Below are 72,089 nucleotides of genomic sequence, written 5' to 3' on the forward strand. Positions count from 1 at the left end.
AAGGTAGTAAAGAAGTTGGGCCAACCTGAACCCAACACAACCCAACCTGAAATTTTTTGATTAAATTAGGGGTACAGTTGGGGGCTCAAGAGCTTAGGCTATGTGAAGGAAAAAGTAGGGAAAGGAAGGGAAATGTAGGAAAACCTATATTTAGGTTTCCCTACATTTTCCTTCAAACTAAACACAGCCTTAGGTTGGGTTAAACTTGCACCCCTAGCTAGTTTTTGGAACCATGAACTTCCAAAAACAGCAATAATATACAAAATGTTGTGTTCGTGAACCACATAAAACACAAACACAACCTTGAACCGAACACCCCCCACCAGAGTCGCACTCAAATCTTTTTTCAGAGTTCATCTTTACTAAATGCCACCTTAAATAATTTCCTACCCTTCCTTTCGGCCACAACAAAGTGTGAAATGGCTAACCCAGAATTTTTCATAGCTTTGACATTTCTCTATATTCGTTTCATCTTTAGCTCCTGTTGATTCATTCTAGCACCATACTTTTAGTATGTATTAGAGTATTATTTGATGCCATGGAAGTTTCGTTAAAGAAGGGGAATAAAAAGAAAAAGAAGGAGAATAAGTGAAGCCCTTTTGACTACCAAGTAATTAAGCGTTGTTAGGTTTATCTAAAAGAAGTCTCTTGCCCAACCAATAACTAACAGCCGAATAGATCAAAGCTAAGAAACGGAGAAATTTTTAGGATTCTTATGTTGATGTCCACAAATGGGGATGAGGTCTCTATAGGCTCATGTCCTTTACGAATTTGGGACTTTTGTTCAATTTCCACACCATTCTGTCAGCAGTGAATCTTTGAATGAAAATTTCTCCTTCTTTGGTTAGGCCGGCTATATATGCTATCAAAGTCGGCAACACATTCATGTACCAGTCAAGGTGGCATTCCTGCATCTTTGAATGAATATTTATTGTTTTTTAAATACTGATCAGATTCCAAAAATAATGGAAGAGAAAGAAAGACCTGGGGCTCTATTAAGAATGAATCTCAAGAAAATATATACTAGATTATACTTTAAAGCATAGTTTTTGAACTGCCGTTGACTTGGACGATCGGACCGTTCGGTTTGAGAACCGTTTAACTAGTTCCGTTTTATCCCAAACCTGGTCCTTGACAAAAAAAATCGTTGAATCGGTTAATGACCCATTGACTCGAGTGGTCAAACCGTTGACTCGTTCAGCAGATTTTGGCCTTTTTTATTTTTTATTATTTTCAATTTTTGTTATCAGAACGGATTATCCGTTTGAACTGGACGGTCAAACCATCAACCCGAAAACCGGTGGCCATAACGATTTCGTTTCTGAATCGTTTAATTAAAACCATGTTTTAAAGTGAATTATTTCAAAAGAATAAAAGAAGAAAAGTTGTAATGCTTAACGTTTTTTTTTTTTTTGCTTCTGTTATAATAAATAAATAGATAGATTAGAATGAAAGGAAGTGGTATTGCTCATAGTTACAAAGTTGTTAATTTAATCGCCATGCTTAGACTCTGTTTGTCTGTTTTTCCAATATCTTTATTTAGTGAATGCCATGATCATGTGATTTGGTGCTTAAAGGGACAAGGCCAATTCACCATTCATTATTTATCACTTATTAAAGTAGGATGAAAGTGATAATAACAGTAAAGGAGTTTTATTATTATTATTTTTTTGGGTAAAGTAGTAAAGGAGATCATAGGAGTACCTTTATCTCATTTAACTCGTTGGAAACTTAGAAAATGTCCATGAACTGAAGATAGTGTCCATTAATGATGAATATTAAATTAAGGGAGCACATGGGGTTGTCCAATTTGAAGGATTTCCATTATTTTCATGCTCGGGTTAGGGTCATAGTTCAAAATATTGATACTGTGGATACACAAAAATTGCATAACCAGAGTTTCTAATATATGATATGTTACATTTACAAATAAATATATTGGGGCAAATATTAACATTTGAACGTATTAAAAGTTTATAATTCTTAACAATAATGCTTACGCTAGTTGAAAAACCTGTATGTATCATATGATATGCATCCATACATTGCAATATTCTGAACTAGGGCTCAAGCCCATTCAAAATTTAACAAATGCCCAACCCAATCCAAATTGCACCCCTCGGTATGGGTTAGATCAAGTTAGGCAGTTCTCAATCAAAACTTAAACGGGTAAGGCTAACCCGGCCTAAAACACAAACCAAATGGCCTGAGCAGGTTGGCAAGTTTGGTCAATTAAAAATGCAAAAGCCCTAACCTTGAGGACCATATGTTATCTTTAAACTCTTTAAGGTAGAATTGCTTATGAAAGTGGGACCGGTGTAGCATCAGTTTTTTCATTTGATAAGTGTCAAAGAGAATCATGTCAATACAATACTGTGGGGTGTGGCGTAAAGTGGATTCCAATCTGATGTACAAGGCCAAAGCTCATTGAGACATAACCCATAGAATCCCAACTGTTTGAGCTTTAAAAGAAAAAAAATCTAGCATGATCAAAGTAATAAATACCCATAACACCCTGATTTAGAAAACTTCTTAAGTGGGTTCTTATATGGCCACAGAAAACCCTAGAGATGGGTCTGGTATTTATTATAAAGATAAGGTTGGTTGGAATATTGTGCCCCTTTTCATTCAAAGACAGTTAAGGTGGCCATATTTTGTCATGTGGGGGACAGAATCTTATGCATTAAACAAGGGCTCAAGCTTTTCCCCCACTTTCACCGCCCATTTTTCCCTTAATTTTAACTTGATATATACTTCGAATGCATATATTCCTCAAAAATATGTGAAAATTTGGGCCTTTAAAGCTAGTTGGGGGACTCTCCCATTTCATTCAAAAGAGAGAGTAGTCTGATGAGCATGGGGGGAGGAGGTGAACGAGAAGAAATTGAAGAGGTGAAGATGATGGATGTAGGTCTGAAGGACCTATCAAGAAAGCTTGAAGAGTTTGCCAAGGAGAGAGACTGGGAACAATACCACAGTCCTAGAAACCTTCTTCTTGCAATGGTAATTTTCTGTCACTTCCTCATGGTTGCACTCTTGATTCAGAGAGCTTAAGGGCACTGAGATATCCAGCTAGGGTGAATCCTTTTACCTCCTTGGATTGCAATATTCTAATGCTTGATGGATCTGTAGTGCCTTCTTTCATGATTCTCTTTTCATGCTCTCAATATATTGATTGGCTGCTTGCTCTTAATTTCTTGTTTACCTGTCATCACTAATCAGTCTTTTATAGTAATCTCTCTCTCTCTCTATATATATATAACATAAACACACAGCCACACAGGTTGGATGATATTATTCTCCTTAATGGTGTTCACCCTAGTATCAAAATAATCTCTTTGCATCTCTTAAAGGAAAAACAAAACAAAGGAGAAAATATTGATTTTAACAGATGCTTTATATCTCTTGGTCCTTTGCACATATTTGTGTCATTATTTTGGTAACTCTCTGATGCTAATATTACTATTATTGCCTATTGTCTGCTAGACCAAGGGCTTAGTGGAGTGTAGCCCTCCCCAAAACTCTAAAGCTCCCCTAACCCTGGTAAAAGATGGATCGATCCTAGGTCTCTACTGCAACCAGTTAGCCAGTTAGATTTCAACAGCAAGCTAGCTGGTACCTTCAAATTATATGTTGTTGTGTATGTACTACCCATTTTCCTTATTATTATTATTATTATTATTATTTGTGACAACTCTGTCATGGATGGGGGACAGTACAGGAAGCAACAGAGATGGGGTTAAAAGGAATCGTTTTTAGATATAAAGTAAAAGAATAAGAGCCCCAGAAGTAGCATAAGTTCCAGCATGTTTTCTGTGTTTCCACTTGAAAATGTCAGCCTTTGTTCCTCTTGTGCTTGGTTCATCCCCTCTTCTAGCAACAGACCAGACCACTAGTTCAAGATTCAAACTTGTGAAAGGACAACCCTTTCATTTCTGCCTCTTGTGACACGAGGCAAGTTTTCTTTGTTTCTAATACAAACTAGTAAAGGGGGTGTACCATAATTTTACTGCATGGCACATGTTAAAGATTGTCCTGTACTGATGTGGGGTTTTCTTCCTTTTTCTTTGTGGAGAGAGAGAGAGAGTAAAACCATGCTGGAAAAAGGTTTTCTAAGTGGGTTACTTAGATTTCTTCTGTTTAGGAGCATCTTATTTCATCCACTTGGAGGGATTGCATGGCTAATACAAAACCATCCATGAAATGGGGAGCATCTGATTGTCTGCTTTTTTCTCTACTTCTCCGTAGCTATGTTCTTCACTTCTCTAGTCCATGTCAGCTCCATGTGCAACTTTTTATTGGGCCTGGCCCACAAAGCAAGCCCTAGAACTTTCGGGTTTCTAATTACAAAGAATGTCCAAAAAAGAAAGAAATTGTTTCACCTTGTAGCAGGAGCCTTTAGGGTGAAGCCCCATTCATGGAGAATGATTTGGGAACTTTTGGTGACTATTTGTGTGCATATTTATGCATATTTTTCTTTCAGACAATATTGCCTTTTGGCATGATAATGATTATATTTGTTAAGTTGTTTTCCATCTTAATTTTGGGATAATATTGCCTTTTGTTTCATAGGTTGGTGAAGTTGGAGAGATCTCAGAAATATTCCAATGGATGGGTGAGGTGCCCAAGGGCTTACCAGATTGGAAGGAATCAGATAAGGAACATCTGGGAGAAGAATTGTCTGATGTACTGTTGTACCTTATCAGGCTTGCCGATATATGTGGCATTGATCTTGCAGATGCTGCCATTAAAAAGCTTGTTAAGAATGCCATCAAATACCCCAAGCCCCTTTAAGAATGACTAAGACTGGTGCTGCTGCAACTCATGTTTTTGCTAAGTTGATGGGGATATAGAACATTTTGTAATAAATTAATCTGGAAAAGTTAGCAAGGTTAATAAAAAATATCTATTTTTCCCCTAGATTTATTGTGATTCAGCCACTTCAATAATGATTTTCCCTCTTTTCTTCTTCTTTTAAACCCAAGTGTGGTGAATCATAGGGGCATAAGGAAGAAAAAACAGAGGATGTAATTTAAACAAAAATGATGTTGGTTTTCTTTTCTATGTTTTATTTACATATGGTGGGATAGGGGACTTTTGGAGGTAGAGCATAGCATTATTCAGGCTGATGGTACTAAGGGGTTGTTGGACAACGGCTGCAGTGGCTGAGCTGAATGGCTTATTACAATATTACTTAGTTTTAATGGATGGAATGATTCAATAATAAAATAAAATATTCAAGGGATATAGTAATCCACCCAACTTCAGCTAGAACTGCAAGTCAAGTACTTGACGAATTTCCATAGAAGTGGATCGAGCCATCGGGCCAAGCCCATTGAAATTTTAACAAATGTTTAACCCAAGTCTACCCAAATTGCAGCCCTAATTTTGGCTCCAGCTGTTAAGGAATTCACAGCCTTCTTAACAACTTATTCACTAAAAGACAAAGCAACAAGCCATTCAGTTCAGCCATTCCAATTACCATCAAACAGCCCCTAACTCGCTTGGTCCAGCCTGCAGATGGCTCAGTAACTGGGTCCTGTCCTCCCAAAAGTTAGGGAATCCGAAATGAGTTCAATTGGGCAGGAAAAAGTCATTTCAGTTCGTCCATTCCAGCCACTGTCAAACCCTTTTGTGCTTGGGAGAGGAATAACATTTTGAGTAGTAATTCAAACAGCTTAAATGCTTTTTGGGAGCCACCAGAACATGAGTAGGGAAATGGACAAACAGCCTTTAGCATGGCAATGAGGGAAGAACTTGTATCGCACAAGCTGAAGCTGTAACTTTTGGTATGACAGATGGGACTGCAAAAGGTAATCTTGGAAAGTGGCTACAATAAATTGGTTTCTTGTCTCACCACATCAATGAACAAATGTTCTAAGAAAGCATTCATTTTCTAGTCGTTTTAATTGCAACCAAATGGCGATAGGGCATGTTTAGGGAGGGTTTTGTAAGTTCTAGACTCTATCTGTATCCTTATACCCCCCAACCTGTATCCATCCAAAATTTGTAGCAGGTTGGGTTTTGACAATCCAAACCCTTTCTGTACATGAAAATACAAAACCCTCCCCAACCTACCCTCCCGCATTCAAGGGTAGAGGTAGGTTGGGTTTAGAACCCACATCTAATTTCTTATTATTTCTTGTTATATATAAGCAATAAATAAGTAAAATACACAAATAAACAACAAAAATTACAATTATTTAATTAAGAGATGTATAAAACACATAAACTATCAATTATTCTTAACATAAAATTCAACATATTATTAAATTCAAGGCCTAGTACATAAAGTTTATATGCTTTCCAACAATATGCGGGTTAGGGAGGGTCGGATTTAGCCTAATGTCGTACCCTACCCGTACCCGTACGGTTTGTAGAATCCCAAAACCTGTCTCCACCCCAAAACCCGTTCTTCAAGCAAGAAAACCCACTCCAATGGGGAGGGTAGGGGCGGGCACCCACCGAGTAGGGTAGAAATTGCCATCCCTTACCAAACACCATAAAATGACATTTTCCTCATGAAAGCCTTCTTGTTTTCCTTTATTTAAATGTAACTAAAGGCAACCTTTTTAGGGCTTTACTTGGTTCCTATGATGGTCAGACAAAAGCGTTCAACCACCTTTTGATTTCTCAATCTAAACCTTGAATTTTGAACCCTAATCCCCCGACCTCTAAACATAAACCCTAAAATTAATACTAAATAGACCTAGAAAAAAGTTGACCCAGCCCTCAAACCTGACTCAATCCAACTTGAAAAACTGGGTTAGGGTCTCATATTTATCTACATGAATTTAGGAATGACCCAACCCAACCAGGGAAAAAGCTGGATTGGGTTGGGTCATGGATCAACTTGTTGACCCGATTGTCATGTCTAATTGGGACTATTTATGTAATGTTAGGAGTTTCCACTCTTTATTCTTTACAATTTAGTTTTTACTATTTACTAGTAAATGTGTATGCATGTGGAAATTTTAAATTACAATAATAATAATAATAATAATAATAATAATAATAATAATAATTATTATTATTATTATTAACATTTTGTTAAATTTTGTATTCCATTATCATCATTAATGAAAACATTTTTTATTTTAACAATTATTTCTATTTAATATAATGAACATATAACATTATAGATGCTCCCAAATGTTTTCAACAAAATTTAGTACTTTTTCATTTTTTGTGCTCTATCTGTTTAAATATTTATTATTCAATTATGACATCATGAGTTGATTTGAAAAGCTAGATCACTCACCCACCATCTAGATAGGAAAATAGCTTTTCATTAAGATCAGTTTTAAATTATATATTTTGTTTACATTATATAAATAATTTTTGCTTATAACACTTAGTTTTTGTTTTATATAATTAATATATAATATTAGATATGTGCCCAAATTTTCTATATTTTTTATTTTCTTGTGGTTCTTTATATACTTTTTATTTTTTAAAAAAATATTACTTAACTATCACATCATTGGTTAATTCATTTGACTAAAATCACTAACCACCACCCAAAAAGGTAAATGGTTTGATTTCTAGGTTGACTTTAATTCTTGTATCACATTTTTATCATTGATAAAATTAATTTTTATGTATAATGCTTATTTTTGTTCAATATTATGAATGTATAATATTAGAGATGTACCAAATATTTTATTTTTTATAAATATATACCATCAGATATGTGTCCAAAATTTTTTCTAATTTTTTTATTTTATTTTTGTGACTCTTTGCATTTTCTATTTTTAAAAATTTTATTAGTTGACTGTGACATCATTTCTTTTCTAGTTTTTGCATTCTATTTCCATCATTAGTAATAATAGTTAATCCATATCATACCTATTGTTGTTTAGTATAGTGAATATATAATATTAGAGATATACCATTTTTTATTTTCTCTATTTTTATATTTTATTTACTTTTAATTTTTATTATTTAATTATAAAATTATTGGTTAATTTATTTGACCCAGATGGTTGAATTGCTTACCCACCATCAGGAGAGAAGAAAATGGTTTTATTTTCAAATTACTTTCAAAATATTTATTTTTATACTATTGAAAATAATGTTGTGGATTTAATGAATAGAATTTAATGATAAGAAAAATATATCTCAAATAAAGGATTTAATGAGAGAATATACCTTGGATGTGAGATTTAATGAAAGAGAATAGGAAAATGGTTTTATTTTCAATTCGTTTTAAATTTTATATTCTATTTCCATCATTAATAAAAAATATTTCTTATTTATCATACATATTCTTGTTAATAAGACGAATATATGATGTTAAAGATATTCCCAAAATTTTCTTTAATTTTTATATTTTTTCATTTGATCTATTTTTTAATTTTTATCATTTAATTGTGGCCACATAGGTTGTCCCATTTTATCTATTTTTTAATTTTATGGTTTCATTTCTCACCACCACCTAGATAAAAATACTATTTTTTCTAGGTTGATTTTGAAACTATAAGTTTTTATGGTTTTGCAATTATTATGTATAGATTTAATTAGTGGAATTTAGTGATGAAAAGAAACAAAAATGCCTTAAATATATGATTCAATGAAGGTGAATGGGAGTTAATAACTTAGATGTGGGATTTAATGGGAGGGAATTGAATGCACTAAATAATAGTACCCAAATTACATTTTTACTCCCACAATAAAGAGAGATCATATCTCAAAAACCGAGGTATTTTAGTCCAGAATAATTCTAGAAATCTTATATCCTATTTGTACTTTTTTTAGTAGTATAGATTGTTTACTCTTTGAATTGTTGAATGTTTGCATTTTTTATTTCATGTCTAGAATTTTAAATTTAATTCCTTCAATTTTGGTGTTTTCATGTATTTTTCATTTTTTTTTAATTCAAGTTATTTTTAGGGATAACTTGAATTGACTCGTAGGCCCACCCTAACCCGAACAGTTAGGGTTATGGTATAGCATTTTGCCAATCCAACCCAAAATTCAACCCGACCTCGAAATCAACCCAAAGTGTCTTGACCCAACCTAAACTTGACCCACCAACCCAATTGCCAGGTCTAAATACTAAAAATGCATGTAGTTGGAGGCATATAGGAGTCAAATACCCTTAACCTTTGGGTGGTGTTTAATATAAGAAAGTTTGTTTGGTTTGACAGAAAATAAGAGAGAAAACAGAAAGTTCTATTTCTCAACATATCATTTTCCATGCCGTTTTTTTCCGGAATCCAATAATAAGGGTCCTACCCATGGTTTTCAAACCATCATTTACCTGGATGGTTGGATTGTTCAGCCCGAAAATTGTCTAGGCAACTAGTTCCATTTCACCATTAGCTTGTTCCTTGGCCAAAAACCATTGATTGGGTCAATAACCCACTGATCAATCCAGGTGGTTGGACTGTCAACTCGTTCAACCTAGACCACAGCTTTGGTCATTTTTGTTTTAATTATTTTTATATTTTTGTTTTTAAATTGGAATGAATTGTTTATTCAAACCAAACAGTCGAACCATTGACCTGAAAATCAATGACCAAAGCAATTCCGATTCCAATCGTTTTTTAAAACATTGGGCCGACCAATGTCTTAACTAGGGGTGCAAGTTGGGTATCAAAAAATATACATGACATCAGGCATAGACCTTCAGGTAGGGCCCATTCAAATTAAAAAAAAAAATCCCAATCTAAGCCCACCCAATTTGTGGCCCTAAGGCATGGTTCAAATAAATCATTCGATTCTCGTCCTTGTGTTGGAAAAATTAGATTTAACTATATTACCCAAAATATATATGATACCCAAATGGATAGAATATTATAAAAGTGGCAACCAATTAGGTGGTATTTATTAAAATTGATAGAGGGTTTTGATCGATCAAAATTCTTAGGTATCTCGCGTCTTTTATAAGAGCATGACCATGCATATATGTAATTGAATATTAGTAATCTATCTATATATATAGCAAGACAGTCCATGTCACCATGCTTCTCCTTGCTCTAAACTCCCTTTCTAATTTCTTTTTTTTTGAATTTTTTATTTTTTTTAATTCCACGTAATTACCCATTAAACCAATAAGGAAATAACATGTGCTTAACTATTTCTAACAACCATAAAGGAGGGATTTGCTTTACTAACAAGTGGCACCACTTTCCTCCTCTGTCTCCTAAATAGTCTCCAATTCCTATTTATCTCCTAAATTATCTTTAACTCATATTTATCTCTTATTATCTCTAATTTAGTAGAGAGATTCCCTCCTAAACTATCTCTAATTTTTATTTATCCTCTCCCCCACTTTTTATCTACATCTATCTAAAGAAAGTTTCAATTAAAAAATTTCAGAATTATTTTAATATTATAACGGAATTATATACTAACTTTAAAATATTTATTCAAAACACAAAAATTAATTATAATAGATTTAATAATACTCACATTAGAATAATTCTATATTTTTACAAAATTCATCATGAAATTATATAGTAACAACATAAACTATAATTTTACTAATTATGTAACTAATCTTCAAATAATGAAGATTTTAAACATTTTAAATATTATTTAAATATATAAATAACAAAATATTTAACATGACTAAATTTTAAATAGTTAAAATAATGAAATTATGTAATAAATTTAAAAAAAATCTTAAAAGTAGAAAAATAATCATAATAGGTTTCATAATATTCTTAATAATAATAATTTAATATTTTACAAAATTAATGACGAATTATGTAATAATAGTACTAATTATAATTTTATGGATTATTAAATTTAATAAATAATTTATATTTTAAAAATTTAAATAACACTTTAAATAACTAAATAATATTATAAATACCTAAGTTCACTTATAACAATTAATAATTATAGAAAATAGCTTTCAAAAAATATTTATTAGTAATAATTTTATAGTAAATTGTCAATAATTATTGGAGATTAAACAACTATTATTTAACTTTTGAAATTTAATTTATCATATTTATTGTATTTTTGTTATAAATTTATTTTTAGTAATTATATATTTTTTATAGTTTATTGATTAATATTTGTTAGAGATTAAACTATTATTTGAGATTACACTATTTATTGACTAATTTTAAATTTTTTTTAGTATTTATTGTATTTTTATTGGATATCTATTGTATTTTCATTATAAATTTATTTTCAATAATTGTGAATTTTTGCTATAAATTTTCAATAATTATAGAAGATTAAACTATTGTTATTTATTAGAGATTAGGTTATTAATTTAATTGAAATTAGGAGTGTTCAAGGATTGATTCAATTTGACCATTTGTGAAAACCCGCAAACTCGGGTTATATCAGTTTGGGTCTATTTTTGGTTTGGTTTGTTTATTCAAAAGATTTAAACTTAAAAATTAAATTTAAATTTAATAAATTATAGTGATATTATAAAAAATAAATTTATGATATAAAATTATTTTAGATTAAGAAATATGAGAACTTTTCACTTTTTGGTATTAAAAAAATTATATTTAAAATATAAAATATTAATATATATCTAAGGTTGAATCAATTAAATTTTAATCAGTTTACAAATGACCAAATCGAAATTAACCTAACTTGGTTGAATTAAAAAATTGCTAAAACAAAGTTGATAAAAATATTAGAAAGCGATCAACTCGGATCAAATTCAATTGAATTGGTTATTAAAACGTTAAAATATAAACTAATTATATACTCCTATCTATTTTTAATGTTTAACTTTCTTGTGTGAATTGTACGGATCCCACTGGTATTACATATGATATTTGAATTTAAGTTTTATGAAATAATCGATATATAAACATTGGGTATAGATATGGTTGAAGCGGCAATGACCCAGTCAGCCTTCTGGGATTTTTCCGGACTGTGAAAAAATGAACCAATTAGAGAAAACCCATGTAGGCCCATAGTCTGCTCCATTTACCGGATTCAGTCAGAGCAAAGTCCATTTTAAAATTTTAATCAAATCTGTATTACTATCCTACCAAAAAAAGAAAAAAAAAAAGAATTTAATCAAATCACCAACTCCTCAGTCGTAACCGGGGGTGAATTTGGTTTTCGCTAGAAATAGATCAAACAGACGGGAAGAAATGAAGAAGACACATCGATGAATCAAAAAAAAAAAAAAAGAAGACACATCAACTATACCCTCTGCCCCTCAACAGAAAACCGTTAAATAATACCTTAATTAGACACTCATCCTCTGATATCTCTCCCTCTTAATCAAAATAAACGCTTGCGTTTGTTCCTCTCTTTCATTTCCTTCGCTCTTCTTCTCCCTCCTCTCTCAGCTGATACTTTCCGAGGAGGGATTCTTTGTTCTTTTGTGACTCTGTAGCTAATCGGAATCTTCGCCGGCCAAGGGGGAAAAAACAAAATACAAACCGCGGGGAAACCCTACACACGATCTGATGACAGTTTTTCTTTCTCCAGATATATCGTTGAGCTCTTTTGAGGTAGACCACGTTGGTCTTTTGCTTCTCTCTCTCTCTCTCTCTTATTTATTTTATTTATTAGTTTTGACAAGAGAAATATCGGGTGCGACGAAGTAGTTCCAGCATGTAGCTGTAGGACCCACACGGAATGAACTGGAACCCAGTTAATTTCCTTATTTGATCAGAAGGTTCGCCTGACGAACTGCATTTTGTTTATTTGTTTCAGAGGTCCCGTCACTTCAGATTTTAAAACAATAATAGATTGTAGGTTCTTCTAATGTCGAAGATATTGAAAATTGACGATTTGGGTTGCTTCGGAAATCAACTAGGCCATGGAAGATTGAAGTCTTAGACTGTGTGGTTTGTTGATAATTACATTACGGTGAAAGATTGGAAATTGACGACTTAGGTTGCTTGGAATTGGTTTCTTGGCACGAATGATCTGTAAATGAATGGATAACCGAATATAAATGAGTTATTTGTTAAATTAAAATGGGTGGTGATGTGTGTTGTGGAATGACAGAATTTCATATGAAGAACGCTGCTTCAGGGGAGTTGGATGCTTTCTACGCAACTAGACCCGAATGTCAAGGAGACGTCCCAAAGACCCGATTTAAGCCCAAGGTGCGTGTTTAATTTTGTGCTTGTTGACAATTTTTTTTTTTTTTTTTTTTTATTATGAACTTTTACATATTTGGTTTCCATTGTTCTCATCTGAATTGGGCTGATTTTCTTTCTAAAATTTGATTTATAATCCTTCCTTCACTATCTCAGTTATCTTGAGAATGCCATCTCTGATTACATCCGCTGTTTATATTTTTATGATGTATGCAATGCATTTAAGGCTTCTTTTTAAATGGACACTACTTGTTTATGCTTTTGCTTTTATTGTTGGTTCTTTTCTTTCCATTTATTTCCGTAGTCTGGTAAAACTCTGAGTGCAAGAAAGTGGCATTCTGCGTTCTCACAAGATGGTCGTTTGGACATAGCAAAGGTTCTTAGCCGGATCCAACGTGGGGTAAGTCTTTCTCTATTATTTAGCCTCCAATCTGTTCAATATTACACTTTTTTTTTTCAGAAAATCATGGAATAATAAATGTTGGATGTGGAACTTCATTGAGATAGACATAAGGACATTATGAAAATTTGAAGGAATGATTATGGTCCAAAGTGAAGAACTAGCAAACCCTGCTACTCATCAAATCAAACAAATTGTGTTGAAAATGATAAATTATGTGGAGAAAATGATTAAAAAATCATTTTTGTTACTTTTTTCAATTACATGATACATATCACTCTGAACGAATGCTTTTGGTAAATGCATATCATTTTGTGAATAATGAATGACTTTTATATGTCTGACATTTTATAACTGGGAAAATTATGTTGCTACATGTTATAAATGCTAGGGTAAATTGCAAATTAGTACCCTGTACTTTGGAGCTAGTCTCACTTTAGTACCCGAGCTTCAAAACGTGCCACTGCAGTGCTTGAACTCTTGAAAACTACCAGTTTAGTCCAAAATCGTTAACCGACGTTAGATGACATGTGAAAGGACACAAATACCCTCTGAGTTTTGAATATGCGAGAGAAGCATAATTTGGAAATGGCCAAAATAGCCATGTTTAAATCCCTTTTCGTTGCGATTAGGCACCATTGTTCACTTTATGCCCTAACCTTTCTGCTGAAGAACCAGTGCTTATGGAAAAACGTTGCTAAAGAAGACGATATTAATGCCAAAGAAGAGGGATTTAAGCCACCGTCCTTGTAATTCTTTTTTCAGTTATTCAATCCATAACAAAGGGGGGTTTACACTACCATTGTTGTCAGAGAAGATGAGTCATTCTTGCCATTGCTGGGGAAGATAATCAAGGTAAAATGGTCTCAAAAATATTAAGAAGTGTAGTTTTGGCATTTTTAAAAAATTAAGTTGCACGTGTTGTCATGTGATACATATAGCCGACAAACTGTTAACGACCGGTATTAAAATGGCAGTTTAAATACTGCAGTGGCACGTTTTGAAGTTAGGGTACTAAAGTGAGACTTGCCCCAAAGTATAGGGTACTAATTAGCAATTTACCCTAATTGTTAACATTGATCTTGAATGCCTGCTTTTTCTCCCCTTTAGCATGTAAAACACTGGTTTTGAGAATAAAATAAGTTATAGATGTTTTTCTGTTTCGTTCTTTTTTTCCCCATTCACTTGGAGGGCATATTGGTAATGGATTTTGCCTGTTCTGTACAACAAACAATCCATTTTGAATAAATTGCCATGTTAAACACATGACAGAATCAGGAAATGGTTAAGCTCACTGAAAAGCTACGAGGACTAAATGTATTTTTCATTTACCGATTTATTTTGATAATCATATTGCTCTGGTGTTGTTATGGTCTAAAATATCTAGGTATAATTCTCTAGTTGAATTTGAAATAAATGTTCAGAGAGAAGGCAAAAGTAATAGCCATACCCATTTGTTCATTCTTTTCCTTCATTTTTTGTGGGGGTAACTATTCACTGTTATTGCGATAAGCATGCCGGATTGAGGTATAGAATTCATCAGACTTGTACTAAGGAGTCTGACGTGGATGATGGTAACTGGATTTAGAACTCATCTGATTTATGAGCATTTTGAAGAGGTATCTGATGCGGAGGTAATGGTACATGAGATGGAGGAAGAAACTTTATTAAATCAAGAAGGGAAAGCTGACATCCTTATGGATTAAGCTTTTTTTTTCAATAAATAAAAAGGTCAATATAAATATGTTAGTTCAAAAAGAAGTTGGAGGTTGTTAAAAAATTGGGATTGTTCTTTTTAGATGGTGAAAAACATGTATTTATGGAATTGGAAGGAAAAGGGAATAGGTAGAGGGTCTTTGAGTTAATTGGTGAAGGTATTGGTATTGGAAGTGATAGGAGAAAGGAGATAGAGCTTAGGGAATATTTGGTAGAGGATCTATATTGCTTTTTTTGGTAATTTATTCTTGGATGGTTTATTTGCTAGGTTTGTCTTATTTTTCAACCATTGGATTGGATTGTAATCTAATGGTGGGTGTGGTCTCCCCTTTAGGTTAAGGTGGGTTTTGCATATAACAGGTTTCTTTTGTATGTAGGGTTAACTCTTTAGGTTAGAGAAAGAGTGGGTGCCTCTTTGAGAGAAAAGAGGAGTTTCTCTTCTAGAGAGGCAGAGATGTTGAGAGAAAAAGGGTGCTCTTTGTGTAAGAGTTCCCTCCCCCTTTTTTCTCCCTTCTCTCTTGTATGAGTTCTTTGTGTTCGAGAGAGGAAAGGGAGAACGGGTGTACAAGGCTTAAGGGTTGGTTTGGGTTGCAAACTACAAGGTATTGTGTATTGTTTCTCATTTTTCTATAGTGAAGAATGGCTTCATCTCTCCCATGGGCGTAGGCGGTAAAGGTGAACCAACGTAAATCTTTTGTATTTGTGGTGGTAGTTTTTTTTTTTTTGTCTTTGTTTGGACTTCTTTATTTTTTGTTGCTACTAAATTCTCTTGGTTGCTCCATTGTTTCAAACACTAAGGGTGCTCATGGTTCGATTAACTGAACCGATATTACCGGTTTCTAGAAATCTGGTAATCAAAACCGAATTGAAGCTAATCAGTTAATCGGTTAACCATTGGTTCAGTTTGTTGTTTTTTTGGTTTTTTATATTTATAGTATATATTATAAAAATATATAAATATGTAATAAAAAATAATAAAAAACTAGAAACATATATAAAATATTATATTTTAAATAATAAATAATATATTATATGTTATGAATATATATTTATATATAATACATATTTATTAATTTATAATATATATAAAATATAAAATATATATAAAAATATATAATATACATAAATATACATAAAATACATAGAAATATATGTATACCGGTCAGTTCAGTTAACCGTTGGTTTTCTATATTGGTTAACCGAAACCGGACCGATACCTTCATTTTTTAAAAAATATTGAACCGAAACCGAACTAACTGGTTCAGTTAACTGGAATTTTCAGTTCGGTTTCGTCAATTTGGTTCAGTTTTTTGTTTTTTGGTTTTTTAGTTTTTCTTGCTCACCTCTATCAAACACTCTGTGATTTTATTCTATTTGTGGTTGTTTGTGAGCCTAACAAAGTAGTATTAGAACTTCCAGGTCAATGTATACAAAGCTCTTGTGAAATCATTAAGAGAAATAGAAAGAAAAGGTATGATCTCTCAATTCTAGATTGAGAGGTTGTGGTGGTAAAGACAAATTTTTACCCTATGGAAAAGGAGGGTGAAAGACATCATGGTTCAAAAAGGCTTGATTATGCGTTGAAGGGAAAGAATGAGAAGTCGAAAGACATGAAGGATGCTAATCGGGAGGACTTTAAGTTGAGGTGTGTTAGTATGATTCAGTTGCTTCTAGATGATAATGTTATGAAGGAATTCTAATTATCAAAAAAAAAATGTTATGGAGGAATTCTTGATGTTAAAGTGGAGGAAGAAGACAAGGCCCTTTGGCTTCTTACTTCACTTTTTGATTTGTATGAAAACTTGGTGACAACATGTTATATGGAAAAGATATAGTGAAGTTGGAGGAAGTCACCGCATCTCTCCTATCTAATGCAATATTTTCAACTCATCATTGACCTTGATGGCTGAATCATTTGAAACGTTACTAGCCATGTTTCTAGGTTTGGTTTTCTTAAAACTTGACTTTTGACAAAAAATCGTTGACTTGGTCAAAAACTGTCCAATATGGGCGGTTGACCCCTTCTACTTGGTCACTACGTCACGATTTATACACTAAAGCTTTTGGAGGCCATAACTTTGTGCTCAGTTGTCCAATTAGGGTGATCTTTGTATCGTTTTGGGGTAATTTTTTGAGATCTGTGTCCCAAGGGCTGAAGGGTGCCTTGCCCTGCTATTTTTGCAAAAAAAAAGGCCTCAAATCCCAATTTTTAGCATTTTTAAATAAAATTTTAAAACTGAAATGAAAAATGTAGATTAAACATAAAATAATACTTATATATACATATGTTACTTGTAGAATATAACTATACATTATTTTATTGATGCTGCATATATGTGCATTTACATACATAAATTCATAAGCACATACTTTGACGTGCCATACATACATAACACACGCATACACACACTCTAATGTGTCATGGGTTGACATGTTCGACCTAGGGCTGTCAATGGGTCGGGTCTGGGTAGAACCAGAACTGACTTGACAAGAAATATTAAGGAACCAGAATCGAACCAGACCCTATAGGGTCTATAATTTTAGACTAAGAACCAAACTGATCGGGTCTTGTGACAATTGGTTCTGACCTGACGGACCCAATTACCCAATTATAATAAACCTATATATATATATATACATATATATATATATATATATATATATAATCAGGATAAGAGATCATAAACTGGAACTGACCCATTGGTTCCAGATCCTAGAACCAGAACTGACCCAATTGGTTTGGGTCCATTGGGTCCGTCAGGTCTTACCTGACCCATTGACAACCCTAGTTTGACCTGGGTAGTCTCACCAGTGACCTGTGACCTAGAGGCAAAAATGGTTTAGCCTCTAGACCGGTTTTTAAAACACTAATCTAATGAGGTTAGGAGGAAGCCCATGTATGAGAGCAAGTAAGGTTTTGTGGTTATGTGAAGAACAAATTTGAAAGGAAGGTCATCTAGTAGGGATCTAAGATTGGTAGGTTTAGATATATGGTTAGGGAAAAGGGCAAGGTACATTGTTATGGATGCAAGGAGTTTGGTTGCATGAATGTTGTCCTATACGAAAAAAGAATAGGGATAAGTTTGGTAGTATGGTGGCTACATTGGTTGATGATGATGATGATGATATTCTCATAGTCTCTAAAGGTATGTGCATTACTCCAAATGAGTGGATTTTATATTCTTGGTGTTTTTTACATGTGTGCTCTTAGAAAAAAAATATTTTGACACGTCCCAAAAGAAGATGAGAGTATTTTCTCTTTGGGTGGCAGGTCTAATTGTAACATTATGGATGCTAGAACAATGAAGATCAAAATGTTTGATAGAGTAATTCAAACTTTGGGTGGTGCGGTGTATGTCTAAAAAATGTATAGGAATCTAATATCACTTAGCTGATTAGACTTCAAAAGTTTCAAGGTCTTTGTTGGAGGTGGAGTCATGAAAACTACATGCAACAATTGGTATTTTGAAAGGTGTTAGAGGTGCACGTTTGGAGGTGCTATGAGGTGTACACCTCGTACAAAAAGATAGGAAGAACGGAAAAAGAAAGAAAATAGAAAAGAAAGGAAAGGAAAGAAAAAGAAAGGGGAGGGAAAGAAAAAAGATAGAAACAAAAGAAAAGGAAAAGGGAGGGGAAAGAAAGACCTTCCCCTTTTAGATAGTGTTATTCATCTTCATTCTTCTTAATATAAGGCATCTTTCATAAAACAAAAGATGATATCCTCCTTCCTCTTTTTCCTCCTCCTCCCCCTCCTTTTTCTTCCTCTTCATCCCCTTCCTCTTAAGGAGGTTTATGTCTCTTGTGTTCTGAATACGCTTCATGCCTCCAAGTAGTGGAACGCCTCTCATCACACCTCCACAATTTCAAAACATTGGCAATAGTGTGGTCCTAATGAAGGGAGAAGAGTGCAAGGGCTTGTATCATTTGATTGGAAGTATGATGGTTCCCAAGAGGCCAAGACCTCAATGCATTGTTGAAAGTGAAGTGTACAGGGTAGTGTGGTTACATAAAGTGTTTCTTTTGCACTTGGGGTAGAAACAAGTGCCATGAGTTTCCATGGTACAGATGATGGTTAGAGGAAAATTCTTATTAGGAGAGAGGAAGGATTGGGGTCCCTCTTTGTAATTAAATTGGATTGTTAACTTGGGTGCAACTACATAGGTGCATTGGCTACTTTGTTTGAATCAAGTGGTGTCAAAACCGGATGGTTAGTTATGTGTAGCTGGTGGTGTTTTCTCAAGGGAAATAGATATTTGTAGTACTTGTGGACAGGTGGAAGCTCAAATGGATGATCTTCAAGGTTGATGAAAAATAAGCCAAGGTGGAGATTGTTGGGTTTGTGTCTTATTTTCAACCATTGGACTGGGTTGTAATCTAATGTTGGGTGTGGTCCTCCCCTTTCAGGTTAACGTGGATTTGGCATATAAAAAGGTTTCTTTTGTATGTAGAATTAACTCTTTTGGTATGAGAAATAGTGCCTACCTCTTTTAGAGAAAAGAAAGGTTGAGAAAAAGAGGGTGCTCTTGGTATAATAGTTTCTTTGGGTTGCAAACCACAATGTATCTGTACTATTTCTCTTTCTCATTTTATTGTTTCAAACACTTTGTGGTTTCATCTTGTGGGTGGTTGTTTGTGAGCCCAAGATTATTAGATTTAGTTGAATAATTAGTGTATTGGAGTTTCTGGTTGCATTGAGGTGATTAACGATTTAGATGAGATTATTTAAAGCTTTTATTGGCCATTCAAGGTTGGATTTAAGAGTTATTTCTGTTATTGTCATTGTGTATCTTGGTATTTTGTGTTGTTTGTTGTACTCAATGGGGTTGAGCTTGTTGTATGGGAAAAGGTATTTTTTTTCCCTTCTTTCTTGGGTGATTTCTTATCACTTTCAATTGTACCCTTGATTTTTAATTTTAATATTTTTTTCTTTACCATAAATGAGTATAAAATGTGACCTGGGTACAGAGTACACTTGGCTGTAATAATTGGTGATTGAACCTGGTTTAGGTTAGATTTTAGTAAGAAAAGAAAACAGAAAAGAAGAAAAGAGAGGGAAGAGAGAACATAGAGAAAAGAAAGACAAAAAGGGTGCAATCAGTTATGGCCTTGCCACACCCTTCATTGCTATTTATATGTGTAAAATAAAAAAACAATGTACAATGACAATAATGCCCTGCCGCCTAAAGAAAGGAAGAAAACAATAATAACAGAAATAAAAATAATACGGGACCACTACAAATTAAGTCTAATATACTATATTTCTACACTCTCCCTCAAGTTGGGAATAGATATTGGTCATTCCCAACATGCGTAAATCTGTTTCCAACTTGACTTTAGTAACTGCTTTGGTGAAGACATCAACAAGCTGTGGCAACATAGGGAAGGCACACTTATTGAGAGGCATATCTCTCTAATAAAATGTTGGTCCACTTCTATATGTTTTGTTCTATCATGCTGTATTGGGTTATGTGCAATATTAGTGGCAACCTGATTATCACATTACAACATCAAGGGCCTTTCATATTCAATGCCTAATTCCTCAAGTAGAGATTTCAGCCACTTCAGCCACACCATAAGCCATGAACCTATACTCCGCCTTGGCACTGGAATGGGCAATCACATCTTGTTTCTTACTCCATGAAACAAGATTTCCTCCAAAAAAGCATAATACCTTAAAGTAGACCTCCTATCATCAATAGACCCGGTCCATTCAACATCTATGTATACTTCAAGCTTCATATGACCATTATTCTTGAAGAGTATACCTTGATTTGGACACCTCTTCAAGTAAGCAAGGATCCTCTCAACAACAAGTAGATGGGTCATTCTAGGAGAATGCATATATTAATTGACAACAATGTCAGCGCAAGAAATGTCAGGACGTGTTAAACACAGACAAAGAAGTTTCCCAACCAAACTTCGATACATAGCTATATCTTCAAGTGGCTTACCCCCTTCTGCACTTATTTTATGATTCTGTTCAATGAGTGTGTCTGCAAGCTTAACTCCTAATTTTCCAGTTTCCTCCAAAAGATCAAATACATATTTCCTTTGGGAGATGAAGATTCCATGTTTAGACCAAGCCACTTCAATTCCCAAGAAATACCTTAAATTGTCTAGTTCTTTCACCTCAAACTCCTTGTTCAGTAACTTCTTAAGAGGATCAATCTCATCTGTATTGTATTCTATCACCATAATATCATCAACATATATGGCAAAGAGAGTGAATCAAGGAAGAGCTTGCATTCTCGATAAATAAATTGTGATCAGACTGGGCCTACATATAGCCAAAATTCTCTAAGGCAAGTCTAAATTTGTCAAACCATGCCCTTGGAGATTGCTTAAGTCCATACAAAGTTTTCTTCAATGAACAAACTTTCTTTCTTGCTTTTGTTTCATAAACCCTAGGGGCAACTCCATATATACCTCCTCTTGCAGGTAACCATTAAGGAAGGCATTCTTTACATCCATTTGAAACAATGGCCATGAGAAATTTGTAGCAAGTGACAAAAAAAGTCTAATGGTGTTCATCATGGCAATTGGTGCAAAGGTTTCTGAGTAATCAATACCACAACACTGTGTGTACCCCTTTGCTACTAGTCGGGCCTTGTATCTTTCAAACTAAACCATCTGCATTGTACTTCATTGTAAATATCCATCTGCATCCAATAGGTTTCTTCCCTTTTGGTTGATCCACCAACTCCCAAGTATTATTTTTAATGAAGGCATCCATCTCCACCTCCATTGCATCCTTCCACTTAGGCACCATTAGGACATCCTGCATTGTTTTGGGAATGGGTATGGCATCAACGAATGCTAAAAAGGTTTTATAGGACAATAAAACGTGGTCATAAGAAAGAAACTAGGAGATTCAATGGGCAATAGATGAGGTACAATGGTGTTTTCCTTTGCGAACTACAATAGGGAGGTTAAGGTCATCTGAGGTAGGCAGAGACTTAGTAGTTGAAGGAATGCCATCTGTAGTAGTAGTAGTAGGCAAAGGGATTGTAGTACTTGGATCTAGCATCACATCAGAGGTTGGAACTGACCTGTGTTGCTCATGACCAAAATCAACTTGCCTCCACCTATGAAACACCCTTAGTTGCTTACACTTTTGGCAATCCCTCTTACCATACTCCTCTTCAAAGTAGGGATGTTCATGGGTCGGGATGGGTGGGTTTGTGTCATTTTCTTCAACCGACCCAACCTAGTCAGTTTATTTATTGGCTAAACCGAAACCGACTGACCTTGAAGCAAAACCGACCCAAACATGAAGGGTCAGTTTGGGTTGGTTTATCGGTTTAGTTGGTTTATTTAACCTCTCTTTTCAAAATTAAAGAGTGAAGACTCCAACAGTTGTCTCTCCATTCCAATTTCCAAGAGTCCTTGATAGCAATGCTTGCTAAATCCAAAAAGGTAATAAATAAACTAATAAAGGTAATAAATAATTTTATTTAACCTCTCTTTTTTTCTCTTTCAAAAATAGAAGAGTGAAGACTCCAACAATCCAACATGTATGTCCATTCCAATTTCCAAGACTCCTTCACATCAATGCTTGCTAAACCCAAAAAGGTAATAAACAACTTTACTTAAATTTAAAGTTAACTATGATAGGGAGTAGGGCTGAGTAGGGACTACCTGGTAATTACTTAAAACATCGGTTCGGTTTCGGTTTTCATGTATAAAAACTGAAAACCGAACCAAGTTGTCGGTTTATTTTCTCACACAAACCGAAACCGACTGGTGGTTTTGGAAAACCGATCAACTCGGGTTAGATCGGGCCAGTTTGGTTTGTTTGGTTGATTTGACATTTAATGTGAACACCCCTACTTCAAAGAATGGAATAGGTAAGGGAACTTCAAGAAGAGGGTCACCCCTCTCACCCCTCTCCCATTGAGATGAAACCTTGGGATGGTATGGAACATCTTCAAAGAAAGTGACATTCATAGGCACAAACCACAACCTAGAGCGAGGATTGTAGCAACAATATCCATTTTGATTTTGTGCATAACCGAGAAAAACCCACTTGGCAGCCTTAGGATCAAACTTAGAACGATGCCACCTAAGGATTTGAACAAAGCAAGTGCACCCAGAAACCCTAAGGCCTTGTTCATTTTCCAAGAAGTAAGGGTGGGTAAGTCAGTAGGTCCTGCGAAAAAGAAATAAATCCATGTTCGCTTTCTAGTATTAGTGTGTTCCATGGAAAAGAAAATTTCCCGAGCAGCTCATTTACTTGTGGAAGTAATACTCTCCTTAGATTTGGGTAAATTACTTACCCATGCACACTGAAAATCGCTAATACATGATGGGACAATATTGTCCCTTCAATAATGTCACTTTCTTTTTCTTTTTTTTTTTTGGAAAAATCAGTCATTGTATACCTTTACCTAGGGAATAGAAGAACATTGGTAAGTGCTCTTATTTGGATAAGTGTTTCTCAATAAACACTTGCCCGGATAAGTGCATTTACCCGGGTAAGTCATTTACTGAGACGTGAACAAGGCCTAAAGAGGTATGTTGAACAAGTCCTTATCTAAAAGGAGCTTTCGTATCTAGAATCTGTGAAGGAACTCTGTTAATAAGATACACGACTGTGTGGGATAGCACCCCCCTAGAAACATATGGGAACATTAGAATTCAGTATGATGTTTCTTGCAACTTCTAGGATGCCTTTGTTCTTTTTCTCAGCTACTCCATTCTGTTGAGGCATATAGGGACAAGTACTCGGATTAATAACCCCATACTTGAGGAAATATGAGGCCAAGAGTTTTGCAAAATACTCTTTGGCATTATTAGATCCAAATATTTTTATTTTAGTTTCAAACTGGATGAGAATCTTTTAATGGAAGGAACAAGTCAAAGTAGGGACCTCATCCTGAGAACGCATAAGATAAACTCATGGAGAAATGAGAATAATCATCAACAAACAATAGGAAAAATCTGTATCCCCCATAGTTGTAGTATGATATGGACCCTAAACATCAGTATGCACAATTTCAAAAGGAATAATGCTTCTTTTATTACTTAATGAATAAGCTGATCTGCAATGTTTTGCAAGTTCACAATTCTCACATCTGAAATTGGACACTTGGACTGACTCAAAGCAGGAAAATACCCTTCAATGACTTAAAAGATAAATGATCCAACTGATTATGCCAAAGAATAATCTAACTCACAGATTGTGAAACAAAAGACCTCCAACTCCTTTATCATTCCTAGGTGGAAGTTTAAGCAAGTAGATCCCATTTTCTTCATAGCTAGTTCCAATCACCTTCCTTGTCACCATATCTTGAAAAAACACAATGATCAGGGAAAAAAAGTCACTAGACAATTCTTATTTTTAGTAATCATACTAACTGAAAGTAAATTAGTACTAAGTTTAAAAAAGTCACTGAACAATCCATGTAGTTTGTATTTGTAGAATTATTGTAAATTAGTACTAAACTTCCAAAAAGACTTAGCTTTGTTATTAGCATTTAGTGAATCAGGTAATGTAATATAGGGCATGATCTTAATAATCCACATACTGCACACTTGTATTTGTTTAAGTTGCACCATGTGGGTTCCCATGGATGCTGAACAATACACGGTCAACCTTGATGTCTTAAATCTATTATAAGTTGACCAATATGGTTATTTTACATACATTATAGAGAGAGGTGTGGGAGCAAAAAGTTTATTTATGGTCCATAGAAGGCCCCTCTTTTATTTTCTTTGTTACAGTTGATGTGGCTGCTTGGGAGAGAGTTGAATTTTGGTTGTATAACTGGTGGAGTAAGATGATTGAAGATGTTGCTTTCCCTCGTCTCTTTAACTTTTCTAGATCCTGTCCATTGTTCAAGCTTCTTTAAGATGTCTTCCTTCTTCCTACCGAATCAGTGTACATATTGTCCTCATTTCCTCATGCCTGAACCCCCTACCAAGTAACAGATACAGTTCCCTTCCCCAGACTCCCCCTAGTGCAGAAGTCTTTTTGGAAGTGCTAGCACCTTTAAACGTGAAAATGTATTTATTTTCAATTGCCCTGTCTTAACATGCAGGATTTTTCTTAGTGGAGTTTTCTTAAGGTGAATACATGTTAAGTACTGCAAATAGGGGGGGCTAGATTCAAATACATCTCTCCCAATGAGTGCATAACGTGCATGAGCAACCTGGAAACAATCAGAAATCTCTTCTAATTCTTGATGGAACAGGCGTTGTTGAGTATTGTAGGACCATTGCATGTGATGGATTTCTTTTGTGGGCCCATATGGGGAGGGTCCATTGTTGTTGCAATGCATGTATTGACACCCTTTTTCCTGTGGTACTAAAGACTAAAGTTGAGATTGTAAATAATTTATTTTACATTTTGTAGGGAATTCATCCATCAATAAAAGGTGTGGTCTGGGAGTTCTTATTGGGTTGCTTTAATCCTGATAGCACCTTTGATGAACGGAGTGAACTCAGGCAATGTCGTAGGTAGTAATGCTACCTTAATTTTGGTTCAACATGTCTCTTCTTTCATTCTCTTATTGCCACCTCATAAATGTGGTAAAAATTTCACTGATTGTGGCAGGGAACAATATGGAACATGGAAGGCTGAGTGCCAAAAGATGGTACCGACCATTGGTAGTGGGAAGATTATTACAGCACCTATCATAACTGAAGATGGACAGCCAATCCAGGACCCTTCAAGTAATGGTGAATTACAAGATAATGGAGCTGTGACAAGTATTACTCCTGATGCTCCTATGGAAAATGGGGAACCTGCAGTTGATGCTGCTTTGGAAAAGAGAGTGATTCAATGGAAGCTTAATTTGCATCAAATTGGTATTTATTGTTGCACCCTTAATTTCAAGACTAAAGTTCTGTTTTTGATTTTTGTAACTCTTACATTGTCAAATGGAAATATATGTCTAAAAAACTTATTTACTGATGCTGTTTCTGGATGCTTTATTGACTTGTAATTGTTGTTTAGAAAGTTCTATATTGATTAACATGATTTTGAAATAATGTTGGATAGTGTAGGTTTGGACGTTCTTCGCACTGACCGATCACTTGTCTTCTATGAAAGTGAAGCTAATCTAGCGAAGCTATGGGATATTCTTGCAGTTTATGCATGGATAGACAATGATGTCGGCTACGTTCAGGGTAAGTAGAATGTGGATATTTTAGTATGTGATTGCCAAACTGAAATAGCGGTGGATTGACATTCCCTATGAATTTTGTAAAACTTTCTTTCTTGAGCAGGAATGAATGATTTTTGCTCTCCCATGGTAATTCTTCTAGAAAATGAAGCAGATGCCTTTTGGTGCTTTGAACATGTAATGCGGAGAATGGTAGGATCTTTCTTACCCAGTTTTGTTTTTACTACTGACTTGAAACAAATCATCTTGTTAATGCCAAAGTCTGTTAGGTACTCCTTGCTTATGTATTGATTCTGCTTTAGTGGTAAATGGATGCAGTTTAGTCGACTTGCTTTGATTTAGAAGATTTAAAACATAGAAGAGTTGAAAAAAATAATGGAGAAAGGAAGAGAGAACACCATGTTTGAGGGAGAAAAGATGGGCAATTAACCCCTATCTGCTAATATTTATATTCTGAAATAAAAGATCACAAAAATACTCCTGGCTATACCATATACATAAAAATACATAAAAGACCAAAAACTTTCAACAGATGCTTTATTTGGTTCACTTTCTCTGAAGTCATTCAATCCATATTTATTGAGAATCCATGGTTTAGCAAGTTTCCTTTCAATTTTTACCCATGAAATTTTATAGCCAGTGTGTTGACACAGAAGAGATTATTAATCTGCTTGAGTTATTCTTTAAGTGATCTACATTCTTCAAAATAAAAAAAGAAAAATACATTATATATAAGTAGATTCAGGGAAAAAAAGGTTGCCTTTCCATTTTAAGTAAAAAATCAAATTAGGAGAAACTGGATTTAGTTTTGTGAATCTCGTCCATGGATCTACAAGCATGTTCAAAAGATTGGTTTGATCATTAGTTGTTTCTTAGAGCCACCATTAATAGATGGAAAGAGAATATGAACAAATTGTGGATTTAATGTTGGATTGAAAATCCTTTCCCTCTATTTTAGTTTCCTAAAGAACAGGTTGAAAGCTTTAAATAGATTAGTGTTTTTTTTTTTCCAGTTAGAACATTGGGGATTATTGCTTATGTTGCACATGATTAATGGTGGACCAAATTTTCTCTTTTGCTTATCAGGAAATAAAATCTATTTTACTTTGACAAAAAAATTCTTTTCAAGTTTTGTTCCCTTATATTTGAGAAGTTGGAAAACAAACAGCTGCAGTGGATAGGAAGGAAATTATGTTGTTGGAAAGTTGTCATGTTGGGCCTGTAAATGCTTGTGAGTGCCTTTATGAACTCAGGCACTCATTATTATGAAACATGAGTTCAACTATGATGCCGGAAAGACATGATACTGGAAAAGCATATAGCCAATCAACCAGCATCATGAAAGAGGTAACCAATTAGGTGGATTTTCATAGAAATTCACGGGGGTTTTGATTGGTCATAGCCTTTCTGGCGTCATAGATTTTTCCATAAAAAATAAGTAATTATGCCTATTGTAGGATGGGAAAGAGAATGTCCTAGAAGGATGAACATAGTGGGTGAAGAAGGGAATTATGATCTCAATCATGAGAGAAATTCAGACAAAATGCCTAGGCAATAGCTTGCCACCTTAGCCAAACTGATTGTTGAAGTTTGACCTGCCATAGAATTCTGTCTTGTTCGTTGACTGTAGAGTAAAGTAGACAGCAAGAAGTAGGAGAGGAAAGAAGAAAAGAGAGAAGAGAGAGAAGAGAGAAAGGCTGGTTCGAATTAGGGAAAAAAGTTAATCCCTTGATTCGGCCAGACCTGTTATTATATTATTAACTTATTGGAAAAGACTTGAGTGCCCTTCTTTAAGTAAGAGGCACTCGAACTAATATAACAGTACACATCAGCATTCTCAACAAGTACAAAGACTGAAATACCCCTTCACTAACACCACTAACACTCCCCCTCAAGCTGGTGAGTATATATCATATAATCCCAGCTTGTTACATATGTAGTCCACTCTCCCTCGACTCAAGCCTTTTGTAAACAAGTCTGCCCACTGGTTTCCCGTACTAACATATGCAGTTTCTATCACCCCATTCAGCACCTTCTCTCTCACAAAATGACAGTCAACTTCGATGTGCTTGGTTCTTTCATGAAACACTGGATTGGAAGAGATATGAACCGCTGCCTGATTGTCACAATAGAGCTTCATTGGAGTACTGATGTCATATCCTATCTCCTGTAGAAGGTTCCTCAGCCACACTAGTTCACAAGCAGTATGTGCCATGGCCCTATATTCTGCTTCTGCACTGCTTCTTGCCACAACTGTTTGCTTCTTACTTTTCCATGTTACCAGGTTATCCCCCAGAAAGGTGCAATAGCCTGTGGTAGATCGTCTATCAGACATAGAACCTGTCCAATCAGCATCGGTGTATCCTTCTACTACCAGTTTTCCACCACTTCTGTACAGCAAACCACCACCAGGAGCTCCTTTCAGATACCTCACAATCCTTAGCACTGCATTCCAATGTGGGACCAAAGGTTTCTGCATGAACTGACTCACCACACTAACCGCAAATGAAATATCTGGCCGAGTAATGGTTAGATAATTTAGTTTGCCTACAAGTCGTCGGTATCTGCCAGGCTCTTCAAACACTTCACCTATATCACTGCTCAGCCTCGTATTTGTTTCCATAGGTGTCTCAGCCGGTTTAGTACCCAACAATCCTGTTTCTTCCAGTAAATCAAGCACATATTTCCTCTGGCACAAATTAATGCCATGCTTAGATCTTGCTACCTCTATGCCCAAAAAGTATTTCAACTTGCCAAGGTCCTTTGTCTGAAAGTGTTCCTGTAGGAATGCCTTCAATCTGTCAATGCCCATTTTATCATTCCCAGTCAATGATATCATCCACATACACCACCAATATTATTTTACCTGCCGAAGAGTCAAGACTGAAGACAGAGTGATCAACTTGGCACTGTTTCATACCAAACTTCTTGACCACCTCACTAAACCTACCAAACCATGCTCGAGGGGACTGTTTAAGTCCATAAATAGCCTTCTTAAGTCTGCATACCTTACCATCCTCCCCCTGAGCAACAAACCTAGGTGGTTGCTCCATGTAGACCTCCTCGAGCAAATCCCCATGCAAAAAGGCATTTTTGATATCGAGCTGATGGAGAGGCCAACCAGACATAGCTGCAAGAGAGATGACGACACGAACTAACCCTATCTTAGCAACCGGGGAGAACGTCTCCGTGTAGTCAATGCCATAGGTTTGGGAGTACCCTTTGGCAACCAGCCGCGCCTTCAGGCGCTCAACACGACCATCTGGCAAGTACTTAACACTATACACCCACTTACAACCGACAGCCTGCTTCCCAGGAGGAAGAGCGGTGAGATCCCAAGTGTGATTATGATGCAAAGCAGAGAGCTCTTCTTCCATAGCACGGCACCACTCTGGAGAGGTAAGGGCTTCCTGGACATCCTTAGGAACAATCACGGAGGATAACAAAGATATGAATTGGCGATGGGAAGCGGAGAGGTGGGTAAGTGAAACAAAATTGGAAATAGGGTGAAGGGTGCAAGTACGCTTACCTTTCCGTAAGGCAACAGGAAGATCTAGGTCGGAGGCTGGTGTCGGAGCTGGAGCTGGATCTGTCGACGGTGATGAATCTGGAGGAGCTACAGCCGGTACACGTGGGCGATGTGTATACACGTGACGGATGGGTGGACGGTCAACCAATGGTGGCACCGGAGGCAAGGACGTAGGCATGACTGGAACCAGAGGTGGATCAGCCACAGGAAGAGGAAGAGGAGGTGGTGATGTGGGGGAAGCAGCAGCACCGGACCCCACGAAGAACGGAGTAGACTCGAAGAATGTAACATCAGCACATACCAAGGAACGACGAGAACTAGGATGATAACACTTGTACCCTTTCTGAGTTCGGGAATAACCAAGGAAGATACACTTCACGGAACGTGCATCTAACTTGTCAGTCCCGGGACTCAGATTATGAACGAAGCAGACACACCCAAATACCCGAGGAGAAAGCGGAAACGGAGACATGTTGGGGAATAAGACACTAAAAGGAGAACGACCATCAAGGATAGACGTGGGCATCCGATTAATTAAGAAACAAGAGGTGAGCATTGCATCGCTCCAAAAATTTTTGGGAACATTCATGTGGTGCATGAGGGAGCGTGCCGTTTCTACAAGATGGCGGTTCTTTCTCTCAGCAACCCCATTTTGTTGCGGAGTATAGGTACATGAAGTTTGGTGTATAATGCCATGTTGATCCAAGTATTCTCGAAAAGATGAAGACAAGTATTCACGACCATTATCAGAACGGAAAATTTTGATGTGAACACCAAATTGATTGCGGATCTCAGCATAAAATTTCTGGAAGATGGAAAATAATTCACTTCTTTCTTTCATTAAATAGAGCCACGTCATTCTTGAACAGTCATCAACAAAAATAACAAAATATCGCTATCCATTATATGACATCACTTTATAAGGACCCCAAACATCTGAATGAATTAAAGAAAAAAGACTCGACACACGGTTTTCGACCCTAGAACGAAAGGGAACACGATGGTGTTTCCCAAATTGACAAGACTCACAATCTAAAACAGAAAGTTGACTCAATGAAGGGACTAAGGACCGCAACACTTTCAGCGAAGGATGACCAAATCTATAGTGCCACTGGAGAGGAGAAATGGATGACTGAAGAGCCGTTGACGTTCGTCCACCACCATCAAGATAATACAGTCCACCGGCTTCATGCCCTCCACCAATCTTCATCCCCGTCTTGAGATCCTGAAAAACACACATAGAAGGGTAAAAAGTGATGGAGCACTTAAGGGACTTGGTCAGCTTACTAACAGATATAAGATTAAATGGAAGCTTAGGTACATATAAAACAGAGGATAGGGATACAGGGTCTAGGTCAACATTACCAACACCACAGATAAATGACGTGGAGCCATTAGCAAGGGTAACAGATTGTGATGTTGAGCAATGAGTGAGAGATGAAAACACACCTGGAGTTCCCGTCATGTGATCGGAGGCTCCAGAGTCAATAATCCAGGGGTTGGGTGTGGATGCCAAACAAGCCATACCTGAGTGTGCAAAGGAAGTTGTGTTCTACTGTGACTTGGATTGAACAAACCTCTCATACTCATCACGAGGAACACTCACCATTTCCTTGCCTGGACCATCTGAGGGAGTAGAAGGCATCGGGTCAGCTGACCGTTTCTCCTGTGTAGAGCTGAAACTGGTGTCACTAGTCATGGCATGGTTGGCCCACGTCGAGGGAGGACCATGTAAGTCATAGCAGTAGTTAATGGTATGTCCATCCAAACCACAGTGAGTACATTTCCGTGGACCCGAGCCACGTCCTCTACCACGAGCTCCCCCTGAATCTCTGCCTCCAGTACGACCACCACCACGGATATGTGTAGATCCACCACTACCACTCCTGCCAGGCTGGGTTCCTCGAGTCCCACTTCTGCCACCTCGGCCTCTTGACACTGCAAATGCTGATTTATCGGAGACATTAGAGTCCATAGATCCAATGGAAGCCCTCCGAAGACGAGCAAACACCTCCTCTAAAGATGGAAGAGCAGATCCCCCTAGTATCTGGGCTCGTACAGGTTCATACTCAGACTTCAGCCCCACCAGAAACCGTGTCACATCAAGCTGCTCTCGCTGTTGTTGTTGAACTTTGACATCTGAAGTGAGAGGATGATAGACATTTAACTCATTACGGATATTCCTCACATTGGCATAGTACTCCTCAAGGCTCTGATTTCCCTGTTGCAGATTGAAGTATTCTTGATACAGTTGATATACCCTAGTGGTATTATCCTGACCTGAATACAGTTTCTTAGCATGATCCCACACCTCTTTGGCTGTGTCAAGAAACATGAAGTTCACACTGATTTTGGGTTCCATACTGTTCCACAACCATGTAATGATCTATGCATCTTCCTGTTCCCAGTCTTCATACTCCTGAGAATTAGCGGGGGGTTTCTCCTCTCTTATATGCTTCACTTTCTTCTTCGCCTTCAGAAAAACCTCTACAGACTTGGCCCAAGGGACATAATTCTCTCCATTCAGTTTAATGGAGGTCATTTGGACATTCAGGTAGTCAGTAGATATCATGACACTAGGTTTACTATCACTGTTATCTGCCATTGCCGAACTCCCTTAATTCTGAGCACTGAGTTAGGAGCACTACACACAGACACTTCACCGAAATCTGCACACTGATTTCAACAGTTGAGAACTGCAACACCACAAACCCTACTCACCGAAATCTGTACACTGATTTCAGCAGTATTAAATGCTGAAAACTACAACACCACAACCCCTACTCACCGAGGTCTACACACTGATTTCAACGATATCAAAAGCTGAAAACCACACTAGTAACACCACCAACATTAATCCACAACTATAGGAAGCTTCACCATTCAGTAGACACTATTGCCATTCGAATCACACACAAACCAGAATAAACCCTAGCATAAACCCTAGCATACTGCAATCTGAAAACCCATCATGCGAACTGTACTACACTTCTCATGTATTCCAAAAAAAATATATATAAAAAAAAAACTTTACCTCATCGCCTGAAGGCCAACCATACGAAGGGCTGAGACACCACTGCACCACACGTACCAGCCCTAACTAGGGCTTAGAAACCACAGCAACCAATCACCAACGACACAATCGGAGGCATAGAGACCTCCTAGGGAAGAGGGCGATCACTCCTTTTCAGCCCTTTTCCCAGTCTCCAACTCACAACTGAGAACCCCAAGTGAAACCCTAATTCGAATGCGCAGAAGGCAGAATTCTAGCAAGTCTGATTTGGTGAACCTAGCTCTGATGCCATGTTGAAGTTTGACCTGCCATAGAATTCTGTCTTGTTCGTTGACTGTAGAGTAAAGTAGACAGCAAGAAGTAGGAGAGGAAAGAAGAAAAGAGAGAAGAGAGAGAAGAGAGAAAGGCTGGTTCGAATTAGGGAAAAAAGTTAATCCCTTGATTCGGCCAGACCTGTTATTATATTATTAACTTATTGGAAAAGACTTGAGTGCCCTTCTTTAAGTAAGAGGCACTCGAACTAATATAACAGTACACATCAGCATTCTCAACAAGTACAAAGACTGAAATACCCCTTCACTAACACCACTAACACTGATGATAACAAAATTTTATTAAACAAACATTTTGGAGAGGCTTGAACAGAACACTCTGAGGGATGACATTATTTTGTCTGCTGGTTGACCATCCTGTCCAGTCTATTTTCCAAAAAAAGTTACTTGCAAAGTTAACTAAACCAGCTTTCTATTCTTTTACTTCGTTTCTCAACTGGACATGATAAACCTTAAGATATATGATCTTATAACAACTTTTTTTTACTTATACATGATATTTTGAATGATATACCTAGAGGTGTCACTATCTTATCAATTTTATTCCATTTTTCTTGTTTAGCTTTATTCATTGGTCTTTTCTATAGTTTAGATTATAACTTATATAGTGAAAGGTTACAGCATTAGTTGGAGCTTCTTTTGCTGACTTCAGAACTGTTCCTCCTTGTCTTGTGTATTGGCTTTTTGCATCGTCTTGGACTTACCATGGCTCATATGTTAATTGTCTGAAAAGCGTGCAAACTTCAGGACCACAACAAGTTCAATTGGTGTCCAATCACAACTGTGCACGCTTTCAGCAGTAATTAAAGTTGTTGATCCAAAGCTTCACCAACACCTAGGTAAGTCCTTCTATAACTTTCTTAGAAAACAAATTGAATTTCTTTCCTTCCTTAGTATTTTAAGTTTGTCCTTGAAGTGGAAAAACCTACTTGTTCTGAGCTTAGAGTTTCAAATTCTTGAAACCAATTTCATTTAGAGTTGAGAAGAATACCTATATAACTTATTTCTTGACAAGTTAAAAGCTTCAGATCTGAAATCTGCATGTTGTTAATAGTAGAAGAATGTGTGAAGAAAGAAAGGAAGTATGTCAAAAATGTCAATCTTTGTTAAACATTTAGTGATAAATTGAGGTCCTATGCTCATAGCTTCCTTGATATGTGTCTGATGTTTGTCTGATACCCAAAATTCATATTCATGATATCCCTGTTTATGACCAGGCCCGTTTGGCAAGTCTTTTTGAGAAGATCTTCTTGTAGCTCTGACAGTCAAAAGATGCATTGAGCTTTTGACATAAGATCTGGGCAGCCCGAAGACTGTTTGTCAGACGTGCATCTTTCCGTGCGTCGTTTCGGGTCTTTCCATTTGGAGCTTCCCGAAATCAGCCCAAAATGGGCTTCTCACGTCTTTTCGGTGTCCCGTCTTTTGGTGGCTAGATCTTCCACGTGCCAAACGGAAATAGACCAATTTCCAGTCTTCCCAGCTTGTAAACAGCCGAAAGACCGCACGGAAAGATGTGCCAAACAGGCCCCACATCTTAGGCCCAGCTTGAATATAGAAATTGACACAACAAAAGATGAGATGTACCTGAAACCTTTACAAGGGTAGGCTTATCTCCATGTTATCATCCTCACCATTAAGGTTGTCTTGTAAATGGTCCAAAATTATGAGGAAACCAGTGCCACTGCCACCACTAATAAGGTTGTCAAAATATGAGTAAGTGATATCTAGACACATGGAAACCAAAATAGTCATTAGAAATTGAAATCTTGCACAACCAGTATCTACGGATTAAAACGGGCCCTTGTGGTCACCCAATACTTTCATTTAATAAGCATTTTACCCATCATTCTTGGACTAGAACTCCGCTTTGATGGAAAAATATGGTCTATTACTCTATTCCTGATGGAAAGTTGTTGATGGCAGAGAATCTAGATGGAGGGGAATATTTATTTGCATTCCGCATGCTAATGGTACTTTTCCGAAGAGAGTTCTCATTTGTGGATTCAATGTACCTTTGGGAGGTAAGCAAAGGCAGTCAATCAAGTTTAAGACGTTGCTCAAAGATATTGGTCCTCTTTATCTATCAAAAAAAAAAAAAAAAGATATTGGTTTTCTTTGATTAATGGACAGGAATTCTTGCAGACATCATGTCTTTCCAGTATCAAGGGCTTTGCCTATATAAATGAATATATATTCATACATGGGAGTGGGTTTGCTAGAAAGGTTGTTTAGTGAGTTTCCCTAAATGACCAAGGAATCTAACATGTGGCAAATTAGTATGGAACTCAAAAAGAATTTCCAAGTTCCTCTTCCTGCTCTGTCTTCATGGAAAAGCTTTTGGCCCAAAGCATCTTGCTACAAATGCAAAATAGACATATATACATATATACATACATACATACATAAATACATACATACATGCATACATATATATCTATATATATATATATGGAGAGAGAGAGAGAGAGAGACATCAGTTAGGTGAGTTTTATATTTAAAAATCAATACTTTTAATGGATAAATATTAGTTGTGAAAACAACCAGTACAAGCTAGGGTATATTGCTGATATAGACTATGGGGTTGAACATGTGGCCAATCAAGTGGACCCCCCACCTGATGAACAGTCTTGATTGACCACAAGATCCCTGCACATGGAAGAAATAGGTAGGTTCATCTAGGGAAGCTCACTACTTGACCTGACCAGTCAGCTTTTTTACTTCACATAGCTTTAGCTACATAGTCAGCATATTATAACTGGCAAAATTATCCTTGGTTTCAGTTGATCTGGGCCATGGAGTATAATCCAAACATCTTCTCCTTGTATGAAGATCCAAATACAGCTACAGAGAGTATTGCAACCAAAGGAAATGACAAGCTGCTAAAGAAGTATGGGAAATTTGAGAGGAAAAATATAAAGACTGGAATAGCAGACCAACAACATACTGCTTTATCTGTTTTTCTTGTTGCGGGTGTCCTCGAGGCCAAGCATAAACGTCTGCTGAAAGAGGCAAAGGGTGTGGATGATGTTGTCAAGGTCAAATCATCTTTCTTTTACTAATATCAATAAGCCCATATATAGATAAGCATTATATATGTATGTGAACTAAGCTTATGGTGGACCTTTATCCTCAGATTTTGAATGACACAACTGAAAAATTAGACGCAAAGAAGGCATGCCTTGATGCTTTGAAGATTCAAAAAAAGTACTTGAGCAAGGCAAGTTTTATCCTTTTTCAATTTATTTTGATTCCAATTTGTTGGCTCCTTTCTTTTATTTATTGATTTTAGTTAAATGACAAAAATGGTAATATTTAATGTGTATATTTTGCTTGCAGACTAAGAAACAATAAATGGTTATTGGTGTGATGAAACATTGGCAAACAGAGTATCTCACCAAGAATTTTATTGTAAAGATTCTCCTTGGCCGTAGTGATCCAATAGTTGAATTCTCCTTTTATTCTTTATTTCTTTTTTTTTTTCCTTCTGTTGACTTCTTGTATGATGTGGCATCTTTGTAATATTAAAGAGAACAGAATTTGTAGAATAGAGTTTTTGGCACAAGTTGTTGCTTTCATTACTGTTTATGCTCAAAGTGTCTACAAGATTCTTCTTTTCTTATTTAATTTTAGCAAATCTTGTAGGTAATGAATGCTTGCCCTGTAACAATGATTACCAATTGCCGTATTAACGCTACCTTTCCCTTAACTTTCTCTTTTTTGGTTCATTTAAGCAACAGGAATCACAATGTTCTTTAATCTATCTTAAGTAGGCTAGTCAAGTTCTTTTTCCAAAGAATTTAATTTGTGTGCCTGTACAACCAAGTATCTTTTATAGTTTTCATCATTAATTTACATATATAGAACCTTGACTATGCGTGTAGATGGAGTAATTGATCCAAAACAGAAGATATCAAAGACTAAAAACCACTATTTCAAGTTGTGGACGGTGGAAAGTCTTATCCACAGTTCTTGGCTCTGTGGATCAATTGAATTTTGAAAACCCATCAGACATTGTTTCAGATTGCGGACTATTCTAATATTCTCCATGAACGGGGCTTCTTGTGAAGACATAGTGGAAGTGGAGTTCTAAATATACACATTTTCATTAGATATAAAATACACAAACAGGGTGTACCAAAAAAAAAAAGAGGAGAAAAAAAAAAAACAAAAATACTCACAAGACTTTACCTTTGTCATCATCATGGTTGGTGTTGTTTTGCATTGATGATGATGGTGGTGATGACTATGCGTTAATATTATTATTCACTTAGGCTATGTTTGGTTTCAAGGAAAAGGTAGGGAAAGGAAGGGAAAGGCAGGAAAACCTATACAATGTTTGTAAAGGTTTCCCTATCTTTTCCTTCAAACCAAACACAGCCTAAAGGAACAATTTGCAGATATACTTGGCTGGGCTGCTTGTTCTGCCAACTGCCATGTCATTCACATAGCCTCTGCAGTGTAGCCCAAGGAGGCTTCATTTATTGCATTAAGTGATGCAGAAATATCTAGATTATTTTGCAGACAAGAAGCTATCTTCTCCTAGGTTGCCTTCTAAGGTAATGAATTTACAAATTTGACATCTACGAGATGGGCAATGACTAATGAGTTCAGGTAATTCATGTATTGGTGTCCATTCTAATTTCTCATCGGGTATTGGCCAATAAATTCGACTAGATCTTAAGTTTGTGGAAGTAAAAGATGCACCTTTTGATTCTTCTGGTTACTACGGTTCTACCTCCCATACTGATTTTCAAAATGGGCCATGGGTCAGTAAATTCCAATCAAAACTTGGGTTAAGATCCATAGGCCAGATCTTCCTTCTTGTCTGATAATTTATCCAGTGGGGTTTTCTTTGAATGAGTAGCTTAACGAGACCAGTGGCTCTCCAAACAAACACAAATATCTATCATACTTCAAATTAATAAGATGAGTCCAACTGATTGCACACTTCAAATTAATAAGAATGCTTATGTATTTTTTGTTTATGAATGATCTTGGGAGCTTATCTCTGGCTCTGTGATTGTGAAAAGTTTCACATGCAGTATTTGCAGACCATTTAAGGGGGTTTAGGCTTGCCATCAGCTAAAGCTTTGCTCTTCCAAAAGTTCCTTATTTTCTTTCATCTTTGTCATGTTATTTTGTGTGTGGAAGTGGGAAGCATTTGTTTGTGTTCTCCAATGGTGATATCATCATCATCATCAATAGTTGTCAGGCGTTGCCTAGGCGCCCGCCTAGGTGATTAGGTGCCCTTGGCTGGGCGTCTCGCCCAAATGCCTTGGCGTTTAGCAACTAGGTGCCCTTCTAAGTGACTAGGTGCCCACCTACGTGATTAAGCACCCGCCTATGCGACAAAAATGACAAGGCGGGTGCCTTATATAATATCATTTATATTGTTGTATCTTATTAATGTATGTGTTAATATATTTTATTATATGCTATATATATATATATATCAATTATATTTTGTTCTAATGTTTTGCTATTGAAATTTAAAAGAACAAAGAGTTTTGAGAAGAGAAAAAGAAAGAAAGAAAGAAAAGAAAAAAGGGGAAATAAACAATAGAATAATAAAGTTCTTTATTTTTTTTCTATTCTCTCTAATTAAATAAAACAGAAATTCTATCCTTGTTTTTTTTTTCTATTTTACTTTCCATCTTGAATATTTATCATATAAAGTTAATAACCTTCTTTAGCAGCTAATTAATATGAATTTGCTCCATTAAATACTTATTATAGTAGTTTTATTTTTGAAAATACTGAAATTAATATATGTAAGAGATTTTTATCTTTTAGATGCAATGATTTGCCACATTTTTAGAGGAAATTTAATATTCATAATAAAGAGAATTGTTATTTTTCAATTAACATACATGTTGAATGGTATATAAAACTAAGAAACTAGCCAAAAGTCAATTTTTCATTTTATAATTTTTTTATTGCCTAGGCGCCCTAGTGTCGCCCAGAATTGCCTAGACGCCTTGAAAACTATGATCATCATCATTGTTATCCAAGCTTTACCCTAGCTATATGCAATCATCGGATGAACCCTGTTTTACTATTCTATTCTATTCTATTCAATGTCATATCCATTGTTAAACTAGTGCACTTAAATGATTTTTTATTACTTGTACCAATATCCGTTTATGTTTACCCGTAGCTCTTCTGGAACCGGATTCAGTGGACCCTTGGGTTCACGGGGCGCATGAACCCTCCAATAGGAGGCATGCATGTCGACTCTTTTGAACTAACCTCAACATAATGGGTGTTTGCCATTAACTTCTATCCGTCTGGTTGAACCGGACACTAAAAGACAAAAATGAAAAGTCTCGTTTTAAAATTTAGAATTTCATTCCAACTTCCCTCCCATTTTTTTTTGAAAAAAAAAAACCTCTCATTCGAGCCCTAGCCCTAACCAGTGAGCAGGCCACCAACGATTTTCATGTGCAACTGACGTCCGATGGTGTGGAATCAATCGACGGAAGCAATAAACAAGCGGTAAGCTCCTTTCATCATCTTCTTCTCTGCAACATCACTTATTACTAATTTTCTTTTGCTTTTCAATGCTTTTGAAGTTGGCGGTACCTTGAGGGGAAGGCGAATGAATTTGTTGCAAGTACATAGTTTTTGGCTTTTAAGTGCTTTTGATAGCAAATCACTGGCAGTGCCTTGAAAAAAGTCACGAACCATTGTTCAATGGGTGAAAGGGAATGAACGTATTAATTTCAGGATTTCAGAAAACAAATTCAGTTCCATTTGTTACTTACCAACCAGAAAATAATCATTTTATTATTGCTCATGGAATTTGTTACTTGATGTTGACAAATTAAGCAGTAGTGAGGGTAAAGTTCTGATAAAGAAACCATGGATAGAGCACTGGTTAGGAGTGTATTGCTCATGGCATTTGTATTAATTACTCCTGCTCCATTTTTGGAACTTCTTTTGACAGGTTGAGTTCAATCAGCTTCAATAGGTTTGAGGTTCGAGTCCAAGGTACAAAAAACAAATAAAGCTTAGTAATAATAAGCGATTGTGCAGGGAAGAAGAAGAAGAAGGAAAAAGGAGCTTACCACCAGTTGATTTTTTTTAGTTGTTGATTGATTCATCACCATCTGATGTCGTTTGCGCAAGAAAACCGCCGGTGGTCTTCTCACTGGCCAGGGTCAGGCTCGGATATGGGAGAATAGGAGGGAGAGTTTAAAACGAGGTTTTCCATTTTTTGTCTTTTAGCGTCCGGTTCAATCAGATGGATAGAAGTTAACGTTAAACGCCCATTATGTTAAAATTGGTTCAAAGGAGTCTACGTGCATGCCTCCTATTGGAGGGTTCATGCGCCTTGTGAATCTAAGGGTCCACCAAATCCGGACTCATCTCTTCTAGCCTTTCAATTGCAACAAATCATTGCATCTGACCAAATGATCTTAGTTGATTCTCATATTTTATCACCTATTGGAACTATTATTAGGTTCCTTTAAATGAGAGCTCATTTTCTATTCAATCATTTTTGGTTTTTCCATTCATCCACCTCAGCTTACTCATTCATACCACACTCTTTTTCTCAACATGTTTCTTGGTTGTTTAATACTTTATTCCATATAGTATAGCTTACCTTGTAATTGTTTTATAAAATTTTCCTTAATCTAAGTGGTATTTTTCTATTACATAAAACTCCAAATGCATCCTTTCATTTTACCCATTTTGCTCTAATTCTATGGGTGACATCTTTGTCAATTTCTCTCTTGACATGAACCATCAAACCAAGGTACCTGAAAAAAGTCACATTGAGTTATCTCTTGCTCTCCATTTCTAAGAGTACCATACCTTCACTCCTATTACTATTAAATTTATATGTCATGCACTTTTTAGTCATGGTTATTTTAAAACATATTCCTAACTCCTAAGGTGTTTGTTTTTAAGCTTAATTTTGCATTTGATCCTTCATTAGTTTTTTGCTTCATCAATTAAAACAATGACATCAACAAACAATATACACCACGAAACCTTTTGACTATGTTTAGTTAATAAATTTATAATTAATGTAAATAAATAAGGACGAAGTGTTAACCCTTAGTGAAGATCCATTACAATTGTAACTAAAATTTGATGTCTCTGATATAAGTATCTTAACATTGATAGTTCCACCCTCATACATCTTTAATTAGCTTTATATAATTATTTGGAACCCCCTTTTTACAAGAGCCACCCATATTATCTCTTAGGAGCCTCATCATTTGCTTATTTATCTATACTAGGGCTGTTCACGGGTTGGGTTGGGTCGGTTTATTGGGGTTTTCCCAACCGACCCGACCTAGTCGGATTACCTGAGGTGGAAACCGAAATCGACCCACTAATAGACAAAACTGACTTGGTCGGTTTGAGTCGGGTTGGGTCGGTTTGGGTCAGTTTTGGTTTTGCTCCTGTACAAAAAGTACAAAGAAGCCTAGAACTAGAAGGAAATTTATTTGAGAAGATGGGAAAGTTGGGAGAGCCAAGTTCAAAAATCAAATGATGTATCGAGTTGAGGACTTGAGGGGGGCAGACCAAGTTAGAGAATAGAAGAGAAGACAAAAGTTATCAATAAAATAGAAAGTCAAATTGTTTTATAGAAAGAAGGCTGAAATATTTATATTTCAAGAAACTTTCAAAATTTAATCTAGGTAAAAAAGGACACCTAATTCTAATTGTAATTGCCTAATGGGTTGCCTATTTGGTGTAAAAGACTATAGAAAATAGGATAGATACAATTTAGGTAAAAAAGGACACATAATTCTAATAGAAGACAAAAGTTATCAATAAAATAGAAAGTCAAACTGTTTTATAGAAAGAAGGCTGAAATATTTATATTTCAAGAAACTTTCTAAATTCTAATCTAGGTAAAAAATGACACTTAATTCTAATTGTAATTGCCTAATGGGTTGCCTACTTAGTGTAAAAGACTATAGAAACTAGGATATATACAATTTAGTTAAGTAGGAACTAGAAGACTAGTTATGTAGGAACTACCGAACTAGAAGACTAATTGGTACGGTTCGGGTCGGGTCGGTTTCGGTTTTCACACAAGAAAACCGAAACTGACCCGATATATCGGCTTATGAATTTGCCCAACCCGAAAACTGACCGATGCTGATGAAAACCCGGCCGACTCGGGTTGGTCGGGTTGGGCCTTCTTATGAACAACCCTAATCTATACCAGTAAACACCACGTGAAGATCTCTCTTTCTTGTAAACTTTTCAATCAATTGTGACAAATGAAAGACAACCTTCATGGTTAATATCTGCATAGAGCTAAATTAGTTTTATTCTTTTTACAAGTTTCTCAGTATAATTGATAAATTTAATATCTCGATGATTATTATAACTTTAATGTATTCAGTAAATTGAAATAGTAGTCGCTCAAGATTGAACAAACACTTAAAAGGAGAAGACAAAAATAAGAAAAGAAGAGGGAGAAAAGAGAGAGAGAGCTCGAGAGAGATTTTGATAAAAGAGAGTTGGGTTGATGTTTGAAACAGCCGCCCCCTCTTAAATTTATATACATAGTATCATACTTGTAAAAGGACTGAATTGCTTACATGGCAAGATAAGATAAGATAAGATAAAGCTAAAAAAAGACTAATCCTAATCTTATAAAAGACTAGTCCTAATCTTATAAAAGACTAGTTCTAATCTTATCATAAAGAACTAATCCTAATCATAACTTATTGCTGACATATGAACAGTGGGGACCACCTTAGTGGGGTCCACATTAGTATTCTCTACACTCCCCCTCAAGTTGGGAATAGATGTTTGTCATTCCCAACTTGCATAGATCTACCTCTAACTTCTTCCTTGAAACCGCCTTGGTGAGAAGGTCTGCCAGCTGTACGTCGGAGGTGATGTATGGAATACATACTTCTTGAAATGTAACCCTTTCTCTGATAAAATGTCGATCCACTTCAATATGCTTAGTTCTGTCGTGTTGTACTGGGTTATGGGCTATATCGATGGCAGCTTGATTATCATAGTACAACATCAAGGGTTTTTCATAAACAATACCTAACTCCTCAAATAATGATCTCAACCATAGAATCTTAGCTACACCATTTGCCATGAACCTATATTCAGGTTCAGCACTAGAACGAGAAACAACATTTTGTTTTTTACTCCTCCAAGAGACAATGTTACCTCCTACAAAAGAATAATATCTAGAGGTAGATCTTCGATCATCAACACACCCAGCCCAATCAGCATCTATATAAACTTCTATCTTCATGTGATCATTATTATTGAATAAAATGCCTTTGCCTGGGCACCTCTTCAAATATGCTAGTATCCTCTCAACTGCAAGGAGGTGAGTAGTCCTAGGAGAGTGCATATACTCACTAACCACACTGACTGCATAACTGATGTCGGGTTGAGTGAGACAAAGATAAAGAAGTTTTGCAACTAAACGTTGTGGAACAAGCTTTATCTTCAAGGGGCTCTCCACCCTCTGCATTGATCTTGTGATTTTGTTCAAAGGGTGTGCCAACAAGCTTAATGCCCAACTTTCTTGTTTCTTCCAACACGTCAAGAACATACTTTCTTTGAGAAACAAAAATCCCATGCTTAGATCTGGCTACGTCAATGCCTAAGAAGTATTGTAGTTCTCCCAGATCTTTTACCTCAAACTCTTGATGAAAGAGTTTCTTAAGGGACTCAATCTCAGTATTATCATTTCCTGTTACTACAATATCATCTACATATACAACAAGCAAGGTTAAGGAAGAATCCACTCTCTTAATAAACAAGGTGTGGTCTGATTGGGCCTGTATATATCCGAACCATTCAAGGGCTTGTCTAAATCTATCAAACCAAGCTCTGGGGGACTGTTTTAGTCCATACAAGGTTTTGTTCAACCGACAAACCATCTTTCTTATCTCTGTACCATAAAATCCAAGAGGCAACTGCATGTAAATTTCTTCTTGCAAGTCTCTATTGAGGAAGACATTTTTAACATCCATCTGATACAACGGCCAAGAGTAATTGGCTGCAAGAGATAATAAGACTCTGATAGTGGTCATCTTTGCTACTGGTGCAAAAGTTTCCAAGTAGTCAATACCATATGTCCGAGTAAATCCTTTTGCCACTAATTGGGCCTTATACCTTTCAATAGAATCATCAATATTATGTTTCACAGTGAATATTCATCTACATCCAACCGGTTTTTTACCTTTAGGCTGATCAACTATCTCCTAAGTATTATTTTTGATGAGGGCATCCATTTATGCTTTTATTGCATCTTTTCATTCTGGTACTTCTAATGCTTCTTGTATTGTTCTAGGAATGGGAACATCGGCAATGGATGCGAGAAAAGAGTTATAGGAGGGAGACAAATGATCATAGGACAAGAATTGAGAAATGTCGTGAGCTATGGATGTGGCGCAACAACACTTGCCCTTACGAACTACTTTGGGAAGATCAAGATCATCTAATGAAGGTGAAGGCTCCATGGTGGGATGTCTCTCATCTGTAGTGTCTGTGGTACCGGGATCTGGCTTTGCAGAGGAACAAGGGCTACTGTGGTACCAAGATCTGGATCTGTAGAGTAGACTGGGATTGGCTTGCACTGTTGATGTCCGAAATCAACCTATCTCCATCGTCTGTGATAGATTCTCACATCCCTGCATCTCCGATAGCCCTCCCCATTACACCCATATTCACTTAATGGGATAGGTAAATGAACTTCTGACGATTTAATCCCAACCTTACTACTCTCCCCTTAAGGAGAAACCCTTGGATATTAAGGTACATCTTCAAAGAAAGTGACATCCATTGAGACAAATCTTTTCCCAGAAGTAGGTTTAGCAACAATATCCCTTTTGAGTTTGTGTATAATCTAGGAAAATACATTTTGAGGCCTTAGGATCAAACTTGGAACGATGAGGGCCATGAATCTGAACAAAGCATGTGCAACCAAAGGTTTTAAGGGGAATGGTAAGATACACTTTATCAGGATATAAAAGGGTAAATGGAGGTTTCATGTCAAGAACCTGTGAAGGGATCCTATTGATGAGATACACTACTATAAGATTAACATCTCCCAGAAATGTATAGGCACATTGGAGATAAGCATAATGCTTTTGGCTACCTCCAATATGTGTCTATTCTTTCTTTCAACAACCCCATTTTGCTGTGGTGTATGAGGACAGGTATTCTGGTGGATAATCCCATGTTTAAGCAAATAGGAGGCTAATGGATTTGCAAAATATTCTTTTGCATTATCAGATCTAAAAATTTTGATTTTGACCTCAAATTGGGTTAAAATCATCTGATGAAAGATCTGGGTTAATGCCGGAACCTCATCTCGAGAACGCATGAGATAAATCCATGAAAAACGAGTATAGTTATCAATAAACAGTAGGAAATATCTGTACCCCCCCATGGCAATGGTATGGGTTGTCCGGTAGTATTTTGAAATCCACAATTTCAAAGGGAATATTACTTCTATTATTACTTAATGAATAGGTTGTCCTGCAGTGTTTTGCAAGCTCACAACTCTCACATTTCAAATTAGGCATCTGGATAGATTCAAATAAACTAGGAAGCAAACTTTTCAAAGCTTAAAAAGATAAATGACCCATCCTATTATGCCAAAGCATAGCCTGATCAACAGACTGAGAAACACCAAACCTCTTAGTCTCACTATCTTCCCAATGAGGACTCCCTCCAAGCAGATAGACTCTATTTGCCTCACGACCAGTTCCAATCACCTTCCTTGTCTCCAAATCCTAAAAAACACATCGATCAAAAAAAATGTTACTGAACAATTCTGGTTTTTTGCAATGCTACTAACTGAAAGCAAGTTAGTACTAAGCTTAGGAACATGCAAAATCGGAGATAAGGAAATAGCATTAGACAACTTGATGTTTCCCTTGCTAGAAATAGAATGAGGGAGCCATCAACAATGGACACTTTGTCTATGCCTGAAGATAAGTGATAGGTAGTAAATAGTGACGACAAGTCAATCATATGGTCAGATGCTCCAGATTCTATTATCCATGAATGTTCTGTATTACCTGTAGCTGAGGCCCGATTACCTGAATGAGAAAAAGCTAAGGTAGGGGGTGCTGATGGTGTTTGAGGAGGTGGAGCTGAATTACCAACTTCATTTTCCAACTGAATTAGAGTAGCTAGGACAGCAGTTAGAGTGTCTAGAGGATTGCCTTTTGTGCTAGATGAGGTTGTACTATCAATGTTAATAGCCATATTTGCATTTCCCTTTTTGTTTCTGAGTTTTGCTGGAACTAGATGTGGACACAACTTCCAATAGTTCTCTTTAGTATGTTTAGGTTTCTTGCAATGCTCACATACTAGGTCCTTCTTAGCTTCATTCTTCATGTCTCTTTCCTTATCACCCCTAGATTTGGGCTTAACTATTGCCAGAGCTGATTCAAAAGGCTGTTGCTGTAGCATAACTCTTCTCCTAGTCTCTTCGCTGTGCACTAAGGAATAGGCCTGGGACAGAGTTACACTGTCTCTTGTCAACAATCGCTGCTTCACAATATCATATTTTGAATTTAGACCATCCAGGAACTCAAACACTCTATTAGTTTCAATCTACTTTCTGTAAATCTGTGCATCCTTCTGACTTTCCCATTTAATTGATTCAAGGCGGTCAATTTCATGCCACAAGGATTTCAAAATTGAAAAATAAACAAAAACTTGTTTCTCACCTTGCTTGAGATTTTTAACCTCACATTTTAGCTCATAAACCCTAGCAACATTAAGGGGCTGAGAGTAGGTTTCTTTCACAACATCCCATATTTATTTAGCTGGTTTTGCCCATAAGTAATTTTGGCTGATGTGTGGCTACATGGAATTGCATAGCCATGTCATCACCAAATAATTTTCCTGAATCCACTTAGCATAAGTGGGATCCTCCTTATTTGGTTCCTTCACATCTCCCAACAAATAGTTCAGATTTCCTCTTCCCCCAATGGCCATTAGACCTGTTCATGGGCCGGGCCGGGCCGGGCTCTCACTTGTCACTAATGAAAATATACTAGGCCCGAGCCTAAGCCCGGCCCGACCAACGGGCCTATAACTTGGGCCCGAGCCCGAGCCCGAAGCCCGACCTAATTGAAAAAAAAAACAATTTTCCCTATTCAAATTAGAATTAAAAATTCAGTAATTTTGGCTGATGTGTGGCTGCATGGAATTGCACAGCCATGTCATCACCAAATAATTTTCCTGAATCCACTTAGCATAAGTGGGATCCTCCTTATTTGGTTCCTTCACATCTCCCAACAAATAGTTCAGGTTTCCTCTTCCCCCAATGGCCATTAGACCTATTCATGGGCCGGGTCGGGCTTTCACTTGTCACTATACTAGGCCCGAGCCTGAGCCCGGCCCGACCAACGGACCTATAACTTGGGCCCGAGCCCGACCCTAGTAAAAAGCCCGAAACCCGAGCCCGAGCCTGAAGCCCGACCTAATTGAAAAAAAAAACAATTTTCCCTATTCAAATTAGAATTAAAAATTCAGATAGTATTTTTTTTTCTATTTAAATGAACAATGGGCCTACAAGATGGTATTTTTCCCTTTCTTTTATATTTTAAAACACAATTTTACATTCTTAAATCAAAAAAATTATTCAAATGGACATAATCACATAACTAATTTTAAGTTTAATATTAGGTCAGGCCGGGCTGGGCTCGAGCCGGGCTATTTTGACAAAACCCGAGCCCGGCTCGAATTTATTGTGGGCCAAGCTTTTTGGCCCGACTTTAAGCCCGCGGGCATATAAGCATGTTCAAGCCCGTCCGGGGGTCGGGCCGGGCCGGCCCGTCGGGCCACCCGACCTATGAACAGGTCTAATGGCCATCATGGCTGATTGGGCCCACTCTAAGTAGTTTGAATCATTAAACTTTACAGTTGTAATCTGGAAGGTGTTTTCAGTCATGCCACCTGAACCAGTCCCAAAAACACCCTCCCCTTGGTTAGGGGTTAAGCAAAAAACACCTTCTATTTACTGTAACAATCAACCTACTAGGTCCGAAAACTAACGATAGTAGGTCTAGAAGTAGAAATCAAATTCAGAGAAAGAAAAAATTTCCAATTCACTATATAACTGTATCAATCAACCTAATAAATTTGAGAACTAATAGCAGTTGGCCTAGGTACAGAACTCCAAAAACAGAGATCAAAGAACAGAAGTCTAATAGCAGCCAAACTTAAAAACAAGTCTAATATCTTATCCGGACACAGTAACAGTCCTGGATTTCAGGGTTTTCTCTTAAAACCCTAGAAGAGACAAAGAAAAAAAAATCTATATAGCCATACCTCACAAATTAAGTTATCCTTGCTGCTGCCCTCAAGAAGGAATAAGACCTTACCTAGGAATTTCTGAAAAAACATGATCTTGATTCAAAAATCTTCCTGAAATTCTAATCGCCAACTTCAGTTTGCTCAAAACTGATATTGATTCTGATCAACCCGAGAAACTTCTGAAACAGAACTGACTTCGAAGAAAAATCTTCTTGATCGCCAACTTCAGTCTTGATGAGAGAACCAAAAAATCTGATTGGCACCTCTAATCTTTGATCAAAGACCTAACTTTGATCACTTAATTCTTCTCTGATTCTTCCTGATTACAAAGAGCACTTTCCTATCCTTGGACAGTTGCTGAAGACTTCTTGTAATCTCCAAGAATTAGTCAAATGAAAAACTTTGCCCTAAATAATCCTCATGTGGTTGGCTGAATTAATTCCACATGAGAAACCCTAGATCGAATGCTCTGATACCAAGTAGTCGCTCAAGATTGAACAGACACTTAAAAGGAGAAGAAAAAATTAAGAAATGAAGAGGGAGAAAAAGAGAGAGAGAGAGAGAGAGAGAGAGAGAGAGAGATTTTGATAAAAGAGAGTTGGGTTGATGTTTGAAACAACCTCCCCCCTCTTAAATTTATATACATAGTATCATACTTATAAAATGACTGAATTGCTTACATGGCAAGATAAGATAAAGCTGAAAAAAAACTAATCCTAATCTTATAAAAGACTAATTCTAATCTTATCATAAAGAACTAATCCTAATCATAACTTATTGCTGACATACGAACAATGGGGACCACCTTAGTGGGGTTCACATTAGTGTTCTCTACAATCATACAAAAATGGTAAGTTAAGATATTCTTTTTAAAACTAACACTTGTATAGTTGTATAAAAAAGCTGCCTGCTTTTCCAAGATTAAACCCATGTACTCATTTGTTCTTGTTTGCTTTGAAGATTGAACAATGAAGATAACCCCTCTTTCAATCACTGCCTCAAAAGTAAAGGTATAAAACTAAAGGCATTGTACTCTTGGATGCATCACCCTGAGACAAGGTGGGGTCGTTTTTTTTTTTTTTTTCGTCCCACCTTCTATGGGACTAATTTTCCACTAGTTGTAGAACAACTATAAAGAAGTATAATCCCTTTAAAACAACATAGTTAAATAGTTCATTAATATACATGACAGTCAACAGGCAAGAGCTGAGCCTGAGAGAAGAAAAGAGTGTCGCTGGCTCTATTTACTAGTACTAGACAAATCTTGCCACATGGATGTATGATGTGGCCAATCTTATTACATAGAAATCCATGCCTTTGCCATGTTTTCACTCTTCAAATCTGCGTCAGCCTTATGGTGTTGTGCTAATAGATTTCAGGCCCTGTTTGAGAACACTTAATAAGACATGGGACTACACATTAAGTGGTTTTTAAGTATTTATGGGTGTTTGGTAAAAAAGTGGGGAAGAAGTACTTCTTTGAAAAAGTGACTTCAAGTTGCCTTTTTTTTTTAAAGTATTTATTGAATAAGTACTTTTCCAAAAAAATAGGACGAACCAGTCCCTGATAAATTTTTATAATGCCTAAAATACCCCCACGCCCAAAAAGCAATGTTCATCATCTTCTCCCCCTTAACATCAACACAACATTTACTTTCATTCTTCCTCTCTCCTTCTCTCTTACCCATCTTGATCATCCCCTTCTCTTCCCTAATGAGATAAAATGAGATTTCCATCCTGTTCATCGTCTTCTTGAATCGATGTCATAGGAGATTTCTTTGAACTCAGCTTCAGCTTCTCAAATTCCTACCAATGGGAGAGGATGATCCCGAGATGGACAGAAATGAACTCCATCGAATTCTTTTATTCGGTGATGGAACTTCCATGATGGGGTATAGCAAAAATGAAGGGGGAATCCCACCACTGCAGTGCCTCTATTATCATCAACAATGGTGATGAACTATGACTTAATCGACAAGAAAAGAAGACAAATAGGGGACTAGAAGAGAGGGAAAGATGGACAATGGGATAATAGAGTGAAATTAGAGGGAGAAAGGGATCTGGTTGCTGCCGACGTTCGGGTGTCGAAGAACTAAAAGAGAAACGTTCAGCCACCGCTGGTTCTCTTTTGGAGAGGAAGATGAACAGTGTCTTGTTTGTGGTTTGGTGGTTATAGAAGAACAAAAACAAAGGAGAAGAAGAAGAAAAGGAGAGATAGAGAGAGAGGGGGAGAGAAAGACTAAGGAGAGGTTTTTGACGCTCTCTATCGCTCGAAGGGAGAATAGGAGAGTTGCAGCGGCGACAACCTCCCCCCTGTTCATCGTCTTATTATTATTATTACTGTTAATATTAGTTATTATTATTTTTATTATTATGATTATTATTATTATTATTATTATTACTACTACTACTATTGTTAATATTAATTATTATTTATTTTATTATTATTATTATTAATTGGATCTACATGGCGACTCACCTGGGGTTTCATGTGGGCTCTTAATTGAAATGCATAATATAACATGTGAAAAGCATTGTATGTATGTACAGTGAAGTGATGATTAAAATTGTCATTTGTGTCAATATAAGTACTTATAGAAAAAGTGATTTGAAAAATAAGTTACCAAACAACTTTAAGTAATTATTAAAATAATTACTTTTAAAAATTACTTTTAAGAAACAAATACTTCTTTTACCAAAGACTTAATCATCAAACAGCGCCTCAATCGCGCATTGGCGTTGGAAAAGTTTCCGTCACAAATGTGGGGGCTACGCATCCTCGTGTGCTTAACCAGTTAGGTGCGAGCAAGGGAAAAACGAGGGAACGGTCGAATAGTAGAACCCCTCTCTTTTGGGGTTATATGAGATAAAGGCAATTTTTTGTCCTCAATATCAATAAAAAATAATTAAAATAGATAATTTTTCTAAAAATAATATAAAAAAATCAAAAAAGGGCAGTAATACTGTCATCGTCTTCTTCTACTCCTCTCTCCAAAACCAGTTAGAAAATCCAAGTTCCTCAGTCTTGAAAGTGAACTTTTACCGGAATAATAATCGGAATCCTGCGAAATGAGCCATCCTCAACTCAACCTTTTTCCATTACAAAGACGTTCTTGTTCAAGACAACGTGAATTATTTCTTTCACGGCAGAGGCAGAGCAACCTTGAACGGTCTCCTTGGCGGGTGTGCCGGGGATGTGAGTAGCATGGTGTTGTCCTCTGATGAGGACTCCTTGTGCTCGTCAAAAATTTTCCGCCACAGATATATATGACAACGGATTGTGCTGAAGGGTGTGGCGGGAGTGGCGGTGCTCTGATGAACTGCTACTCCCGTCAAAAATATATCAGTAGCGGGTGTAGCATTGTGCTCGTAAAAAAATTTTCCGAATCTCAGCACCGCCGGATTCATCGTCTTCTTTAACTAGACGTGAATAAATCCGACGTGTTGGTTTCTCCACTGTAAATCTGTAGTTAGTAAAGTAGTAAAAGCTCCATATAAGTAGGACTCAGGAGTCAGGAGGAAATGCTATTAATTAGGTGTGTGGTAGTCTAATACCGACGATGTCCGGAGAAATTGCGATAGACATGAAATTTTTTTTGGTTACAATCAGAACTCTGCAACTAAAAGGGCATCCATCCATCCGGTCTTGCTCTCCTCTTGCAGAGGCGGATAGAGTCGTTCCATCCATCACTTATTCACTCATAGTCATGGTCTCATGGATAATGTAATGGGTTTCTAGCAGATAAGGACAATTTTTTGCCCTTGATAAAAATATCATTCCATCGTCTTCCTCTTCAGAGAGTAGCAGAGGAAGACGATGAACAGTATTACTGCCTTTTTTGATATTTTTCTAAAAAAGTTATCCTGTTTTAATTATTTTATAAAAATATTACTTTTTATTAATATTCAGGGCAAAAAGTTGCTCTTATCTGATATAACCCCCTTTCTTTTCAACTTTTATAAATTATAATTGAATCGAATTCCACAGGCATTTCGACTCAAGGTCCACCGTTTCTCAACCATAAACGATTCCGCATTCCTCTCTGTTGACTGATAAGAATCGAATCAAGCAGACGTCTTTCGATTACAGTAATTGGCCATCTTCATTCTTCTATTTGTGCTATTTCTATTTCAGATCGGAGTCATCGGACGGCTCGATCTATGATTTTTTGTTCCTTCGCGCATAGTCTTTTAGATTAGTGAAATACTGCGATCGTTTTGTTCAAGTGCGAAAATTCGTCTTTTTGTTATTTTTCTTACTATATAACGCTGAGATAAGTTCTTTCCAGTATTCAAGCTTTCACATGTAGTGTATTTTCCCCTTTCTTCGATTATTTTATTATGTGGATATTGTTTATATTGCTGAATTGGAGATAATATGAGGCATTTACCTTAATAAATATGATCTTTTAGGCGTTCCAGAGCTTCTGTTTTGTTTGATTTTGCTAACTCTCTGAAACATTTATGGTCTGCCGCCTCTTATTTCTGTAGTGAAGCTGTGCCAATGATTACACAGGCTAGATCTGATGAAGTTTTTGAAGATTTATTCTCGTCTCTCCCTCTCTTTTTTTTTTTTTTTTAATTTCTAAACCAATATTCTGTTGAAGCAGAGCCTCTATTTTCAGTGATACTTAAAGTGGGAAGAGACATCTAGATCTGATCGATTAGTGTAGTCTCGTGATCCTTTTGATTGCTTATATATTCTTCTCTTCCATTTGTCCTCGTCCCCTTTCCCACTGCATATCTGTTTATAGAAGGAGCTTCTGTATGAAAACCATTTGAAACTGAGGAATGGCCAAATTCCCCATACGGTTGGTCCCCCCTGGTTGCAAATTCAATCCAGCATATTAACTTTTGACATGTTTTGCTGATTTCTTGAATATTGTATGATGTTTTTGTTTCAACCATCTACTTTGGTCTTTTGTTTTTAGATTGTTAGTGTTTGTGAGATCACGTGGTATTACCAACTTGGCTGCTTCTTTAATTTCCCCCCACCACCACCACAAAAAAAAAATGTTAAAGAAAGATTGTGCACTAAACAAAACAGGAAAATCATACACAAAAAAATGTAATTGCTTTTCTTACACCTCCCTCAGAAACTTTTATTGGAGTACCAAAATTGATTTGCAACTCTTGTGGTCAATGCAGTAAATTGTAAGAATGGAGGGGACTGTATTCACACCCTCTCTGGAAGGAATGAAGCATGTCAAGTCTGAAGAAGGGGAAATGTTAACCAAACCTTTCTTGGATGTGTGCAAGCTGATATTGCCTGTTATAGGTATAATTTTATGCTTTTATCCTTTTGGGTTTCAGTTGGCTGAATCAAATTTTCTCCTGATGCTTAGAGAGCAAAAAATATGATGCTTCTCTAATGAAGTTGGTCATGTTTTGTTTAGTTAAGGTCACACATATTTGCTTATTCTTGCACATAACCTTGGAATTATGGTTTGAATATGTTTCAGTGCCCTTTGGTTGTATAGTATCTACAATTGGTACTGGAAAAAAGCTTTCCATTTTATGTGTATATGCTACATTTAATAAATTCTAAGTGAACTATGGCAGATATCATCATCATCATCATCTAAGCCTGTGTGGCTGTTCCAACTATGTGGGGTCAGCTACATGAATTCTGTTATGCCATTCCAGTCCTTTTCAATATCATATCCATTGTTAAATTATGAGTCCTTAAATCTTTATTACTACTCAAACCCATGCCCTTTTTATATGCCCCTAACTCATACAAAATTGGATGTCTAAACATTGTTCCCTTAGTTCTCTTCAATACTATTATGCCTGTCAGAGACAGATCAAAAAGACAGAGAGGAGAACACAACAGATCGGTAGGTGTGTCGCTTAGTGACTGTTGACACCCTAAAAGAAATATCTATATTAAAGAAGTAAAAGGACAAGTCTGCCCTTAGTGTACAAAGGAAAAAGTACAAATAATATAGATGTACAACAAAAGAAAAGTAAAAGTACAAAAATAGCCCTGCAACTAGTTCTTCTCACTATCTCTACACTCCCCTTCAAACTGATGCCTAGGAGTGAGCATCAGTTTGTCCATGAGAAATAAGTGTCGGGCTCAAGTCATTGCTTTTGCCAACAAGTCCGCTAGTTGGAGGCTAGAGGAGACATGAGGAAGAGAAATGATGCCCTCAAGTAGAAGATCACAGATGATGTGGCAATCAACTTCTATGTGTTTGGCGCTCATGGAAGACGGGGTTGGAGGTAATTTTTATTGCACTAAGATTGTTTTCAAAGAGAGGAACTGACGGTGATGGCTCATTAAGAATGTCAAGGAGGAGAGCTCGGAGCCATATAATTTCATTGCACATTGAGGACATTATTCTGTATTCAAATTAGTAGAAGATTTTGATATAGTAGGCCGTTTCTTACACTTGAGAGTTGCCTAAGAATACACACCAGCCAGTAGTGGACTGTTGGGTATTAGGGCATCCCACCCAATTAGCATTTGGATATGCAATAAGGCTAATGGGGGATGAAGAAGAGAAGAATTTCCCATGTGATAAAGTTCCCCTCACATATCTAATAATCCGATGAACTGCAGATAAGTGTGGTTGTCTTGGGGAAGACACAAACTGGCTCACCAGTTGGACTGCATATGATATATTTGGTCGAGTTATGGTGAGATAGATTAGACTACCCACTAGTTGATGATAAAGAGTAGGGTCTTCAAGAGGAACCATCATCCTTACCGAGCTTCAAATTTAGTTCCAATGGGGTATCCACAATTTTGGAATCACTGAGATTGGCCGATTTGACAAGATTAACAACATATTTTTGTTGATTAACAAAGCAACCCCGAGAATTTTGGCTTACTTCAAGCCCCAAGAAATAAGTTAGAGGACCCAAGTCTTTCATCTTAAATGACTCACCAAGCAACCGTTGCAAGTCAGCAATTCCCTTTACATCATCCTCTGTAATGAGTATATCATCGGCATAAAGGAGTAAGATTGTCACTCCCTACTTTCGCCGTAAGGTGAATAGAGAGTGATATGAGGAACTCTGTATAAAACCAACATTAGTGATAACAGATCCGAACTTCTCAAACCATGCTCTAGGAGCTTGTTTTAAGCCATAGAGGGATTTCTTCAGGCGGCAAACAAGTTGTGGATCCAAGCAATATCCAGGAGGGGGCTTCATATACACTATCTCCTTCAACTCCCCATGGAGAAAAACATTCTTCACATCCATCTGATGAATTGTCCACTGTTTGGTTGCAGATATAGCCATCAGAAGTCGTACAATGGTCATTTTTGCTATGGGAGGCAAGGTCTCCTCATAATCTATCCCATATTCTTGTTTATACCTTTGTGCAACCAGCCTAGCCTTGTATCTGTCTAGGCTTTCATCAGATTTCAGTTTCATAGAGTAAACCCATTGACTTATGCCTCAGGTGGAGCTTTAATCAAATCTCATGTGTCATTCTCAAGAAGAGCTTGGATCTCAGAGTCCATAGCATCTTTCCAGTGTGGTATTGCTATAGCCTGTTGGTAAGATATGGGAGTATTTGTGGTAGATAAAACAACAACAAAGGAACTATGGTCCGGTGAAAAACCATAGCGGTTAGGAGGACGGGAGATTCTAGAAGAACGACGTAAGGTGAGTGCAATCGGTTTAAGAGGAGGGTCGGGAACACTTACTGGGGTATATGGAGTGACTAGATTAGCAGTTGGTGGTAGAGAGGAAAGGGGCATTGAGACTGATGTAGACCATTGCTTCTTGAAGCAAGTCCGAAGTTTCTATAGAGGTGATGTTGGTATGCTTGAAGTACCTGTAGAATCAAAACTATGCAACAAAGAAATAGAAGGAGCTGGAAATTTCACAATATGCTCAAAGAAGGATACATTCTCAAGGAAGATTACATTACGAGAAATTTGAAGACGACGTGCGAAAGGATCATAGCAAAGGAATCCCTTATGTTCAGGGTTGTACCCCATGAAGGCACACAAAATTGCTTGTGCAGTGGGCTTTGTGCATTCATGAGGTGGGAGATGAACAAAACAAGCACAACAAAAAACCCTGAGCATAGATAGATCTGGAGGTTTGTGAAAGAGAGATTGAAAAGGAGAGAAATTATTTAAGACGGATGAAGGAAGACGATTTATGAGATACACAACAGTACTGGCCGCCTCCACCCAAAACCAAGAGGGTACATGAGAATCTTGTAATAGGGTTCTGACTACACTTAATAAATGCCCATTCTTTCTTTTTGCTACCCCATTTTGTTGTGGGGTACCTGGATAGGATTTTTGGGATTGAATTCCATGTTTCAAATAAGTTTGAAAATCCCCATCAAAGTACTCTCCCCCTGAATCTGATCAAAGCATACATATTTTGGCATCAAATTGGGTAGCAACATAGGTATGAAATTGTTTAAATATAGAATAAACTTCAGAAGGAAAGAGTAAAATGTAACTCTTACATAAACCACAAGTTACGCAATCTTTATTAACATTCTTAAACGAAGTAGCAGAAACAGGTAAATTACCAAAAACAAACAACTGATCAAGTTTCGTAGAAAAAGGATGGCCAAGGCGTTTATGCCACAAATATCAATCATTATTACAGTTAAAGGACTCAAAACCATAAGTAGTAGAAAGCAAATACGAAGTAGGAGTGAGATTAACTTTGTTCTTCTCAAACTCTAGAGCAAATAGTCGTCCCAACCTATGCCCCTTCCCCTTCACCTCCCTAGTTTTCCTGTCCTATATCAAACAACCATCAGAAGAAAATCAAACAATGTTACCTTCCTCTACAAGTTGGTCAACAGAAATCAAATTGGTGGTAAGCTTGGGTGCAAATAATGTTTTGGGTAAACAAAAAGGAGAGGACTTAGAAGTAGATAAGCATGGGACATCACAACCAAGTATATCTAGTTTTTCACCATTTGCAATAACAATGTGTTTATTGGGAAGATGGGGTTTGGGATACTGACCGAAAGTGGCCCCCTATCATATGGTTAGAGGCTCTAGAGTCAATAAACTAGAGGTGATTTGGTGAAGGGCAATAGGTCGGGGACTTACCAGATAAACCAATAGTAGAGAAGGCTGAAGAGATGACTGAGGACATGAGTTGTCGAATCCGTTCTTTAGACGTACCACCGGAAGTGCCATTTTGGCCAGCCACTGAAGTAATGGAGGAGGAGGCATCTGATCCCTCTATAGTAGTCTGATAGGCCTTGTAGTTCCCTTTCTTTTGATTTGACCCACCACCTTTCTGGGGCCGAGTAGGTTATTCTCTAATGATATGGCCGAACTATTTACAATAAGTACATGTATTCTTCTTCTTGCAATGGGAGACAACATGCCCAAACTCCTTACATTCATAGCACTGTATTTTTGAAAAGTCCTTATTCCCCTTTCGTTGCTAGGAAAACAACATCAATGTTGGAATCTTTCCTTCCATCAAGAGTGGTCGTAGCAAATCTGGTTTCAGCCCTCAAGATTTCCCCAAGAATAGTATCTAGATCAGGGAGAGTTTGTCGGCTAAGGATGTTAGATCTCACAATTTCAAATTCAAGTTTGAGATGCATTAGGAAATGCATAATTTTCCTTCTATCAAAGTGCTCCTTCATATACTTCACACAACAATCTGAAGGATATTTTCCCATGTGCACTAACTCATACTCTGTCCAAAGGTTAATAAACCCTGCATAGTACTCTTGTACTTTCCTTTCTCCCTGATAGTACGAAAAGATGTCAACTTCTATTTGGTACTATCTAGAGGTGTTCAATTGCTGATATACCTTCTCAAGATACTCATACATCTCATAAGCAGTCCTATATCCTCTCATAGGTATTGCAATGTTGGTTTCAATTGATCCTAGGATCCATGATGCAATTTTTACATTATCAATCTTCCACTGATTAAGACCCTTAATATCTGAATCATCAGGTTTAGCTACTGATCCATCCAGATATCCCCAAAGACCTTTTGCCTCGACATGAAATTAAAATTCCATAGTGCCTTTTTGATGCCATTGAATCACAGGAGATAGCAAAACACACTTCCAAGCAAAAAGAAGGTTCAAATCAAAAGAAAGAAAGAGGTATCTTTCATTCGATGTCCAGAAAAGGAAACTATAAGGGCTTGACGAACTCAGAAGTGGCTCAAAACCCTTCTAAATCAAATCTGATTCAATCCAAACCAATGGGAATCAGTAGATCTGCTCTGGGCAACACCAGATCTAAAGTTTCAGCCTGATCCGATGTCTCTACAAGAAGATCCAAAGGGAAAAAGAAATCTGATGGCGCAACAGTCCAGAAAAAAATGATTTGTAAAGTTCTGATCAAAAGCTGCCCTAGAGGAGGGACTCAAGGGCACTCGAGAGCCTCCCAAATACTGTTAGGGAGTCCTCAAGATAGCAGAAAAAGAAAGGGTTGAGAAGAGGTTATATGCACAGATCAGATTGTGACCTGCTCTGAAACCATGTTAGAGACAGATTGAAAAGACAAAGAGAAGAGAACACAGCAGATTGGTAGGTGTTACTTAGTGACTGTCGACACCCTAAAAGAAATATCTATATTAAAGAAGTAAAAGGACAAGTCTGCCCTTAGTGTACAAAGGAAAAAGTACAAATAAAATAGATGTACAACAAAAGAAAAGTAAAAGTACAAAAATAGCCCTGTGGCTAGTTCTTCTCGCTATCTCTATAATACCATGTCTCATCTGCTTGCAGCATGTGTGAGAAGGGATGAGACTTGAAACATTTTACATTTGTCATCTTGTTCATGAGTGCACAGTTTATCTTTATGTGTTTTCATTCACAGAAAAACAAGGGCTGTTTCATCATATTTTTAGCACTAAAACTCATGAGATGGCCATATCATAGATTGTCTTAAGTGTCAAAATTGCTGCATGGAAGATCTTATCAAGTGCTTAGGCGATTCTTTTGTCATTCAATTTTCTTGAAGGATTCACTTGATGAGACTTGGAAAGGTGTGAATCCTCTGGATCTTGAAGGTTAGCTCATAATAACGTATACCGTAAAGCACATAGGTGGTATGACAGCGTGGCAGAAAAAAACAAAAGCAAACCTACAAGTTTACAACATTATTGCCAAAAGAATAAATAGACATCACCCAACAACTATCAGTTAATGCAGAATGATGCAGAATTGGACAAACCCTTGGATATTTTCAGAGATGAAGATCAGATGGTGTAGTTCATTTTTTTGGGGATCATATGGTGCAATTGACATACCATCATAAGCTTGCCCCTTTTATTAAAAAAGAAGTAAGGCAGAACAAATAATGTGGTTTGATTATGAGAGTTAGGACTTGGAACACACCCTTCAGTACTCTCAGTCTGTCTTTGAGGGTAGCTGGGTTTGTTGTATGAATGCAACATAATGTACTACTGAGATGCTGGTAATGAGATTATCTTCATTGGTTCTAAGGCTTGTGATTCAACCTATGATGACATGAATAATAGGTAAAAGAAGGTTTCAGAACCACAAGTAGTGTACCACTACTATGCAAATATTAGTATAACGAGAATACAACTCTAGCAACCCTTTTTTTTTTTTGCTTAATTTTAAGTTCAATTTTGTTGAGTATTACTATTTGGCTGGGATAATGCGATGATGATTACAGAATGCCTTTTTCTTCTGTTACAGACTGTATAATTAAAATAGGAAGTAAATACTAGGGAGATATGATGTTACAGACTGTATAATTAAAATAGGAAGTAAATACTAGGGAGATATGATTTATCTTGATTGTAGGACTGATTTGTAGGAATTTGATTAGTCTTCTTTCCTAACATATTCTTTCCTTACATAGAATTTGTAACTTGTATATATACATACGAGATTGATGAATATTATAACAAATTCTTTTTCTTCCTCTGTTTACTCTTGTTTTACATGGTATCAGAGCATCTAGTCTCTGCCTGCCCTTTCGTTTTTTTTTAAGTAAACAGTAGGTAGAGGAAAATTTTTGGGTGTTTCGGGTCACCTCCTTGGAGCAGTCAGAGCATCTAGTCTCTGCAAAGTCCGGCAGTCAGCAGCCCTGTGCGTGTGTCTCACACACCGCCTGAAGATTTTGCCACAGTCACACGCGCCAGCACGTGGAGGCACGTCTGTCGCCGGAAAATTTTTCGGTCGTTGTCTTTTGGCTCGCCTCGTCCTGTATAGCACATATTTGTGCTTTGTTATGTGCATATCCATTCCGGTGTTTTCAACAGGTGTGCTCCGTTGATTTTCGGTGTTCAAAATATTCTGTTTATTTGAATTTTGAGATTATGGCAGACAAGAAATCAATAGTTATGTCGGATGTTGTTCCAGTGATGTCAAAAATAACTGAGCATAAGCTTAATGGCTCTAATTATCTGGATTGGAGTAAAACTGTTCAACTATATTTTCTGAGTATTGCTATGGATAACCATTTGACTGATGACCCTCCTAATGATGACTCGAGAAAGTCTTGGTTGAGGGAGGATGCTCGTTTGTTCTTGCAGATACGCAACTCCATTGAAAGTGAGGTGGTTGGTTTAATCACTCACTGTGGATTTGTTAAGGAATTAATGAACTATCTAGAGTTATTGTACTCCGGAAAGGGGAATATTTCCCGCGTTTATGATGTGTGCAAAGCCTTTTACAGGGCGGACAAAGGCGATAGATCTCTTACAAGCTATTTCATGGATTTCAAGAAAACATATGAAGAACTTAATATGTTGCTTCCGTTTAGTACTGATGTGACTGTTCAACAAGCTCAACGAGAAAAGATGGTTGTTATGAGTTTTTTAGTTGGCCTACCTTCTGAATTTGAGACTGCTAAATCTCAGATTCTTTCCAGTTCAAAGATCTCTTCTCTACAAGATACTTTCAGTAGGGTCCTTCGTACAGAAAGTTCTCCACCTGTTCAGCCTAGTAGTGCCCTTGTCAGCCGCAATAATACATCTGAATTAGGGAGATAACAATACAGGAGTGGTAGTGGTAGAGGATCTAGCAATTATGACAGGTCAAGTAACTATGACAGGAATACTAATACTCGTGGACAGGAGTCGAGAGAGATAGTGTGTCATTACTGTCATAAGCCAGGACATATGAAGCGGGATTGCAGGAAGTTGCAGAATAAGAAAACTCAGTCAGCCCATATTGCATCCACCACGGGTACTTCTGAGAAGTCTGTTATGATATCTGCAGATGAATATGCCAAATTTGCTCAGTACCAAGAATCATTGAAACCTCAATCTACTCCTGTTACTACCATCGTCGAGTCAGGTAAACCCAATACATGTCTTGTTTCCTCCTCTTCAAAATGGGTCATTGATTCTGGAGTTACAGATCATATGATAGGTAATTCAAGTCTGTTTTTTACCTTTCAGTCACATAAATCTACCTCTCCTGTTACTTTAGCAAATGGGTCAACATCTTGTATTATTGGGTCTGGCACAATTAGTCCACCACCATCACTTCCTTTGTCATCTGTTTTTAGTTTACCTCAGTATCATTTAATTTAATTTCTGTTAGCAAACTCAGGATCTTACGACGAAGAAGATTATTGGTAAGGGACATGAGTCTGGAGGTCTCTACATCCTTGATACACAAGTTCCAAGATCCATAGCCTGTTCTGGAGTTGTAACCCCTTTTGAAGCACATTGTCGGTTGGGCCACCCCTCTCTCCATGTGTTAAAGCAAATTTGTCCTCAATTTCAAAGTTTGTCATCATTAAATTGTGAGTCTTGTCAGTTTGCTAAACACCATCGTCTTAGTTCGAGTCCTAGAGTCAATAAACGAGCTAGTGCTTCTTTTGAATTAGTCCATTCAGATGTTTGGGGTCCGTGTCCAGTTGAGTCTAAAACTGGGTTTTAAGTATTTTGTTACTTTTGTTGATGATTACTCTCGTATAAACGAGCTAGTGCTTCTTTTGAATTAGTCAATTCAGATGTTTGGGGTCCGTGTCCAGTTGAATCTAAAACTGGGTTTAAGTATTTTGTTACTTTTGTTGATGATTACTCTCGTATGACATGGTTATATTTAATGAAAAATCGTTCTAAGGTGTTTTCTCATTTTTCTGCTTTCTGTGCTATAGTTAAAACTCAATTTAATGCTTCTGTACAAATATTGAGAAGTGATAATGCTAAGGAGTACTTGTCAGAATCATTTCAAACGTACATGCTTCAGCATGGCATTCTTCATCAAACTTCTTGTGTAGATACACCATCTCAAAATGGGGTTGCTGAACGGAAAAATAGACACTTTCTTGAAACTGCAAGAGCTTTGTTATTTCAAATAAAGGTTCCTAAACCTTTCTGGGCTGATGTAGTTTCCACAGCATGTTTTTTGATTAACCGTATGTCTTCATCTGTCCTTCAGGGTAAGACTCCTTATCATGTTCTATTTCCAAATAAAACACTGTTTCCTATTGAGCCTAGGGTATTTGGGTGTACATGCTTTGTTCAGGATGTTCGTCCTCAGGTTACTAAACTAGATCCAAAATCTTTGAAGTGTTTTTTTCTTGGGTATTCTCGTGTTCAAAAAGGGTATAGATGTTATTGTCCTACTCTTCATAGATATCTTGTGTCAGGTGATGTTAATTTCCTAGAAGATACACCTTTCTTTCCATTTACTCCTCATTTAAGTCAGGGGGACGATGATGATTTGTTGATCTATACTGTCACATCATCTGTTTCACATCCTATTGAATCTGCTCCTGCCAGGCCTAAGCCACCTACAGTACAGGTTTATTCTCGGCGACCAACCCCTCCGGATCCATGTCCTGCACCAGCTCCTTCGTCGGCAGATCCAGTCTCAACTGGTCTTGTTCCTTCGTCATCAAAACCAGTCTCTAATGATGATCTTCCTATTGCTCTTCGTAAAGGTAAGCATAAGTGTACTTATCCAATATCTTCATTTGTGTCTTATAATCATTTGTCGTCCTCTTCTTGTTCTTTTATTGCATCTCTTGATTCTATCTCTGTTCCTAAGACTGTTAAAGAAGCCCTTTCTCACCCTGGATGGCGTAATGCTATGATTGAGGAGATGAATGCTTTAGAGGACAATGGTACTTGGACCTTGGTAAATTTACCTGCAAATAAGAAGGCTATTGGGTGTAAATGGGTGTTTACAGTTAAAGTCAATCCTGATGGGTCCATTGCCCGATTGAAATCCTGTCTTGTTGCTAAAGGATATGCTCAGACTTATGGAGTGGATTATTCTGATACCTTTTCTCCTGTTGCTAAACTTATGTCAGGTTGTTTATTTCTATGGCAGCTACTTATAATTGGCCCCTTCATCAGTTAGACATCAAGAATGCTTTTCTTCATGGGGATCTTCAAGAGGAAGTTTATATGGAGCAACCGCCTGGCTTTGTTGCTCAGGGGGAGTATGGGAAAGTTTGCTATCTTCACAAGTCTCTGTACGGGTTGAAGCAGAGTCCTCGCGCCTAGTTTGGAAAGTTTAGTCAGGCAGTCGAGAATTTTGGTATGAAGAAAAGTAAGTCTGATCATTATGTTTTCTTCAAGCACTCTGCTACCGGCATCATTTTGTTAGTTGTGTATGTGGATGATATTGTCATTACAGGGAGTGATACTACAGGGATTTCATCCCTTAAATCCTTTCTCCACACTCAGTTTTATACCAAAGATTTTGGAATGTTGAAATACTTCTTGGGTGTTGAGGTAACAAGAAGCAAGAAGGGAATATTCTTATCTCAAAGGAAATATGTACTTGACTTATTGTCTGAAACGGGAAAGTTGGGAGCTAAGCCATGTAGCACTCCAATGGTTCCTAACTTGCAGCTCACAAAAGATGGTGAATTATTTGAAGATCCTGAGAGATATAGAAGATTGGTTGGAAAGTTGAATTATCTTACTGTAACTCGTCCAGATATTGCGTATTCAGTTAGTGTGGTGAGTCAGTACATGTCCTCTCCAACAGTTAATCACTGGATAGTTGTAGAACAAATTTTGTGCTACTTAAAAGGAGCACCTGGGCGAGGAATTTTGTATGGCAATCATGTTCATACTAGAATTGAATGTTTTTCAGATGCTGACTGGGCAGGATCCAAGGAAGATCGAAGGTCTACTTCAGGCTATTGTGTATTTGTTGGAGGGAATCTAGTTTCATGGAAAAGCAAGAAGCAGAATGTTGTCTTACGTTCGAGTGCAGAATTAGATAGAGCTATGGCCAAGTCTGTGTGTGAAATAATGTGGATATATCAGCTTCTGACTGAAGTAGGTCTTAAAACTTCAGTACCAGCCAAGTTGTGGTGTGATAACCAAGCTGCTCTTCACATTGCATCTAATCCTGTTTTCATGAACGAACTAAGCATATCGAGATTGATTGCCATTTCGTTCGTGAAAAGATTCAGCAAGGTTTGATTTCCACAGGTTATGTGAAAACAGGAGAACAACTGGGAGATATCTTCACGAAGGCTCTTAATGGGGTTAGGGTTGATTATCTTTGCAACAAGCTGGGCATGATTAATATCTATGCTCCAGCTTGAGGGGGAGTGTTACAGACTGTATAATTAAAATAGGAAGTAAATACTAGGGAGATATGATGTTACGGACTGTATAATTAAAATAGGAAGTAAATACTAGGGAGGTGTTACAGACTGTATAATTAAAATAGGAAGTAAATACTAGGGAGATATGATGTTACAGACTGTATAATTAAAATAGGAAGTAAATACTAGGGAGATATGGTTTACCTTGATTGTAGGACTGATTTGTAGGAATTTGATTAGTCTTCTTTCCTAACATAGAATTTGTAACTTGTAATATACATACGAGATTGATAATAATATAACAAATTCTTCTTCTTCCTCTGTTTACTCTTGTTTTACATCTTCTAACAAGTTCTGATGGATTTGTTGTTTCCATGCCAAGACAAGTGAAATTTGTTCCTTCCTTGAAATTTGTATGAAATTTCTTGAATTTTTTTTCTTTATTTTCTTAGGAATTTATTTGGCATAAGCTTTCTGCTACTTTCTTAAGTTTACTTGTACTGCCATTACATTACCATGTAAATATGTAATGAAATCTTTTTTGAGAAAAAGGTAAATATGTAATGAAATCTTTTTTGAACAAAAGGTAAATATGTAATGAAATCTATGCACTACTCTGTTCTGCCAAAACGCAATACGATAAGTTCAGAAGCATAATGATGAAATGACTTCTTGAATTATTTATAATGCCAGATAAGTTTGGAGCTGCTATGGCACTTGTAAAGTCTGATATTGGTGGTAATATTTCGGTAAGCTGATCTCTTTTCTGATGCATTTCCATGATTGATGCTCTCCTTTTGATTGAGGTTGGGATTAAATTATCTTTCTAATATTCAAGATGTCTTCTTATTCTTTCCTTTATTCCTATCCGTTTTTCGTGTTACTGAATTTTAGTTAAGTTGTCATTTAAGTATGTGGCTCAAGGAATGTTCAGCTCATTTGATTGGATATCTCTAACTATACTTCATATTTATGATCTGAATTTGGAGTATTAAAGCAACATATACACTTAACGTTCCAAGTTGAATTAACCGATTATGGGAATGCCTATTTACCACTCAAGCGACTTTTTCAACTAAGGCTTGGTGCCCTGGTGGAACCATATCATTGTTAGGAGAGGCTGGAGTAAGATAATTCCATCTTCCCAAGTATTTCAAGGAGTGCCTAGATAGACTAAAAGGTCCAAAAAGGATTTATGTATGCTTGGTCACTTAGATGATCATGATTGTAAATTGTGGCATGACATGAGACAAAATAACAAAGAAGGGTGGGAAGAGTATAATCAGTATTTACTACTCGCATCATTATTCATTATAACCAAAAAAACACTTGCTGTTAAACGTTTGTAGAGTGTAACTATGAAGCCTTTGACTGAGTAATTGAAAACGACTGTTCAATATTGAGCAAGTTTCATATTGCTTTGATATCCCAACAGATTAAAACCCCTCTCAACATCTTCTCAGAACAACACTAATTCAACTCCTTGTCTTTGACTTCAAATGTGTAGTTAAAATCTTGGAGTTGTAGATTGATCCACTTGGTCTTCACTCCAAAAAAAAAGTTTCAAATTGAATGGGATTTTCTAATCCGGATTTCTGAAGATAGAATTTTTTATGACTCTTAAATGAAAATCTCTATTGATTCTTTTCTTGCAGAGATTGGAATCAAAATATTGTTCCAACCCTTCAGAATTTAACCTCTTGTACAGCATGGTACGAGCAGAGGTTGAGGCTAAAACTGCAAAAGCTTCATCCAGTTGCACCAATGGTCTTCTCTGGTTAACAAGGTATAGCTGTCTGTCTGTGCTTGTGTGTGCGTCTAAATATTAACTACAGTATTATTTTTCTCTTATGAAGTTGTTTGGTTGTATATATAGATGTAAGCATTACACATGCAAGTGCAACCATTCATACATCACCATTCATGTATTAATTAAAGCATGATTGGATGGCTTACTCAGGGCAATGGATTTCTTGGTTGAACTGTTTCGGAATTTGTTGGAGCATCCCGATTGGACTATGTCTCGAGCTTGTACTGAGTCCTACAACCAAACCCTGAAAAAATGGCATGGCTGGGTTGCGAGTTCAAGTTTCACTGTATACTTCTCAAGCCTCTTAATATGGTTTCTCAATGGTTTTGCAACATATGAAAATATTCTGAATATTTTCCTGCCATTAGTATGTTCCTTGACAATGGCTCTCAAAGCATGTTAACCTATATTCTAACTATGGTCTTCAGTATCATGAAATTGGTTATTTTCTGAATTTTTCCTTTTTCTTTATGTTTATTCCAAACCTTCTTCCCTCTATTTCTTCATTGAGGTGATAGTGCAACTACTTTGCCTTCGACTCTAGTCCTCTAAATATTAAGCCTTTTGGTTGCTTCTGATCCAAAGATTGGATAGAGGAGATTAATCAGACTGAGAGCTCTCTACAGATACATTTTTCAAATCCATTTGAATTCAAATCCTGGGCTCATCATAAAAAGTTGGCATGAGATGTAATTAGTTAGGTTTTAGAAACTACCATGACTCCATAAGAGCTTCAGTATCAAAACTAACACTGAATAATTCCAGCTAAAAATACCTGTTTGAAATTATTTATTATTATTATTATTATTATTACATGCAAAACAAAAGGTTGTTTCATATTTTCGTTTCTTTTACTTATTATGTGCTGAAATTTCAGATTGCCATGAAACTTGCTCCAGACAGGAAGAAGTTCATGGAGGTTATAGGGGGTACAGGTGATCTCAATTCTGACATTGAGAAGTTCTGCTCAAACTTTGCTCCACTTCTTGAAGAGAACCACAAGTTCCTTGTAAGTGCTTCATTGCATAGGAGATGATTAATTTTCTATGAAGTAATTCTGCATATACCAGACTAACTATGCTGTAGTCAAATTTAATAGTTTTTACATAGGCAGTCAAATTTATTAGTTGAATCCAATAAAAAATAGTCATTCTAAGGGGACAAGAGAAAAATTTAAGTGTTTTATAACTTAGAAGGAAAAGATGTCTAGGTAAGGAATAAAGGGGTGAGAATCAAGGATCCAGATAAACGAGTTAAGTGCATCTAAGAAAATAAAATGAATGAGATGGATTAGACTTTAGAGATTGAAAAAGGGGGGAAATGCTGTCTCTATAAGGATATAATTTTGTTAGATGGTTAGCATCAGAGAAATGAAATTCTTATTGCATGTTCCATGAGAGAATCTTTATTCTTCATGCTATGATACATTCATCATCTTGGTTATTTTAACTTCACCGCAGGCTAGTGTTGGCTTGGATGATCTGAAAGCATCCTGAAGAAAGAAGTTCTTCCGGTCCTGATAAGCACAGATATCTCCATTCAAATCCTTTATTTCTTCAAATCTAGAGCATAACCTGTAAACTTTAGAGCAAATAGGTTATTAGTATTTAGAATTCAAAGTACAACATTTTCTTTCCCCTTTTTGGCTACTATGGAATTCTCTTCAATTTATGATATCGATGCAACAAACATGAGCCTACCAATCTTTACTTCAAATCACCAGTTTATCTTTCTTTTACTTCTCTTTAATACAAACATAATCTGTATTCTGAGATCAAATTTGAACATCAGAGATTGAATGAATGGTAGCCTCATTGAAGCACAGGGGATATGAAGGGGGGGAAAAGAATTAAATAGATAGGGAAATGTATCTTCATCTTGGAAATATAGCTGTCTTTGGCATGATTTCAAAGAATTAATTCAAGGATCACTTTTGAGTTTAGATTTATGAGAACTATTAGAACTCATATTTTTTCTAGGCTCAAAACTCGTTCTAAGAATTGATTCTTTGAAGCTAAAAAATTTAGCTTAAAAAATTTGGGCTCAAAACACATTCTTCAAATAGTGATTATTTAGAGCAGAATTTTAACCAAACATTGCCTTGAGTCTCTCTGCGGTTTGGCATTGTTTGGGTTATGGCAACTCAACCTCGATTTTGTCTTTTGCATAATTTGAAGTCCAGATTTTCCGGTGTTAAATTTCAAATCAAGTATTGTAGCGGAAAAAAAAATCAAATCAAATCAAGTGGTTGTGGCTTGATTGCATAGAGTTGCCTGATTGCCAGGAACTACAAACATGACGCAAACGGATCCGATCAACTTCTTGGGGTAATATCCAAATCAGATCAGAAAAGACCCACCAGATTGAATTCCATCTGATATCTTATGGATATGTAGAATATATATTCGAATTCAATTTATTTATATATTCAGATATCTGAATTGAATTATATTTGATTAAAATACTAATAAATTTATATAATACTAACATAAATTTATACTATTGAATATAAAATAAAATTATGGTATAAGAAGACAATAAGTATATCTAACCACAATCTCACTTGATTCTAAACAACTTTAATAGTTAATATACATTACGCAGATCCGATAGGATTAAACAATATCTAAATTCGATCTGATTACTAAACGGATCATATTTTCAGATCCTATTCGACCCAATTATGGCTAAACAGATACCTAAATCCGAATTGAATTGGAATTCAAATTGGATTAAATTTGATCGTCCAAAAGGCACATCTCCAACTCATGGTCCTGTCCCTGGAAGTATGCAGGGTTCAAGCTTCCAAGTATCAATCGTTTTCATACTGTATTGTATGATAGGTATCGGTTTTTAGCATAATCTAAAACGCTATATACTTGGATTTAGGGAGTTCCTATATGTTTAAACACTAGAACTCCCAACATATTCACCTCCGAAATACTTGACTGAAAAAATAAAAGAAATCAAGTATCATTATTTACCGAGGGTTGGTCCAGTTGGTATGTTAGCTGGTTCCTTCCAACAAGGTGGGGATTCGAATACCGCTATGAACACTGAGATTTTAATTGCAAAAAATAGATAAGTCCTTAAAATAAGGAATGCCAAATGCAGCATAAGTGTGGTACTGTACTATTCAAAAACAGCCCTTGTGAGGGATTCCAGTGTATCACCAAAAACCTATACACACACACACACACTAGTGGGCCCTCGTGCGATGCACGGAATTGGACTTAAAACTTAATGTTCTATGGAGCTACACAACCGAGGTGTAGGGATGGCAATTTTCTCCATCCCCACCAACTACCCAACCTCCCAAATCAGGTGGGGATGGGATGGAGATTGCTTTAGTGGGGATAGGGTGGGGATGGAATTAATAGGAATACTTGATTGGGGATGGGGAGTGAAGTCTACACCCAACCCCAACCCCGATTATAGATACATATGTGTGTGTGTGTATTAAATATATGTGTATATATTATATTAAATATATAATATTATTTATGTTATTTATAATATTTTTGAATTATATATATCAAAATATATTTAAAATATTATTTGCATTTTAATTTTCCTTTATTTTAAATAAATATCTTTCTAAAAACAAACTTTTAATTAAAAAACAGGGATTCAAGTCCTTGGTGGGGAAGCCCTCTTTGTGAAAGATCAGGAATGCAGGATAAAATTTTTGGCAGGGATTAATTTAAAACTCGAGGTTGGGATGGGGAGTATGATCCCCGCCCTGGACCTGCCCATTGCCATTCCTACCATGGGGGTCATCCCCTATAACACCCCCCAAACCCATAAATATAGTTCCATTAATTATGGTAATTATAAATGTAGTATCCAATACTTATGGAAATTATTAAAGTTTTTCAATTATTTATTTGAAAATTGGAAATTTTATAATTCAATTTTCACTAAATTAACAAAATAATTAATTATTGCTACAAATTATAGTAAATATCAAAATTACTGAAAATAAAAAAAAATAATTTTATATTTATTGAAATTAATTTTCCACTAAAAAATTAATGGAAATTTTTGTTATTGTTTGATATTATCATTAAATATTAATAAATTGACCAAAATAACTGAAAATATCAATAACTACTTATTGCTAAAAATTACTTATAATTTTTAATTATTAAATTTGCATTTATTAATATTTTTATTAATTTTTAATTTTTAGTAATTATTGATTTCAATAATTAATTTTCAAAAAAATCTGAAATTAAATTATCAAAATCAGTAATTTTCATAAAGTAATTCTTGGTAATTAAAATTTTCAATTTACCAAAATTACAAAAAAATTATAGTTTAGGTGTTGTTATTTACTAAGTAATATTCAATAATATTAGTAATTATTGAAAATATAAAAAATATTTCACAAATTAATTTAATTAATTAATTTACCCATGTTTTTGGCTTTTAGATGGTTTATAATATAGATTAAGAGGTGTTTTAGGAGGAATTTTAGATGGGAGAGATTGTTTAGGAGAAATTTTAGGAGGGGGTTGAGCCAATTGGTAACATAGAGAGAGAGAGAGAGAGAGAGTTGGAGTGGAACTCTAGTGAAAAAGAGAGGGCTGCCATGTGGCAATATAGATTAAGAGGTGTTTTAAGAAGAATTTTAGGTGGGAGAAATAGTTTAGGATAAATTATAGGAGGGGGTTGGCCAAGTGATTGAAAACATGAGAGAGAGATTTGGAGGGGCCTAATTGATATACAACTTTTGCGAGATCGGCTTTAGTTCACAAGATTGTGCTCACACTGTTCACAGAGCCTTTTGCAGCCTTGCATTGGGAATATCTTTGTACTTATATACTTTTTTCATGGGGAGATATTCCCAATGCAAGGCTGCAAAGGCTGTGCGAACGGTGTAAACATTGAAGCCAATTTCAACTTTTGCATAGGCCATGTATAGAGGATATCAATTCTCTTGCTTTCGAATATCACATATGACTATCACCCTATATATCAATTCTCTAGTCTCTGAATACCTTTCATGTCCAAGAAGATCAATCATTAACCTGTAAGGAGTTAAATGAACACTCAAAAAGTAGTTGAGTATTGCTTAGGTTTTGTTTGGAAGGAGTACAAATACAAATATATTGTTGGATTTTAACCTCACTAGAGATTAAATCTAATGGGGTTTGATTGATTAATTACATGAAAATACTTGCACATATATCTTGAAAATAGTTTTTAAATCTCATACTAAAACCAATTTTCAACTTGTTTCTCTTCTTTAAAGCCTTGTTCCATATTGGAAAATTACTAAACTTGTTTTGAGTTTTTAAGTAGATGCCTCTTTACACTCCTTAGAATTATAAGAGGAGAGTGTGGAGGCTTGCT

General features: G+C 36.4%; 3 protein-coding genes across 12 annotated transcripts; all 3 read left to right on the top strand.

The window, feature by feature from the left end:
- The first annotated feature begins 2,742 nt into the window (after positions 1–2,742).
- Positions 2,743–4,920, top strand: LOC104602822 (uncharacterized). Its single transcript, XM_010266655.3, has 2 exons — positions 2,743–3,003; positions 4,573–4,920. The coding sequence occupies exons 1-2, from the start codon at positions 2,851–2,853 to the stop codon at positions 4,792–4,794; spliced, it is 375 nt and encodes a 124-aa protein (XP_010264957.1). The 5' UTR covers positions 2,743–2,850; the 3' UTR covers positions 4,795–4,920.
- Positions 4,921–12,027: 7,107 nt separating this feature from the next.
- Positions 12,028–36,744, top strand: LOC104602823 (uncharacterized). Of its 7 annotated transcripts, none has more exons than XM_010266657.3 (12): positions 12,028–12,446; positions 12,949–13,049; positions 13,348–13,443; positions 25,514–25,617; positions 25,715–25,968; positions 26,167–26,289; positions 26,389–26,477; positions 33,893–33,998; positions 35,083–35,180; positions 35,940–36,194; positions 36,293–36,376; positions 36,496–36,744. In XM_010266657.3, the coding sequence occupies exons 2-12, from the start codon at positions 12,957–12,959 to the stop codon at positions 36,508–36,510; spliced, it is 1,317 nt and encodes a 438-aa protein (XP_010264959.1). In that variant the 5' UTR covers positions 12,028–12,446; positions 12,949–12,956; the 3' UTR covers positions 36,511–36,744. The 7 variants fall into 7 exon arrangements, with proteins under 7 accessions (XP_010264959.1, XP_088751059.1, XP_010264958.1 ...); XM_088894932.1 differs by lacking the exon at positions 12,028–12,446 and adding an exon at positions 12,760–12,869; XM_088894933.1 differs by lacking the exon at positions 13,348–13,443 and having other exon boundaries at positions 12,086–12,446.
- Positions 36,745–52,387: 15,643 nt separating this feature from the next.
- Positions 52,388–68,553, top strand: LOC104602825 (glycolipid transfer protein 1-like). Of its 4 annotated transcripts, none has more exons than XM_010266662.3 (7): positions 52,388–52,532; positions 53,592–53,721; positions 65,615–65,670; positions 66,577–66,707; positions 66,882–67,017; positions 67,609–67,740; positions 68,192–68,553. In XM_010266662.3, the coding sequence occupies exons 2-7, from the start codon at positions 53,604–53,606 to the stop codon at positions 68,225–68,227; spliced, it is 609 nt and encodes a 202-aa protein (XP_010264964.1). In that variant the 5' UTR covers positions 52,388–52,532; positions 53,592–53,603; the 3' UTR covers positions 68,228–68,553. The 4 variants fall into 4 exon arrangements, with proteins under 4 accessions (XP_010264964.1, XP_010264966.1, XP_010264965.1 ...); XM_010266664.3 differs by having other exon boundaries at positions 52,528–52,669; XM_010266663.2 differs by lacking the exon at positions 52,388–52,532 and adding an exon at positions 52,596–52,749.
- The last annotated feature ends 3,536 nt before the right edge of the window (positions 68,554–72,089 follow it).

The sequence above is a fragment of the Nelumbo nucifera genome, chromosome 1 (genome assembly GCF_055504915.1).
Source record: "Nelumbo nucifera cultivar China Antique chromosome 1, China Antique-T2T, whole genome shotgun sequence".
Lineage (NCBI taxonomy): Eukaryota > Viridiplantae > Streptophyta > Magnoliopsida > Proteales > Nelumbonaceae > Nelumbo > Nelumbo nucifera.

What these genes read in the sequence shown, in the direction of transcription:
- LOC104602822 (XM_010266655.3), top strand. Translation starts at nt 2,851, where the DNA reads ATGAGCATGGGGGGAGGAGGTGAACGAGAAGAAATTGAAGAGGTGAAG. An exon ending in GAAACCTTCTTCTTGCAATG is followed by an intron (nt 3,004 to 4,572) that starts GTAATTTTCTGT and finishes TTTGTTTCATAG; the next exon opens with GTTGGTGAAGTTGGAGAGAT.
- LOC104602825 (XM_010266662.3), top strand. Translation starts at nt 53,604, where the DNA reads ATGGAGGGGACTGTATTCACACCCTCTCTGGAAGGAATGAAGCATGTC. An exon ending in ATATTGGTGGTAATATTTCG is followed by an intron (nt 65,671 to 66,576) that starts GTAAGCTGATCT and finishes CTTTTCTTGCAG; the next exon opens with AGATTGGAATCAAAATATTG. An exon ending in AAGAGAACCACAAGTTCCTT is followed by an intron (nt 67,741 to 68,191) that starts GTAAGTGCTTCA and finishes ACTTCACCGCAG; the next exon opens with GCTAGTGTTGGCTTGGATGA.
- LOC104602823 (XM_010266656.3), top strand. Translation starts at nt 12,918, where the DNA reads ATGGGTGGTGATGTGTGTTGTGGAATGACAGAATTTCATATGAAGAAC. An exon ending in AGACCCGATTTAAGCCCAAG is followed by an intron (nt 13,050 to 13,347) that starts GTGCGTGTTTAA and finishes TTATTTCCGTAG; the next exon opens with TCTGGTAAAACTCTGAGTGC. An exon ending in AACATGTAATGCGGAGAATG is followed by an intron (nt 26,478 to 33,892) that starts GTAGGATCTTTC and finishes TTGTCTGAAAAG; the next exon opens with CGTGCAAACTTCAGGACCAC.